Raw genomic sequence first — 72089 nt, 5'->3', positions numbered from 1 at the left:
ACTCAGGCAACACATGGCATCTGTTCATGCTCTTTGCTACCCCTGGTGGGGTACTGTTGTGGACTTTACAGTTGATGGAGGTGTCTGCTGCGGTATATCCCACAGGGGCTATTGTAGTCAGTTGTGACGCTGTTGGAGGATGACTGCAGAGCCACAGTGAGTTCCCCTTATCTATATCTGCCAACCTTCATGTTTGGGTGGGTATATGGTACATGTTTCTGTGAACACTACAGCCACATGTTTGTCCAGTGCAGGATATCTATCACCTTTTGTACCCAGGTCTCACATTACATGGTTAAGGTGTTTGCCTTATAAACTCAAGGTGCAGGGTTTGAGTCTCACAAGGGATAATTGGCTAGGCTTTAAATGGCTCACAAGGGCAGTTAGCCTAGTATTAACCTATAAACCTATGAACATGTTAGGTACCTCATGGGTTAACACCTGTGTGGTAATTTGTGGGCACTTACTGTATATCCACGGTGGTTGTCTATACACAGTTCTGCAATTAGCTTGCTGACATGGCTATGGCTACAGTTGTCTGTTTGTAGGTGGCCCTTTTGTGGGTTGCTTGTGTCAGCTGGGGGTCGGATATGGTGGGCTGTTTGTACTCCTCTGCATACATGTTCAGTCACAGTCCTTCCATGTTGGCCTATACCTATGGGACATATATACAGAACGGGGGTTGGGGGGGCAAGACCAGGCCTTGTGGGATGCCACTCATATCCGCTTTGTAGTCCGACATGGATGTGGCATGTCTGACCATGTCAGTTCTGTCCTTGGTCTGGTTTGCAACCCCTCTACTGACATAGGGGTATATATTTAAACTGGTGAACATATCCATACTGGACTCATACGGTATTGTCTAGAAGCATGTGCATGGTCCAGCTACGCTGTGTGGACCACATTGCCCTCATCAATGACCTTAATGACTGCTTCAAATGGGTCAGATATGTTTAAAGGCAGGTTCTGCAGTTACGACAGCCACACTGTGTAGGGTCCAGTATCAGTAGGTCCACAATAGCCTTCTGTCTGCGGTACATACTGATCGTTTCCGTAGCTGTGCAGAACAAGCTTGTCAGGATCCTGGGGTGGTAGTTTGGAGTATCCGTTCAGGCAACACCTTTGTTGTGATGGACCACTGTTGTTGTACACTGCTCTTTGTGTACATATCCTGTGGTAAGGCTGACATTGGGCAGTAGTGTGATTTGGCATTCCATTATTCTTGGAGTCCATGTTGGCCTCAGCACAGGACACCATCACATACCTTTGCTGCTGTGTGTTCTGCTTTGCAGATGATGGCTGTTACCTCAGCATCTACAATGTCAGGGGACCATCAGTCTGCTGGAATAGGTATTCTGCACTCGGGGGGGGGGGGGGTTTGCACTGCACCTGACAGGTTGTATGTTAGCAATATGTGTGTGTGTTTGGTATGTTGTTTGTAATATCTGTGTGATTCGGGGCATATCTGTGGATGCCCAACATAGTTCCTACCATCAGTTGGGTAACCCTTGTGATTATCCTTAGTGTCCTGTACGTTTTGTATCTTCATAGGTTCATAGGTTCATACTAGGCTATACACCCTAGGCCATTAGTAAGCCTAGCCAGAGTGTGTGTGTCTTTCGCCACCCCTTGCTATGTTCAATTATGGCCATTTATGAAGTTCTTCACTGTGCCTCTGTCTGGCCGTGACACAGTGAGGACCCCCAGTATACATGTACGGTCATCCATCCACTTGGCAATATTCCTGTTGAGGGGTGTCAGTGAGGGGCTCTGCCTACCATGGATTGGGATCCTATTTCTGGGTGTGGGGAGCCTCTGGGTTATGTATCTGTCCCTCCAGCACATCTTATTTCATTATGTGTTGAGGCTGACATCTGTGACTCTCACAGCTTCAATGGCTTTGATTTCCTGTGGTGGAGCATGTCCATTACTCCTGTGTTGGACATGGCCTTGTACAACAGACATACAATGCCTCTGTGTAGGCAGTGTGTGACTGCAGTCAGCTGGGGTGTCTACAGCCAGGCAGCATATGACATATATTTCACACCCTTTATCCTGTTGGTGGGGTAACTATGAGGTCTTCTGAACCGCTGCAGGTGTCACATACGGTACATCCCATATGAGTCATTGTATTAGATTATGGGTCTGATAAGGGAACAGTACAGCGGCACAGTGACCTCTGTTGATGTTGATGTGAATCCTTTCATGATACGGTGTCCAATATCGACAATCTTCATAGCCACATTGGCATTGTGGGTGTCACACGACAGATTAATGTCGACCTGTGTCCCTAGGTCCATGATTACTCCTTGCATACATAATGGTTTGACACCTATGTGGTAATTTGTGTGTACCTTGTCTAGTATTTGGTGGGACATTCATACTGTCCAGTGTCTTCGGATGTCTGGGTGTAGTTCTTGTGTGTGAGAGTGTGGTCTGTCGCATGCTACAGACTGTACAGCAGTTTTGACTATAGTTATGTGCACATGGGTGGTCTCCGCTGCTTTGGGCATTGTTAGTTACCTGGCAATATGAGTGTCTGTGCTGCATATGGATACTCCCCCTCCTTTGATGTTTTTGTGCAGGTGTTGGGGAAATAACACATGATATGTGGTATAACCTAGTAGTGCTGGTGTGCTATCACTAGGCTTGCAGCAGGCTTCTGTCACTGCATAGACATCGATGTTCTCCATCATGGGAAGTGCCTCAGGGGCATGCATATTGCAGTTTACACATCTGGCATTGGTCAGCATTACCCTTATGTTTCCTACCACTTATGTTTTCTAGGGTGGTGGGTAGTATTTTTGGCCTTGCCTACATACGGCTCTATGGAGGCGGCAAAGGCCTTATCCAGTATCCAGACACACACGGGTAACAGCTGCAAGCCATCCCTGGAACAGCGGCATGGCTTGTCATGCTTGACATCTCAAGCAGACAGACATTAGACCCTCGGACTGACAGCTGTAACTGTGCCAGCTGTTAAACATGAGCATTCTGTGTTTGTACTGTGGCATCATTCTTGGTGAGGGTTGGATGCTGCACACAGCTAGTGTCATACCACCCTGGGGTACATACTCAGAGGGACCATCCATGTCTCTTTTCATGTTGACCAGGGAGGTACATCTCAGGTAATTCACACCAGCATGGACATTGAGTGCATCATATTTCCGCTTGCTTTGGGGTGACCTGCGTACTTGTGTTATGTGGCATTTTGTGGCAGCCTACAGGCAGCTTACTCTACCCTTTCCCTTGTTCAGTCTGGTGAGTGGGACAGCAGTGTGTCTGCCTATACAGACACCTATTACGACTGTATCAGGCATGTTGTTTCTCCTTCTGGCCTGTGACTGTTTGGCACCTCAGCTTTGCGTACTATTCGTTGCATGTGCTATGTTTGAAGGTTGTGGTTGCTTGTGATCTGCTTTGGAGGCTTCTGTTGGTGTGGTGTGTTTATAATTAAGGCCTCCGGGAATATTTGTCTGTGTTTATGTGTTTGGTTTACAGTTGTGGTAGGTCTATGTGGGACTGGGTTTGTGGTGTATGTGGTTACCTTCTCCTCCTGACTAGTTTTGACAGTACTGAGTTGGTGGAGCTCAATCTCTGGTTTGGATACTTGGATGCATCTATCACATATATTTGTATTTATTGGGGGGTGTTGTGGTTGTCTGTGTACTTGGGACTGGTGTCACATTGCCTCTGGATTCACAGATTCTACTTGTTGTGGCTGGACTTAGTGGATTGTATGTGTGGACATATGTTATTGCCATACTACTGGTCAGTGATTACTTCCCTTTTATGTTTGCTCTATCATGTGGTAGCTTCCTCATTCTCTTGCATGGTTTGGTAATGGCTGGAGGCCAGCATGCCAGATGCCTGCGTGTATGGCATTGTGTGTTGTTGTTATTTGTGATTGCATACTCCAAGCATTCCTGGCTGTGTGCATGGAATGCCTGTATAACATGTTCTGTGGTGTGTCCCATATTCTGCACTTGCACAGGGCCTTTTGTGGATTCAACATCGGTTTTGAGGGCTGCAACCTATGCTTTACACATGTTTTTCACTGTGGTATTCTGGCCAGGGACTGGGGTCAGGATGTGTATATCCAGTGTGATTACTCTATGGTCTGGTCTTACCAGTGAGGGATACACTTCTCATCTTGCCATCCAGTACGCATGTTGCTGATTATCACATCCAGTATGCTTACCCCTCTTGTGGGAGTGGTACATTGTTCCTGGGCATTTTGGTTTATGGAATCTGGGTAATTTTCTCCTACTGTGTTGGTGCTAGTATAATGCTCCCGGTGTATGTCTGGGTATTTTCTGTCAAGCAATATAATGTGGTTTGGGGGGCTTGATATATTCATGTATTCCGACATAGGCCAGGTGCAGTTCCTGGTATTAGGACAGTAGTCTGCAGCAGGCTATATACTGGGAGGCGGTTTTAGCCATTTGTATTTGACCATGGCTAATCCATGCTGCTTCTTGTTGTGGTACCAACATGGGGGTGTGGTTATCCTTGCCATTTCTTGCTAGTCACCCTCCTTTTGTAGCTTGTTCCATGTTTTGCGGCTGTACAGCACAGTATGAGGTGTGACCTGGTAGTGTTAGGGTGCTGATGTGAGCCTTGACCCAGTTCTCTATTACAGGACTGGTATCTACATTCTCCATACTGTGTGCGTTTACACTGCACACATCTTGCTGTTTATACATCTGTCATTGGGTAGCATTACATCTAGGTTCCTATCCCTTGTAGAACCTATGAAGGTGGGTTTGTGTTTTGAGACTTACCTATTCAGGGCATTCTGTGGGTACTGACAGCCTTTGCCAGTATCCATGGGGCATGGCATGATAGGTGCACGCCACCCCTAGCAGGTGGTGCATCATGTCAAGCTCCGCATGTCTTCCCAGCCTGAAACACATTGGCTCCCCTTTGACTAACTGCATTACTTCAGCCAGTTATTGCACTTGATCATCCCATCGTCATTTTGCGGCTTCATGCTTGGTGAGGGTGGATGTTAGTCAGGGTGCTCATGTGTGCATATAGTACATGGTGTTACATTACTTAACACATGGCATTCATGCCTCAGGTGGTGCTGCAGGGCTGCCTCTGTCGGATGCACATATTACACTTCCCTGTACATGTCTGTGAGCAGGTCATGTCATTTTAGGCATCCATGTTATTATTTGAGTGAGTCAGAGGGGGTATCATTCCCAGGGTTCCTACTGAGCCAGTGTATGTGCTTTGCGTTGCCTCTTTGCCAAGGCCAGGTCATACTGGGCGCGCCTCCTTCTGCCTACTGGGGCAGGCTCAGGTTGTTCCTCCTCTGAGTCACGCTCTGCCTGTGATGACCTTGGCAATGGTGGGGGGCTGTTTGGCCCGGCCCTATGCTGGTCCTGCTGCAGCTGTTTTCGCAAGATCATATTATGTAGCATAGCACATACCATGACAATTTGGGTACATGTAGTTGGTGTGTACTGCAAGGCTCCACCAGATGTGTCCAGACACCGGAACCGTAACTTGAGCAGCCCAAACACACGCTCTATTACATTACGTGTTTGTGCGTGTGCCTTATTATGGCGTTCCTGTCCAGGTGTGTGTGCTTTTCTGATGGGTGTCATCAGCCACGGCTCCAGTGCATAACCTGCATCCCCACTAGGTGTCCATGTGGGATGTCCCCATTGGCAAATGTCTGGTACAGCTGCGTCAAATGCCAGATGTGGGAATCGTGGTAACTCCCAGGGCAGCCAGCACACACATTCATTATTATGCCCTGGGCATCACACACAACCTGGCAGTTGATGGAGGGGAAGCCCTTGCAGTTAATGTAGGCCCTACCCCGCTCACCGGCTGGTGCTTTGATGCGTATGTGCGTGCATTCCATTGCACCCACTACCTCAGGGTATTCCGCTATTTGCTGGAAGAGACGCATATTGCTGGCCAATACCTCACGGGCATTGGGGAAATATACATGATCACCGACATGTGCTGACATGGCATCCAGGAACTGGTGCAGTACTCTGGAGGCTGATGCCTGTGATATCCCCATCATATCACCAGTTGGTCTCTGGAAGGTACCTGTTGCTAGTATTCTTAGGCCAATGCATACCTTGGTTTCCACTGGGATGGGTTCCCCTCTGTTGGTTCTGTGTGTGTTGCATGGCCTGCACAGCTCAACAATTTGCTGCAGGAGCTCTCTGTCCACTCTATAGCGCTCTACTATCTCCAGCTCATGTAACCCGTGGTAGGTGACCCTGGGCCTGTACACTCTTCTCCGTCTCCTCACTGTGGGTTCTCTGGCACCATCTGCATTGTCACCACCCTCAGCAAGTCACCTATGTCTCATTATGACAGCTATGGCAGCCCCTAACATTTCTGCTCTGAGTTCAGCTTTTTCAGTTTTCACTTCTATTAGCTTACTCCTGTCTTGTAGTGTCTCTTAAGGGAAACATCCTGCACTACTGTTTGCAGAGTTTTAAGTGCTGGGCTGGGCTACTATTCTGCCTGTGTAATTGCCTGCTTCTAATTGTTTTCACCTGCTATCTTCAGCAGTTATCCCTGCTAGCTTCCTATTAATTCTGTTGCTTCCTTTTTCCTCTCTGTTTCCTCAAGGGGGAGCAACGTGCATACTATCAGAAACACGCTCACAGTGGCTTACACGCGTGTACACGTGCTTACACGGTTCAGAATCTCCTTATTTGGGTTAAAACGCGTGTACACCCACGCAAACACTGTTACACATCTGCCAACAGCCTCCAACATACTCAGCCTGCCCTACACGCGCACACACCAGCGCAAGCAGTGTTAAACATCTCCCAACACGCTCCCACATGCTCAGACTGCCTTACACGCGCGCACACTGTCCTACTCGCTCTTCATGGCACGCACACGTGCACATGCACGCCCAGCAAGAAACTTTGGTGTAAGTAACAGTGTACACCTTCCATTTCTTGACTTTCCATGACTTATCTAGTGGTACACCTCTTTCCATGATCTGTGTCTGTCATCTGTCATGTTACACTGGCCTCCAATGAACTGCATTTCTTTCTACCATTCCCCCCTTTGATGTCACCTATCTCCTACTCTATTCCTCCCCCTTATGTATCTCTTACACTACTCAGACTGTGCTCATTTGCTATGTGACTGTGAGATTCAGTATCCTAACCCTCATGTACACGAGATTGCCTACTAATGCTTAGTTACATGTCTTAGACTCAGCTTCCCCCCTTAGCAACCACTACACGGTGGCCATGTTGTTTTTGGTCTGCTGGTCCCTGCATTGTCATTCCATGTATTGCATGAAACCCACATTTGTGGGTTTATAACCTTCTTTTTTATATTTTATACAGCGCAGCCCGTTTGCGCGGGGCTGCGCTGGGTTTAAACATCTGCGATCGCCGAAAAAAAAATTATATTTTTAATATTTTTGCATCGGGTTATATTGCCAATGGCCACATATTTGGCCATTGGCATGCTGCCTGAGTCATATGCACCCTTTTTCTGGAGCTGACATGGCTCCGTTGTTGAATTTGCAGAAACGTACCCAGTTGTCAACTGAGTACATTTCTGCAGCTAAAACGTCTCTTACACGGACTGGTTTCTGCTTCGTGGATCGCTAATATACCTCATTTGCATACCTTTCAGCTGCAAGTGAGGTATTTAGCATGTCCACGCCCAGTCCGTGTAAGAGACATTTTAGCTGGTCTCTTACATGGAGTTTAGGGCTGTTCCTGGATCGTGAGGCTTGCATGGAGTGTTGCACGTCTCTTACACTCCGTGCAAGCCTTCGTGAATCCTGCCCTCAGTTAAAAAAAAATGTTCATTTAGTGTGGGTACAAACTTGATTGGTTAACTAGCATTGAGCATGAAATTCTATTTCTCAGAGATAAAATGGTCCATGAATCCTCCATAGGGACTTTTCCCCATCTTCATTGGTTCAGAATAATACTCCCACCTGTGGGGAAACCAATGGAATTACTTTAAGGTGAGTTTCCCTGTTCCAATAGATATGACTTTGTCTAGGCAACACTGAGTTTGCCAAGATTTAGGGGAACGTCCACTGTTTACCTTCAAAAGCCGTTCAATCTGAAAGCTCTCCTTGAGAAAAGCACAGCTTTACACTCAGAACATTGTAATACTTCTGGGACTTTTCAATGTGCAAATGTAAACAGTGTAGATTTACTTGTATTCATCTTTCATACACTTCAGGCCACAGAGTTTTGACAACTGATCTTCTGGTAGATATCACTACAATTTCACTTCTACAAAGAAGCCAGTTACCAATGGAATCCCTCAAGGATTGATCCTTGGACTGCTCCTTTTTGACATCTACTTTTCTGAAGTCAAGACCAATATTAAGGGCCTCTGGCTGACCAAATTTGCAGAAGATTGGAAATTAGGAGTGGTCATAGAATCCCCCACTGGCACTAATATTCTCCAAGAAGGGCTGACACAGACAAACAACTGGCATCAGTGCCATGGAGTAAATCTAAATGCCAAGAAACGCATAATACTATCCTTTGTGAAGTCAGCCACATGTAGTAACTATTATATTGACAACACAAACCTAAGAGTCAACTCAGTAGTCAAAGACTTGGAGACTTATGTAGTCACTAATCTAGCCTTTGATCACCATCTGTCTATGATAATGGGGAAATCATTCTATGCTGTGCAACTTATAAACAAAGGTATGGCATCTAGATGCCAGGTGGTCATTGTTTCACAGTATTCAGCATTCATCAGACCTATCATTGAGTACAATGTATCTAACTAGGCACATCCAACAATTGAAATGTCTGCAGAGGTTCCTTACTAAAAGAATACAGGGAATAAATAACATGTCCTGTGCAAACCACCTCAAAATCCTGCTTCTGTATTCTGTTTCCTATAGGCTACTGAGGGGAGATCTATGTTTGGCATACATGGCATCATCAGACCACACTCTGATGGAACTTCTGCATATCTGCAAAACAAACAGCAGCAGAATTATCCATTCTAAAGATTTAAATCTTGCCTGTGATAAAAACAGTACCTGCTAGATAGACTGGAATAGGTCTCCCGTCCATGTGAAGCAGAGTTCCTCCCTAACCCAATTTAAGTACAACTCTGACAACTGAATGAGAAAAACAACATTCATCTCTGGTTTCACACCTATGTCTGTAATGAACAAAGGCAACCAGTAAAGGGTTCATCTTTCAGACCTTACAATTCCCAAGTCCCAGCTTATACTAACCCATGGTATCAGAATTTGTCAAATACAAAGAATTGAAATACATGTCTAGGGGTAAAAAGGCCCTAGTAGTCATTATCTTACTACAGATCTATGAATCTATGAATATGTAACAAAATACATATGACAGAAATCAGAGTCCTTCTACACCAGTGAGACATTTGAAATAATACCAGGACCAATCCAGTAGTATTATATTTTCATCAAATACATGAAGTGATCCCCAGTAATTAAAAATGTTTTCGTTTTTTATAAGGTTACATATTCTGAGTTATTGCTGTGTGTAATAAATGTTCTTATAGGTTCATAGGTTGGTACTAGGCTATCGGCCCTAGGGCCTATGCAAGTCTAGCCATAGCAATTCCCTGGATATTTCTTCCCACAGTATTTACTTCTCTGGACTCCTGTCTAGCAGGGCGACTGACATGTTTTAAAATGAGAAGCTGTCTGATTTTTAAATATAATACGGTGGTGCAGCGGTTAACGTTGTCGCCTCACAGTAAGAGGTTCTCCGGTTCGACTCTCGGCTGGGGTGCCTTCTGTGTGGCGTTTACATGTTCTCCCTGTGTTCGCATGGGTTTCCTCCGGGTACTCCAGTTTCCTCCCACATTCCAAAGACATGCATCTGGAGCATTTCTCCCGGGGCCTCCGCTGAAAACAGGCTCTGTGGAACCTAGTCGGACTTTCCCGGTCAACAAATGTTAAATAAATAAATACACTTAAATCTGAAGGTAAGAACAATTTAAACTTATCTAATGAACTATTTAGTGTGTACATGTATTGACTGATTATTTTGTTTGTTTGTTTGCATGTTTATTAACACATACGAGAATTTACAAGATATTATTCATTTACAGTAATAGTGTGAAAGTAGGTGCTGTTTGGCTTACCAAGTTCGCCAATAATCGCAAACTGGGCGCAGTCATTGAGTCCCCCAATGATACATATTACAAAACGGCCTAACACAGGCAAATGATTGGTGTTGAAGCCAAAGACAAAAACTAAATGCATAAAAGTATATTATTATCCCCTTTGGCAAAGAGGAAGTCTCTAAAAATTACAATATTGACAGCAATCCACCTAAGCTCAAATCAAGTATTGTGAGATTTGGGAACACAGGTTGAAGCAATCTAAACTTCGATCACCTATAAATTTATGTACTTAAAAAAAGAATTAGAGAACATCTATACAATATTAGGATTAAATCGGACAAAAATGCATTGTCTAAACATGTTATGAGCACCTCCACAGAATATACCTTTAGATTTTTGGTGATGCATATAAATTGTCCTACTATTAGAAGGGGCCCTGTATGTAATCAGACTGAACAAAATGAAACAAAATGGATTATAAGATTAAGGGTGGATCGAGAAACGGGCCTCAATGATAAGATACCTATTCGACCCATGTTGAAAGACAGAAGACTTAAGATCTAGATATATATATATATATATATATATATATATATATATATATATATATATATATATATATTATATGTATACATATATATATATATATATTTATATATATATATATATATATATATATATATATATACACATGTGCATAGCTATGTATATATATTTTTTATATGTTTTTTGCTTCTACCCCTTATACATTCCAGGCCCTTTTGATTCATATATAGAGGCTTCTTATATTATATGATAGAGCAAACTGCATTTAGTATTTTAATATCATTATAAACTTAATATTAATATTTCTATAACTGTAGTTGTACATCTGAGGGTGTTATTTAAGGTAGTTTGCATCATAGGTCATTCTGCTTCTCATATAGAGGCTGTTTGTATATTTTATGATACAGCCAATTGCGCTTAGTACTCTAATATTATAATTCGATATTAGTATTTCTATAATCATAGCTGCATATTTGTTGGCATATAGGGCAGTCATATTTATTGGGACCTCATATTAGGTTAGTTCGAACATATTTTACTGTTTTTATAATATGTCTGTATTGCTGTTGCCTCGCACATTCTATGTTTTTAGCAGTAGTTGTATTTGAGATATAAACGGCAGCATAGATGTTGATCCGTTTAGACTATGAATATATGACATGTTTATTTATTAAAATGAGTGTGAGACATTTTTAATATTGTATAATTGTACATATAATATAAGCTGGTCTTAAATGATAAAATTAGGTTGATATTTAATTTATATCTGGTTATGGATATTATTGCTATATATTACTATATTATATGTTATTAGTTTATACTTTGATCTTTGTGTAGTACACATTTACTACATAATTTAATTAAAATAGTGGCTTTGATTTCCATAATGAATGGGTCACAACATATATTTAAATAATTTACATAATATAGTATATTTAATTAAATAAGAATATATTAGCCGCGTTTTTTAGTATAGTGAGGGACAAAGAATCCTTAATTTATATAAATTATTTTATAAACTGTTAAAGTAGAGCTTTTTGTCAGATCACATTCTAAGACCCGAGGGTTGTATACTCGCATAATTATAATGCACATTACTGCCTTTAGCGGCCCATGCTTTAGAAGTGCAATTTGTGCATTTATGGTTTAAACTGTTCAATCATATAGCTATAGCATGGGCTATGCTTCTGCTTGCAAAACTATGTTTTAAATTGTTCACGATGGTTTATCATGCATTTTGATATAATATTAAGTTTTTAATTTATTTTTCGGGATTTAAAAATGTGTGTTTTACTAACTGAATTTAAGGAAGTGATGTCATGATTCAAAACTATAAAGGTAGTAATTAGAAATTGCTGTTTTATTGGCCTGATAAAGCTTACGGGTGAAAGCGCTTGCCAGATTGCTTGTTCTAATAAATAACAGTTTTAATTTAATATATTGCATTCGTGGACTGCATTATTGCCGTTTTATTGCTGCTTTATTTGGATATATAATTGAGCTACACACGAGCCTTGGTTAACTAAACGAAGAATTTGTTTGACTTGCTTTGCGATGAAGTGAAAAACTGCCGAAATTTTGAATTCTTCTAGTTGGCGCCTTTTTCCAAGGTTTGATAGTGTGTATCGCTGAGAAACTGATCTGCTACTCTCCCTTTATAAACTTTTGTTATTAACTGTTTTGTGTCAATGGGAGAGTTCTCTAAGCGGCCGTTATTCTTTTTATTTTAATTTGCATTTATACTATGTTTTAATTCCTTACTTGTTCAGTTAGTGCCTAATAGTAAGGGTCATTATCCCTAATAGTAAGGGTCATTATCTGGGTTTAATGAGATCACATATTTTGCATATCTCTAAACAAACCTTATTTAGGATCCTCTACTGGTGAGCTGAGTTTGACTCCTTGCCAAAATAAATATTAACATTATAGAATAAAAAAAATGGTTGAGAAGAGACACAAGTTATATGATAATGGTTTAATAGGTAGAGAAATTTTAGGCAGTTTATAGAGAAATTATATGAAATCTAGTGGACAAATAATCTGAAAATACAAAAGGTGGACACGATATAACATTATCTATTATTTCATAAAAATCAGTTAATATAATGGCCATAATATTCTGTCTTGTGGTGGCTTCACTGACCACCTGGGGCAAACCTTTCTGACTTAATAAATAAACCAGAAGAAGGTGAGAACCAATTCTCCCAATCAATGTGAGTATAATTAGAGTCGCCTAGCAATATAATCCTTGGGCAATGTAAATATTGTGGTATATACTCAATAAATAATTCATGCCTTGATATGTTCTTAGAGGGCTTTTTACAACAAACAATAAAATACAGGGGTCCACAAGTGGAGCCACGATTCACATCTATTTCTAAAATTTCTAACATGTTAGTTGATAACAGGTCAGCTGCCAAGGTTTCCTGTAACAGAATAATGACTGCACTTCCATGCCACTTTATCTTAAACACTCATAGTTGTTGTAGTCAGGAACAGTGAACATACTGGTATTCCATGATTCAGTAATGTATATGACCGAATTGTTTTCTAATCCTGAATTACTTTTAAGTTCATCTACCTTATTTTCCAGACATCATGTATGAGTATACAGTCAAAGCATGATCAAGTTTTCATTGTGTTCTTGACTTGTGAAAGGATGAATAATTTCTTTGAAAGAAGTAATAGATATCCTCTAGCTGTCTGGAAAACATATTAAGCTCCGTAATGATTTAAATGAATAGAATCAGAGTAGAAAAGGTTAGACCTGCCAATTACACTTTATCAATAAGTCAAGATAGTAAGATTATAACACAGGGTCCTGAGCCAAGTACTGTACACACACACATATAAATATATATACATATATGTATATATGTATATATATATATATATATATATATATATATATATATATATATGGTCTATATCACATAGTCACACGGAATGTTCGAGCCATCCTGTTCAAAGTTAAAAAACTTTGACTATGGATAAAAAAAAAAAAAAAAGAAAACAAAACAAAATAAACTGTTATAAGCAGGGGGGCAAGCACCCCTGCACCCCCATACCCCCCACTACTTGAATATACCATCTCCGAGATTGCACCACATTCAACAAAATGGAAGCTTCCCCTTATGGAGATTTCCATTGAAACGCTCGAACTTCTGCAAATTCGAACTTTTGGTGTCGACCATATGAGGTTCGAACTTGCAGAAGTTATATATATGCATAGTCATTATAACCAGGTGAGGAAGAATTTCACTTAAAACAACTCAAGTTATTTGTCTCCAGTATCTCTATTATTCCCATACTAGATGTGTTTCAAAGGAGGATATGTTAAATCATTTGTACCACAATGTATAACATATAATCCATATCTCTTACTACAAATTAATCCCCTGACAGACTCAGTCATTATGTTTTGAAACAGCCAATGAAGAGATTGTTATGTTATCTTTACTTAATTCAGCGATACATCTACTAACAGACTTTAACATAGATCTCATGTGGTATGGTATTTTAATTATAAATGCTATTTTTATCCACAAGTGTCATTTTTACTTCTATTCTCTCTTGCTGGACATTCATAGAATATATACTTGTGAATTCCCTCAGTGATTTTAAGAGTATTATTTTCAGTTGATGAGACATTTCCTAAGATTGTGTTACAAAGTCATTTCTTCCTGCATGCACTTTTAACCCCTAATATTCCTCTATCACTTTCAACCTGGTAACAAACTTTTGTTGTGCCTTTGTTAGGGGTTACCTTGTTATTATCTAGTTCCACAGAGGATAAAATAGGCTTTGAAGGTCCAAATACTACATCAGCCCTTTCCTCAAGTCCTCCAGTACATCTAACCCTCATCTCATTTGTCAGCTCAGTTTGGGGTAAAAGGGTATGTTCCCTAACCTGTCGTTCCTTTCTGTTTTCCATCGCGCCATTATTGTTTATAACTTCTGGATACAAAGAAGGGGTACTTCACTCACTGAAAGTTATTCTGCTCCTTTCTGGCTTCAGAGACTTACTTTACTAACTGAATGAATAAATTCTAGACTGGTCTTCTGTCAGTACAGTGTTAACAGAATCAATTAATGTCCTGGTCTTTTCCTGCCATTTTTAAATGTTTTAAATTACTTCACAATGTTTCTTTTATGTTTAATGGTTCCTTTGCTGCTTGCTTTCCTTCTTGAGGTCACACTTTTAGTAACATTAATAAATATCCAAGGACAATCTTTCTTTAACAGCAGACACAGCTGTTTCCCATCTTCTATCCAAACTTCCATAAAATTAGAAATAGTTGAGAGAAACGTACAATTATTAACATGATTACTACTAAGAATTTTTCTTCAGTAATGTTATCAGTTCCCTTACTTTCTCGCAACTGAGACATTCAGGTCAGATAATTGATTAACCTAGGAATATGTACATAAACTTCATACTCACTTAAATAAGTATATTTCACTAAATCTTCCATAGCATAGCTATTTAAGTCCTATGTCATGAACTGAATAATTACAATCTATTTTCTTAACAACTAATTCACGGTATGATAAAAATCTTATCTAAGCCTTCTCCCTTTCACTTTCTACTCATACAGAGTCCACAGCACAAAAAAAGGACAAACATTTCTTATAACAGGGCAATTTATAACTGCCCCATCCCCATAATACGTACACACAGGCAAATCCAAATTCCCAACCGTGTAAATGACATGATGGAAGTGGAGTCAGACTACAAGAGTAAAATGGATCTCTCTCTCTCTTTCCACTTGTACAAAGCCAGAGAAAATCAGTCATATCCTGTAATACAGCTATTTATAACTGCACCCACCCTTACAGCACCTGTATACAGAAGAACCACAAATCCTCATTCCTTAAAGGACTCAAAGAAAATCTTGTCAGCACAGAGCAGTTTCAAACCACAAAAAAAAATAAAATAAAATAAAAAAAAAATACTACTTCCTCTCTCTCTCTCTTCACTCATACAGAACCCACACAAAAGCACAGTCATGTCCTGTAATAGGGGTACTTTAACTGCTCCCACGACTACAGCATCTGCACACACAGGAGAACTGCAAATCCCCAGCCCTTAAAAGGACTTCAGGGAAATATAGTCTACTCAGAACATTGAATACACTTGAACTTCTACATTTATGGTAAGTGTACACAACTGTACTATGTTCTTCATGTTTCATTGTTACAGTCACTACATTTGGGTTGATTCCCAAAGCTAAGGAAGGGAGGAGGATGTTAGAGAGCATTAGGGCCAGCTATTAAGCCCTGACAAACTACAGTGGCAAAACCAGCTCTGGATTTAGAAAAAATAGGCATGTGGTAATGCTTGGTGAAGGTATGTACAGAGCTCCAGGTAGCAGCTTCTATGATGTCCCTGGTAGGGACTCCTCTGAGAGACGCTGTAGAGATAGATGCAGCCCTGGTGGAATGTGATCTAATCCCCTGTGGTGTAGGTTTTCCATGGTGTTTATAGCAGAAATAAATGCAATGGGCTATCCATTTAGAAATGGTTTGCTTTGAAATGGCCTTCCACTCTGCCCCTGCAGCAAAGCCATCTAGCAGCTGTTCAGAATTTCTGAGAGGCTTAGTCCTGCCCAAATAAAATCTAAGTGGTCTGTGCACATCCAATGAGTGCAGTATTCTCTCTCCTTTGTTTTGTGAATTTGGGACAAAAGTAGGCAAATGAATGGACTCATTTAGGGCCACACTAGACACCACCTTGGGCATAAAGGAAGGCTTGGTCCTGAGGGAAACCCTGTCCGCATGGAAGATAATGAAGGGTTCCACTGCCATAAGGGCCTGTAATTCAGACACTCTTCTTGCTGAAGTGATGGCTAGAAGGAAGGCTGTTTTCCAAGAAAGGAATTTCAACTCTGCAGTTGCAGCTGGTTCAAATGGAGGGAGAGTGAGCTTTTCCAATACAAAGTTAAGGTCCCAGGCTGGAGTAGGGGCTCACCTGGGGGGTCTTAAATTTTTAGCCCCTCTGAGGAATTGCTTTAACAGGGGGTGAGAGAAGAGGGGAGGTTCAGTATTATAATGTGCTGAAATGGCAGAGGCATGAATTTTAATTGACGAGAAGGATTCACCCCTGTGGAGCATTTCTGTTAAGTACTGAAGAATATGAGGTAAGCTGGGCACTGTAGTGCCCATCCCCTGAGTCTGGCTCCAGGAGCAGTATCTTTTCCACTTTTCAGCATAGGATTTTCTAGTACTAGGTCTCCTTGCTTCCAGAAAAACATCTAGCACCTGCTTACTGAGAGATGTTATTGGAGAGCTCAAGGAATTAGCCAGGCTGCAAGGTTCAGGGTTTGAAGCTGAGGGCAGAATCTGGCCTGCCTGCCTGCAGGGAAGGTGTCTGAGCAAGGTGGCATGGGTCCAGCAGTATCATACTGTGCAAGAAGGAGCACCAGTGCTGGCAAGGCCAGTCTGGTGCAATCAGTATTGTCCTTGATTTGTCCTGTTTGATCTTTAGCAGAACCTTTGAGAGGAGAGGCAGAGGGGGAAAGGCATAAACTGAGAGGTTTTTGCAGGTAAAGGACAGGTCATCCACTTTCCAAGCTTGACTGTGAGGAGTCCTTGTGCAGAATTTGTCCAATTGGTAGCTCTGAGTGGAGGCAAACAGGTCTATCTCTGGAGTCCCCCATTTGTTCCGCAAGAGATTGAATATTTCTGGTTCCAGTTTCCATTCATGTGGGTCCATGAGACTTCTGCTTAGGTTGTCTGCCAGTGAATTTAGCTTGCCTGGCAGGAACTGAGCTTGTAGGTACACTTGGTAGCTCAAGGCTGTGTTACACAGAGCCATGGCTAATCTGCGGAGAGGGTATGAGTGGGTTCCCCCCTGCTTGTTTATGTACCACATAACTGTGGTGTTGTCTGTCTTAACCAATAATTGTCCTGGAAGGATGTGGTCTTTGAAGGCTGTCAGGGAATTCTGTACAGCTAACATTTCTTTTTAGTTGATATGCAGGTGCATCTAACTCGGATTCCATTTGCCCTGAATGCACCGCCCAGCCAAGTGAGCCCCCCCCCCCATGCAAAGTCTGGTGCATCTGTAGTCAGAGTTTGTTCAGCATGGGGTAGATTGAAAGGGAGCCCCTTGTTGAAGTGGCAGGCATCTGCCCACCAAAGGAACTTTGTCTTTATACAAGGAATGATAGGAATTATTGATTCCAGGTTGTGAGAATGTTGACACCATAGGCTTTTTAGATACCATTGTAGTTTCCTCATATGCAGTCTTGCATATGGAATTAGTAGAATGCAAGAGGTCATGAACCCCAGGGCTTGCAGGATTTTCCTTGCAAATAGCTGGGTTTTTGTGGCCAGTAGTTTGAAGTAGGCTGTCAAATAAACTTGTTTCTCTGGTGTGAGGTAAGCTATCTGGGAAGCTGTGTTCAAGCTTGCTCCCAGGAATACAATTTGTTGGCAGGGTACTAGATGCAATTTCTTTTAGTTTATGGTGTACCCCAGCAAGTTTAGACGTTTCTTTACAAATGCCATATGTTTTAATAGCATTTCCTGGCTTTCTGCCTGAATCAGACAATCATCCAGGTATGGGTATATTTCAATATTTCTCTGTCTGCAAAATGCAACGGCTGGAGCTAGACACTTTGTAAATACTCTGGACGCAGTTGATAAGCCAAAGGGAAGTGCGGAGAACTGATGCATGGAGCCTGCTCTGAAGCGTAGGTATTTTCTGTAAGATTCTCTTATTGGAATGTGCAGGTAAGCTTCCTTTAAGTCCAAGGTTACCAACCAGGCATCTTTGCCTAGCATAGGAAGCAGCTATTGAAGAGTCAGCATTTTGAATTTTGGGATTACCAAAAAGGTGTTTGGAATAGAGAGGTCCAGGATAGGACACCAGGAGTTGTCTTTTCTGGGTACCAGGAAAAGTCTTGAGTAAAAACCTTGTCCCTTTTCTTCTGCTGGGACAGGTTGAATAGCCCTGATACTTAGAAGAGAGAGAATCTGCTGTTGAGCCTCTGCCCACTGATTTGGGGGTAGATCTGGCCACCGTTTGGGGTCGGTAAGGTGTGGAAGTGGCATATGTATCCTTGGAAGACTACATTTAAAATCCATTTGTCCTGGATAATGATTTCCCAGTTTTCTGCATGCAGGGCAATCTTTCCTCCTTAGGGAGCAGGCAGTTGAGCAGGGCTTGGAAGGGTTAAGGTTAAGTCATTGTGACATTTTTCCATAGGGGGGAGTCTTACTACTTCCAGCTTTGGAAGTCGGATCCCCTCACTGCTTAGGCCTGTGTGTACCTTGAGACTGTAGCCTAGGTGGTCTGCTGTTCCTGGGTTTGGGCTGAGAAGGCCTAGAAGAGACTGGAAAGGACCAATTCTTAGAAGGCCAATGCCTACTAAATCTGGGAAGCTGTACTTGCAGGAAATCTTTAACAGTTTGCATAGATTTCCTCCATCTTTTTAAGGACTTCTTCTGCTTTGTTGCCAAACAGACGGTCTTGGTTTAAGGGAGCATCCAGTAATTTAGCTTTAACATGATCTGGCAAGTTTTGCTCCTTAAGCCAAGCATGCCTTTTAAGTACAGACCCAGTGACAGCAGCCCTGCAAAATGTTTCTAAATAATCAAAACGACATGGCAAAGTATGTTTACCAACTTGTTCAGCAGAATGCATTCAATCTTGTAATTCTTTATTTTCAGTACAGTCAGGAATCAACATAATTTTCTGTTTAAGTAGTCCCATAATATGTTGTTGATAGTTTAACATATGAAACTGGCAGTTTAAGGCCCTAATGGCCAAAGTAGCAAAAGTGTATAATTTCTTACCCCATCTGTCCAAGGCCCTGGAATCTCTATCAGAGGGGGGAGGGGTTTTAGCAGTAGTAGCCTTAATGCCTTTCGGCCCTTGGGAAATGGTCTCTGGATCTGCAGTAGGATTCTTGAAGAGAAACTTGTGGGAATCAGGTACTCTGTAATACCTGTCAGGTTTTCTGGGAGCTGGAGGTAAAGAGTCTGGGGCCAGGCTAGATTCCTAGAAGACATCATCTACAGTGTCCAGGACAGGAGGGATAGCTAAAGGACTGTGTTGAGGGAGAAGTAAGAATTCCCTAAGCCTCCTTTTGGAGTCAGAGTAATCCTGGCTTTCCCACCAGAAATATTCCCTAAGAGAGTGCAAGGTTTCACCAAAAGAAAAATCTTCTGGAGGGGAAGCAGAGGGAATGGAATCCTCTGCATCAGAATCTTCATAGGTAGATAAGGACAAATCCTGGTAATGAGAAGAAACAGAAATTTCAGAATCCTGATCAGAAGAATCAGAAGGAAAATCAGTTCTAGGTCTCTTAGACGGGAAAGACTGATTTCCCCTAATTAAAGTACTAAGGTCTTCAGCTATTCTTATCATTTGTTTTTTAGGCATATGGGCCTGACCATGCGGTTTGGATGTCGGTTTTCTAGGCGTGGGTTATATTTTAGGCCTTGAAGAAGAAGATGGCGTCGGTTTGAAATGCAAGTCTGCAGGCCTGAATACACCCTCAGAAGTCGGTGCCTGCACAGCAGCTCCGGACCCATCCAAGGTAGAGACATCCGCAGGTTCCATAGTCGAAGAAGCATCTCGCGGCATACCAGACTCTGAAAGGGTCTCAGCAGAAGCCTGTGAATCTGAAGTAGCAGGTATCAGGGGCTGGGAAAGTGGCTCACTGAGTACCGGCAAACTGGTGACTAGCTTAACGGAAGCGTCATCGGCAGTTTTGGACCTATGCATTCTATCTCTGTCTTTATCTTTACATTTTTTTGGAATATCAGTAGTTGGATGGCTTACTGAAGCCATTTCTGGATAGTTAAATTGAGTACCAAAATAATTTGTGCAAAAATAGCCTGACGATGAATAGTTCAGGGGTTGAATAGGGTACAAAACTGATAGCATGGGATGTTGTGGTCTAGGCCTAAGCAAGGAATGCAGTACGAATGAAAATCTTTATGAGGTATTTGCTTTCCACAGGTAATACAATTGTTAACTTTTACTGACATCGGTTTAAGAGCAAGAAAAAGGATCCCCAACGGGGTACTTAGCTTTTTTGAAGACTTCGGTTCTGATACTCGAAAATTAAAATTTCAGGAGTCGGCCGACCGGCACTTGCAAACTGCTTCTGCTTCAGGCACCGCACAGCAAGAAAGACTGATGTAATGGCGTCAGCTGCATGTTTTATACCCCTGAAGACCTGACGTCATTGAAGAGGAGACAGCATCTGATGCAGGAATCCAAGACTCTGGTATTCAGGCCGGCTGCGGGCTAGCTGCAGGCAGATGACCCAAATGTAATGACTGCAACAGTGAAACATGAAGAACATCCACAAACCCACAGCCCTTAAAAGAACTTAGAAATCTAGTCAGAGAAGTTAAAAACTACAACAGTAAAATCCAGTATCCTCTATCTTTCCACATATAAAGAGCCCAGAGAAAAACAGAATCCTGTCCTGCAATATAGCTCTTTATAATTGCTTCCACTCTTACATTAACTACACACAGGACAACCACAAATCCCCAGCCTTTAAAAGGAAATGTAGTCAATACAGAGGAAAAGTAAAGTTCAGCTTTCTCTGTCACCACAAGCACAATCTCCACATGCACAAAACTAACAGAAAACCACAGCTGTGTCCTGTAATAGAGCTATTTACAACTGGGCCCACCCACTTACAGCACCTGCATACAGGAGAACCACAAATCTGCAGCCCTTAAAAGGAACAGTTAAAATAGCCCTATTACAGGACATGACTGGTTTTCTGTGGGCTCTGCATGAGTGAAAAGAGAGAGAATTTTTTTTGTTGTAGATTTTTTTTTTTTGTAGTTTGAAACTGCTCTTTGTTGACTGTATTTCTCTTGAGTCCTTTTAAGGAATGAGGATTTGTGGTTCTTTGGTATACAGGTGGTTAAGTGTGGGTGCAGTTATACATATCTGTATTAGAGGACCAGACTGTGATATTCTATGGGTTTTTTAAGACTGGAAAGAGAGAGAGAGAGAGAAATGCATGTTACTTATGTAGTCTGTAGCTTAACAATGAGCAATTTCAAACTAAAAAACTAAAATGCACCTTTCTCTCCCTCTTTCTACATGTACAGAGCTTACAGAAAAACAAAGTCCTGTCTTGTAATACAGTTATTTATAACTGATCCCACATCTACAGCACCTGCACACAGGTGAACATATCATCAGTCCTTATAAGGATTCAGCAGAAATGAAGTCAACATAAACCAATTTCAAACTGCAAAAGCAAAATGCACCTTTCTCTTTCTTTCCACTGATATAGATTCCAAAGAAGCACACACACATACACACACATGCACATGCACATGCGCACACACGCACACACGCACACGCACACACACAGACTCGCGCGCGTGCACACACACACACACACACACACACACACACACACACACACAAACACACACAAAATTAAATTTACTTATCTTAGTGTCAGTTATTATAACATTATATGCTTAGACACTTGGTAGATATACAGTACACTCTGCATGGGATTACTGCATGGAAAAATGGAAGATTGCACTCCACTGAGGCCTGCATAACAAGATTTTAGACAGCAGGGCCTTTCAGGAGAGATGTCAAATGGATGCCCCATCAACTTGTGTTGATGATTGCACAGTTTGATTTAAATGATCCCATGGCACGTATCAAAGAGAGTAGGGGTTGCTATATTTTATAACACTTTTCCAAAATTGTTTTTTATTTGCACATTCATTATGTTTACACTGTGTTCCACACATTATGCATTTTTACAGAAACAAAAACCTAATGCATTTTCTTTCTCAAATATATTCAATAACCTTTTCACCCGCATCCCAAGTATTACAACTTTCATGTCACAAACTACTTCCTTGTTATCTTTTCTTTTATGCAGCAATTCTTTACATCTTCTTTTTCATAAAGACCAGGTAGCAATGAGTGCAATTTTATCCCATTTTCAATTTGTTTTCACTTCCCACCTTATAATTTCTGTACCGCACCATGTCCATATCCATATTTTAAAATATATTGCATTGATAAACATCTATAATTTCCTAAAACCTTATTTTTTACAATACAAAAGCAAAATGAATGTCTCTTCGATATTAGAGCTACTATACTTTATCATTTCATTTATTATTTCATATTACTTTTCAGTGGAAGTTTGTCTAACAATAAATCGCACAGAAAATCCCTGACTTCAAACAAACATGATTCAAATCTTTTCTACCTTCTACTTGTTGCTTTCTGGAAAACCTCCCGTTTTCCTCAATGGTCAATATTTTATTTCAATTTTATTTTCAATACCATTCTTTCTATTCCATTTCTTCTTCATTTATATCAGTTTCACATGTCATTATTTTATTTTATTTTTGTATTCCTTCTCTTCTAAAGTTTTGTTTTTATTTCTCCCTTCATTTTCTTATTCTGCCCCATCCACATATCTTTATATTTTTCAAATATCACATTTCCCAGCATTTTATTTTTTAAGTCACCTTTTAAGATCTGAAATAAACTTATTTGTAAATAAAATAATGATGTATAATAAATAATGATGCACGATAAATATTAAATAAATAAATAAATAAATAATTGATGGGGTTGGGAGAGCGGCCTAATGGTTAAGGTGTTTGCCTTACAAACACAAGGTACAGGGTTTGAAACTCACAGGGGATAACTGGCTAGGCTTAAAATGGCTCGCAAGGGCAGTTAGCCTAGTACTAGCCTATGAGAAAAAAACAACCAGATTTATTAAATTCCAGTCCCCCCCTTTTATTTTACATTATAAGTTATCCTCTCTTGGTTGCAATCAACCTTGTTCACCACTAAAAAGAAAAGAAAAAAAAAGAAAAAAACATGCCCAGCCATTCACTTTCTCTGCAGCTTGAAAACATGTACACACCACCTTTATGTGATATTTTTCTAAAACGCATGTGTTTAATGCATTTATATCCTTTTTAGACACTACTAAATTCCCCATCAATCATCTGTCAACAGTTATATTTCTTTTAGAATTTCCTTCCTTTTTTCCAGTACAATTTATTCCTTTATACACTTAACCACTAAAACCTCAATCTCACTTCTAGTAAAAAAAAAAAAAATATATATATATATATATATATATATATATATATATATATATATATATGTGTGTGTATATATATATATATATATATATATATAAAACATTTTTACAACTTCTACAAAACTCTTATTTTTTGACTTATTTGTTCTGTTCTATCCTGGAACTATTCTATTTTATCCAGTGATTGTTTTTGTCCATTTAAACTAAATCATCTGTATAAGTTAGCATTACAGGTTCTTTTATTCCTTCTTTAACTTCTCATCTACCATCCTTTAACCCTGATCTACATAGGTTCATAGGTAGGTACTAGGCTATCTGCCCAAAGGCATTTATAAACCTAGCCAGAATGTGTTGGCTTTTGCCACCTCCTTAGATTATTTCCCTGTGCCTCTGTCCAGCAGAGCCACTGAAGTGATCCCCGGGGTAAACTTTCTGTTTCTCATCCACTCGTCAAGGTTTCTCTTGAAGAGTGTTAGCAAGGAGCTCTGCCTAATGTAGATTGGAATCTTGTTCCAAAGCGTGGGAAGTCTCTGGGACAGAATCTATCCCTCCAGCACGTCCTATTTATTATTGTAGTGAGGTTTACATCCCTAGAGCATGTAGCTCGAGGGGATATGGTTTTCGTTAGGTGGAGCATGTCCATTAATTCTGGGTTGGACATGGCCTTGTATGTCAGGCAGAGATCACCTCTGAGTAGGCGGTATGCAACCAAGTACAGCTGGAGTTTTTTCAGTTGAGCTGCATAGGGCATCTGTTTGAGGCCAGTGATCCTCTTGGTGAGGTACTTCTGTAGTCTTTCCAGCTGTTGCAGGTGTCTTTTAGGGTACTTCCCAAATGGGGCGTTGCACTCTATGATGGGTCTGATGAGTGATGAGTAGAGGGGCACAATGACCTCTTTTGATCTGGATGTGAACCCTTTTGTGATTAGGTGGGCCACATAGAAGGATTTTCTGACCACTTTGGCAATGTGATTATCAAAGGAGAGATTACTATCTAATTGGGTCCCCAGATCCTTTATTACATCTTCCATATTTAGGAGACTACCACCTGTGTGGTAGTTTGTGGGTTCTTTGTTTTTTCTAAAGGGGATGACTATGCACTTTTTGGCATTTAGCTTAAAGCCATGATTTTGACACCAGGTATCCATCTCACTGAGACCCTTTTGGAGGATGTCTATGTCAGCTGGAGAGTCAATTATAGCCCCTAGTTTACAGACTTCTGTGAACTTGGTCAGCCATAGTCCTCCTGTGCTTGCCTGTACCTCTGAGAAGTATATGGTGAACAGGATGGGTCCTAGGACTGAGCCCTGGGGAACGACACTTGTAACCAGTTTAGAGTCAGACCCAGCTCCATCAACTCTCACCATGTGGGTTCTGTCTGTGAGCCAGTTGGCAACCCATCTTGTGACGTAGGGGTTTATGTTCTGGCTGGTTAACGTGTCTATAATACCAGAATGGGGAATAGTGTCAAAGGCCTTTGCGAGGTCTAGGCAGGCTGTGTGTACCACCTTTCCCTCATCTATAGCCTTGGTAACTGTCTCAAACAAGTCCACCAGGTTTAGGAGGCATCATCTTCCCTTAACAAATCCAAACTAGGTAGGGTCCCATGTTTGGTGGTTCCCAATGTCTCTGTTAATGAGTTCTATGATGATGTGCTCTATAGCCTTGCAGACCAAGCAAGTCAGGCTTATAGGGTGATAGTTCCCACGGTCTCTTGTGGATCCATCTTTGTGGAGCAGAATAACCATTGCTGTGCACCACTCTATGGGTATGTAGCCTGTGGAGAGGCTGAGTTTGAACAGTGTGTTTAGGAGAGGGGTTAGTTCGTCTTTGAGCCTGTGTAGGACACAGCCTGGGACACCGTCCGGTCCCATTTATGCTGTGTTTTTGGCTTTGAAGAGTGTTGTTTTAACCTGAGTGTCTGTGATTTCAGGGGCTCTACATTCTTCTGGTATGGTTATGGGCCCTTTTGGGGGTGAGAAGGGAGTGAAGTTTGCACTGAACCTGTCTGCCAGGATGTTAGCAATATCAGTTGGTTCAGTGTATTTTGTGCCATTCTGCACTAACTCTGAGCAGATCTGAGCATCGCCACTTAGATTCTTGACATAGCTAAAGAATGCCTTGTGGTTATCTTTGGAGTCCTTGGCAATTTTTCTTTCGAAGCCCACCTTGGATGATTTTATGAGGGATCGTGGTTTCTTGCTGATACTGATCAGGGATGTCTTCCCTTCTTGGGATTTTACTCTTTTATGTACTAGTTTCCCCCTTCTATTGTATAGTTTGTTTATGGCAGGGGTCCACCAGACTGGTTTCCTTTGCGTGGAGGAGTGAGCCTTGGTTTTGGTTGGGATAGCGATGGAGGTGCCCGTATAACGCATTAGTAAAGGATTTTGCAGCTTGGGCAGCGTTATCCTTTAGCATGGGGGCTTTGAAACTTTCCACCTCTGTCTTAAGTAACGTGAAGTTTGCTTTTGAAAAGTTTTTCACGGTGGTTTCATTGTCCGGGGGTGGGGAGGGAATGTGGATATCCAAAATGATTTATTTATGGTCAGATCTAACTAGCAAGGTGTTGATCTCCGGGATGGAACACCAGTTGCCCATGTTGGTGATGACCAGGTCCAATATTTTGTCACCTCTGATGGGAGTGTTAACCAGTTGATCCAGGGCATTTGAGTTTAGAAATTCTAGGAAATGTTGGTCAAGGGAGTTAGTACTTGAGTAGTTCTCCCAGTTATGATTTGGGTAATTGAAATCACCCAATATCAGGGTGTTTGGTAGGACCTTTATGTTTCCCAGTGTTTTTAGGAATGCGGAGAGGGGGTCCTGGGACATGATGGGTGATCTGTAGCAAGCTACAATTTGAATAGCAGTTTTGCCCATTGTTAGCTGCACATGGATGATCTCTGAGATATCGTGCTGTGCCACTAACCTGGAGGTGTGGATATCCTTGATTAATATGGAAACTCCCCCGCCTTTTGTATTTCGGTCTGGGTTTTGTGGCCGAAATGTATGGTATGAGTTGTAGCCTGGTAGTGCTGGGGTGCTCTCTCGAGCCTTAAACCAGGTTTCTATTACTGCACATATATTGATTTTCTCCATACTGAGGAGTGCCTTGAGTGTGTGCATTTGAGGTTTAGACTTCTGGCATTGAGTAGCATTACCCTCAGATTTTGTTACTTGTGTTATTTACGGCGGTGGGTTTGTCTTTTGAGCCTTGCCTAAAAAAGTCACTATGGGGGTGGCAAGAGCCTTAGCCAGTATTCGAAAGCCTAAGTGTGACAGGTGCAAGCTGTCTCTAGTGAAGCAGCATGGCTTGTCGAACATGTCATCCCAGGCTGACAGACACTGGATCCCCTTTGAATGACACCAGAAGCTTAGCCGATTGTTGAAATTGATATTATTTTCTCTATACGGTGGTATCATTTTTGGTGAGGGCAGGATGCTACTCAGGGTCAGGGTCATACCGGCCTGGGCAACAAGATCAGAGAGCTCCTCCATGTCTTTTTTCATGTAGTCCAGGGAGGTACAGCTCAGGTCATTCACACCAACATGGACAATGACGGAGTCATATTTATACTTGTTCTGGAGTGACCTGAGTGCTTGTGTTATGTGGCGAATCCTGGCACTCGACAGGCAGCTTAACAGTAACCTTCTCCTTGTTCAGCCTAGTGCGTGTGCCTGACTATAGATTCACCTATTGCTAGTGTGTTGGGTATGTTATTTTGCCTTAAGGGCTGTGATTGCATGGCACACTTGTTTTGTGAAGTATGTGTTTCATGGTTTGTGTTGGGGGTGTAGGTTGCTTGGATGTCTGCTTTGGAGGTCTCTTTTGCTTTTGCAGATTTTTATTTAGAGCCTCCGAGTATGTTTTTGTGTATTTATATGTTTTTTACTGGTGCTGGTTTCATAGGTCTATGTGAGACTGGTGGTGTGATGCAAGTAATTCCCTTCTCCTCTTGACTGCCTGGTCCAGTCTTGGGTTGAGAGAGCTTAGCCTCCAGTTTGGCTGTGTAATTGCATCTCTCACAAGCCCAAAGGTTCCTGGAGTTCATAAACTCAAATGCTATGGAACAACTTGTCACCATTCCCACAAGAGGTGAAAATATACTAGACCTGATCATCACAAACATGGGGACAAAATGCTCCACAACGGAAGTATATCCCTCATTGGTGAGATCAGACCATAAACTAATCTCACTGGAGATCCACATCCCGCCCCCACCCCCAACAAAAAAGACCACAGTGAAGAACTTCTCAAAAGCCAACTTCACACTTCTTAAGACTGGCGTGGTATCCTTCAAGGCCCCTGAGCCATTGGAAACCACAACCCACGCTGCTGAATCCCTTACAAATGCTTTCTACGAGCACCTCCGGGATTGCATGGATCAAGCAATCCCAAATAAAATCAAGACCCTTTCCACCAAAGGCAAGTGCCCGATCTGGTGGACCCCAACCATAAACAAACTTTACAACAAGAGGAGAAAGCTACTACAAGATAGAGCAAAATCCCTAAAAGGGAAGACATCTCTGATCAATACTAGTAAAAAACTACGATCACTCATAAAATCATCCAAGGCCAACTTTGAGAGAAAAATCGCCAAGGACTCAAAAGACAATCATAAGGCCTTCTTTAGCTATGTTAGAAATCTGAGTGGAAACTCCCAGATATGATCAGAATTAGTCCAAAATGATACAAAAATCACTGAACCCACAGACATTGCAAACATACTGGAAGACAGGTTCAGTGAAAATTTCTCCCCTCCCTCCCCCCCAAAAGGAGAAATATTTATCCCAGCAGAGTGTAGCCTCCCAATCATCTCAAATGCCCAGGTGAAAGCTGCTCTCTCTAAAGCTAAAAACACAGCATCAATGGGACCGGATGGTGTCCCCGGCTGTGTGCTACACAAACTCAATGAGGAACTAAATCCACACATAAGGCTGCTGTTTAATCTTAGCCTTACCACAGGATATGTACCCAAAGAGTGGTGTATGGCAACTGTGGTCCCACTCCACAAAGGCGGTGCTTCTACGGACCCTGGTAATTACCACCCCATAAGCTTAACAAGCCTGGTCTGCAAAGCTATGGAGAGGATCATAATGGAACTCATAAATAAAGACATAGGGGACCAACAAACATTGGATCCTACCCAATTCAGCTTTGTCAAGGGCAGATCATGCCTCTTGAACTTGGTTGACTTTTTTGAAACAGTCACCAAGGCCATTGATGAGGGTAAGTCAGTTCACACAGCCTACCTTGACCTTGCAAAAGCTTTCAACACAATACCCCACTCGGGTATCATAGAAAAGCTCACCAGCTTAAATGTAAACCCATATGTCCCAAGATGGGTTGCAAACTGGCTCAAGGACAGAACCCACAGGGTTAGAGTTGCTGGTGCCATGTCAGACTCCAAGCCGGTCACAAGCGGTGTCCCACAGGGCTCAGTCCTGGGCCCCCTCTTGTTCGGCATCTACTTTTCAGAAGTGCAGGCAAACATAGGAGGATTGTGGCTGACAAAGTTTGCAGATGACTGCAAACTGGGCGCCATAGTTGAAAATCCATCAGACACAGATATCCTTCAGAGATGTCTCATAGAAACGGATAACTGGTGCCAGAGCCATGGCCTTAAGCTAAACGCCACAAAATGTATAGTCATACCCTTTGGTAAAAACAAGGTAACCCCAAGTTACCACATAGGTGGCAATCCATTAAGCACAGAAGAGGTTATCAGGGACCTGGGGATTCAAGTTGACAGTAACCTTTCTTTTGACACTCACATTGCCAAAGTGGTTAGGAGGACCTTCTACATTGCCCACCTGATTATGAAGGGATTCACATCCAGATCAAGGGAGGTCATTGTTCCCCTGTACTCTTCACTTATCAGACCAATGATTGAGTACAATGCCCCATTCGGAATGTATCTTACCCGACACCTGCAGCAATTGGAAAGACCCCAAAAGTTCCTCACCAAAAGGATAAAGGGGCTCAAAAATATGCCATATGCTGCCCGACTGAAGAAACTCCAGCTCTATTCAGTCGCATACCGCCTGCTCAGAGGTGACCTGTGCCTGACATACAAGGCCATGTCCAACCCGGAATTAACGGACATGCTCCACCTCAAAAAATCCAAATCCACCAGAGCCACAAGAGCAAGAGACTTAAACCTCAACACGGATATAAATAGGATGTGCTGGAGGGACAGATTCATCACCCAGAGACTCCCTATGCTGTGGAACAGAATCCCGGTCCATGTGAGACAGAGCACCTCGCTGGCTCTGTTCAAGAGGAATCTTGACCAGTGGATGGGAGATCATAGGTTTACCCCGGGGATCATCTCTGTATCACTGCTGGACAGAGGCATGGCAAACTAATGGGTATAGTATTCTTCAACCTAAGGGGTGGTGAAAGCCACACAACTCTGGCTAGGCTTATAAATGCCCTAGGGCAGATAGCCTAGTATGAACCTATGAACCTATGAACCTATGAACATGTATTAGTGTTTGGTGGAAGGTGGAGAGGGTTGTCTGTGTACATGAGGCAATTGTAACATTGCCTCAAAATGCCCAGATTCACCAGTTGGACCAGAGAGTACACCTGAAACTGCCCTTTGGACATGCCTGGATAAGCACAGTGAGCTGTTTTACTGATTGGCTGGTAAAGTCGAATAGAGAGCTGTGTCCCTCTCTACAGTATAGGGGGGTCTAGTGCTACGGTTCATTAGTACTTGCTATGAGTTTTGAGCAAGTGCCCGGATGAGATGTGAATGGTTTGAGTGCTTAAGTTGAAAGTTTGTTTAGTTCCAAGGGAAAAATTGAAGAGTAGACTTTGTGGAAGAGGGAATAGTTATACCGTAGCTAACTGGCACTGCCTGGCAGGGAAATGAAAGAAATAAAAATTAGCCCAAAATGGCCAATAAACTACTAATTTCTGGGCTGAAACCACTCCTCCAGGGACAGAAAGGCTGCTCAAAGCTCCCTCTCTCACAGTGAACAGAGAAACTTTCTTCTATCCAAGTAAGGTATGGGCAAACACAGAAACTTGTAATACAGCCCTGAATTCAGCACTAACCTGAAAACTGGACTATACAAGCTTAGAAAGGTAGGACAAGTATATTTTTTTTATTTTTTTTTTCAGAAAATAAAGCAGATACAATCAAAAAACACTTTAAATGCACATAAATGGCTATCACACTTGAGTATGTAGCCTACAACAGTTAAACTGGTAATTTAAACACAAAAATTACTTTGTTAAAGTGCAGGCAGTAAAATAAGTACAATATGTAGCTGAAACAAGCATTTTAAGTCACAGAAACTCTAGAAAATCTGCATTTTAGGTGGACTTAGCTAAAGGTAGCAAGAAAATGCAGAAAAATGATACTTAATCACTCCAAAGTCTCTCTTTTGTCTCTCTGCTGCTGTAGAACTCTGCAGGGCACCAGGTAGGAGTTGCTGAGCTGTATACTAGCCCCTAAAACCTCACAAATGTGGGTTTTATAGCAGGGAAATAAAAGAGATAGAAATTAGGACAAAATTGCCAATAAACTTCTAATATCTGGGCTGAAACCACTCCTCCAGGGACAGATAGGCTGCTCAAAGCTCCCCTCTCTCACAGGTGAACAGAGAAACTTCCTTCTATCCAAGTAAGGTTTGGGCAACACAGAAACTTGTAACACAGCCCTGATTTCAGCACTAATCTGAAAACTGAACTATACTAGCTTAGAAAGATGGGAAAACAAGGATATATTTGTCTGTTGTTTTTTTTTCGGAAAATAAAGCAGATACAATAAAAAAACACTTTAAATGCACATAAATGGCTATCACACTTGAGTGTGTAGCCTACAACAGTTAATTTGGTAAATTCAACACAAAAATGCCTTTGTTAAAGTGCAGGCAGTAAAAGAAGTACAATATGTAACTGAAACAAGCTTTTTAAATCACAGAAACTCTAGAAAATCTGTGTTTTATGCGGAATTAGCTAAAGGCAGCAAGAAAATGTAGAAAAATGATACTTAATCACTCCAAAGTCTCTCTTTTGTCTCTCTGCTGCTGTAGAACTCTGCAGGAGCTTGTGAACTGTATACTTGCCCCAAAACCTCGCAAATGCAGGATTTATAGCAGGTAAATGAAAGAGATAGAAATTAGCCATTCATTACTAATTCAAGTAAACACATACTTAATAGCCATCCCTGTTTCATGCCTTTAAATGTATATTTCTACCCATCTCTCCATTTACCATAATCTGTCACCATGATTTTATTTTATTAATATTTACCTGTATATCATAGGCCATAATACTGTTTGTAGTGATTCATGGCTCACTCTATCAAATGTTTAGCAGCATCGCAAGCAAACACTTTTATGTTTTTATTCTCTTTCAAACTCATCTGTTTGATTTTCCTTTATAATTACTAACATTAATTTTGCCTGTTTTTCTTTAATCCCAAAGACGCGTTCACTTGCTACCTCTTCCAATACTGTCTGTATTCTCTTCTATACAATTTTCATAAATATTTTGTAATCAGTGTTTTCTGTGATTATCAGACTCCGGGTCTTTATGAATCTTCCTTTATTAGTTTTCTTTTTTTTCCATAAGCAGTCATTATTTATTTATTTATTTTACATTTGTTTACTGGGTTGTGTCAGACTGGTCTGGGAGCCGTTTTCAGTGGAGACCCGGGGAGAATTTAGACAGTCGACTAAAAACAAATATGAATCAATACACATTAAACAAATCGTGGGAGGGGTAGCATAATGGTTAAAGTGTTTACATTATAAAGACAAGGTGCAGGGTTTGATTCTCAGATGGGGGAAATAGCTAGGCTTCAAATGGCTCGTAAGGGCAGTTAGCCTAGTAGTAATCTCTGAACCTATCAAGAAATATTTAACAGAACAGCATTTACAGTATTTGAGGAATTAGAGTACACATTGGTGGATTAGATATAAGCTAGCTGATAATTTTCAGTGGAACTAACAGGATTTTTAAAGACTACAGATTGATTAAGAAGTGAGAAAAGACAAATAGCTTTTTACTAGATAGAACTGTCAGAAAAGTATTACTAAGTAGAAGAGGGTAAGGTAAGGAAAAACATCCAGACGTGGAAGTAAAAGAAAGCATTTTAAGCAGGACTAGACCGACACTGATGCATGAAGAGAGAGAAAGCTATGGTCTGTATGTATGGGAAAGGGCCAGGTGATGCAGAAAACATTAGGAATTAACCAGAAGAGCAACAGTGGCAAATCCAGTTGTTTTTAAGGTGTTATTTTAGAATTGATTTAAAAGCAGGATAGGAGAGAGTGCTTTGAATGTTTAGTGAAAGGGAATTCCAGTACTTAGCAATTTTGTTTGAATAGAGGGAGTCTCCGTGGGTATTATGAAACTGTGTAATTTTGAGCAGTGGTCTGGTGGTAGACTTGCGGGATCTGCTGCTGACATGTGGTTGGACAAGGGTTGAAATTGCAGGGCAGTCATTTCAGTTTTGAATAATTTTGTGGGTGATGGTAAGTCTGTTTAGTGTTAAGAGGTTTGGGAGTTTGAGCCAGTTTAGTTGTTTAAGAGCAGTACAGTGATGAGCTTTATGAGGGATATTTGCAGAAAGCTTAGCTATTTTGTTGTAGCAGAACTCAATGATTTGGAGGCTGGTTTTCCTTAAGTTGATGAAATTTTGTGAGCAATACAATAGAATAGATAGAAGCTGAGATCTGGCAGTGACTAGCCTGGCTTGTGGTGTTAGGTAGGGTTTTGCCCTATAGAGTGCACTGAGTTTGGCATTGACTTTTTTCATTGTCTGGGATATATAAATGTCACATTTTAGTTATTCATCTATAGTAATACCTAGGTGTTTGGGCTAGTTAGTTGGCTCACATTTAGTGCCATTTGTATATAGGATAGAGAGGGGAGGAGAGTTGTTTTTGTTTGATCTGTTTGTGAATATAACTAACTTAGTCTTGTTAAGGTTTAGAATGAGTTGGTGGTTAGTAAAGAATTATTCAGTTTCCTGTAATGCTTTTTGCATTTTGTGTTGGACTTCTAGGGGGGAGGGGGCTGATACAATAAGACTTGTGTCATTGGCATACTGTATGATTGAGTCTAGTTGGGTAGTAGACATAAGGTTATTTGTAAAGATAATGAAGAGAAGGGGACCCAATATGAACTCTTGGGGTACACCAGTGTTAACAGTCAGTAAAGGGTGGCTTGTTGCCTGTTTGATAGATAACTGTGGAACCATGTTAGAGTAGCTTGACTGAGGTTGTAAGTGGCAAGTTTGTTAAGAAGGAGTTGGTGGAAAATGGTGTCAAAAGCCTTTGACATGTCCAGGAAAATTGTAGAGACTAACTGACCGTTGTTCATAAGGTGGTGAATGGTGTCAGTGAAAGCTATTAGGGCAGTGTTAGAACTATGCTTTGGGGAGAAACCATGCTGGGTGTCTGCTAGAAGGTTATTTGATGTAAGGTGGTTTAGCAGTTATTGCTGAATACATTTCACAAGGATCTTGGCTTTGGGAGGGAGGATTGCTATTTAGCAGTAGTTAGCAACTTCTCTGGAGGGGCCACTCTTGTGGAGGGGAAAGATGTGAGCTATTTTCCAGAGGTGGGGGTACATATTGCTCGGCGATAGAAGGATTAATTAGAATTGAGACAGGGTAGGCAATAGATGGAGCTGCGATTTTTAAGAACTCATTTCATAGCTGGTCAGCAGCAAGGCAGCTGGGTTTTAGTTTGCTTAGAAGATTTTTTTTATGTAGGTTGTTTGAATAGGTTTAAAAGAGAAGGATTCTGTTGTGCCAGATACTTCATAATATTCACATCAGAAACCACCCAAAGTGAAACTGTTTTACCTTTACTGTCTTTTGTCATTTTTTTTCTACTTCATCTATTTTTGTTTTCTTCTATGACATTTTACTACTTCAGATATTGCATTCACCTTATTTTCCTAGCATGTGTACTTTTTATACATTCTGTGCAACATTTTTCACAAATTCTAAGATTTTTTTGTTTGTATTTTTCTTTGCCTTTCTTATTTATTATAATATCCATCCTTCCTTCTCTCACTCTTTCATTTTTTGTCTAAATATGACCATTTTCTTTTCTTTACTTCTTACAATATCTCCTTGTTTTTATTCTATCTATTTTCCACTTCTGGACTCAGTTCCTGCATTATTTTACATCTAGATATTTTTTCTCTGTATATATAATCCACCAGTAAGTCTCTTTCTCCTAGAAATTCCCCATAGCCAAATAATCTGTCTACAATTTGTATTTTTCACCTTTCATTTTTTCCTTACTCGTGAAATCTGCTGTTCAAGTTTTCATACTTTTTACCTCTTTTATAGTTGTGATATCTTTCCTTATCTTTGCCCATGATCTGAGGAAACAGCTATTTCTATATCTCCTTGTATTTCTTTTGTCTCCTTATATTATTTTGTATAAACAATTTCAGTATGGAAAATGCCTCTTTGATATATCCATTGTCAATTTTTCTGTCTTACCAAATCTCTTAACATCTCCTTATAATGTGTTATTTTTTTCTTTTCTTATTTTACAATTAAAGCCCCCTATCACTATTTACATTTTCACTAAAATATATTAATATTTTCAAACAAAGGTTTTCTTTCTGTCATATTGTTATGTATAACTTACTGTCGCTCGTATGTATTTTTCTCACCTATTACTACCCATCTTGAGACTGCTGTTGTAACATCTAGTATTTTTACTTCTTTGTTATTTATAAAAAATCCTATTCCTGAATGAGTTCCATTTCCTACTGACCAAATAAATTCCTCCTTACTGCTATAACCCTCTTTTGTTTTTCTTGAGAACTACAACTAATATTCAGTAAACATCATATCCATTGTTATTTTTTCCACCACTCAACCACTAATAAACCTCATATTTTATTTTAATACTATTTACATTCAAAGCTAACATTCCTGTTATCTTTTTCCTTTTAGAATTTTTTTTTATTCCCAGACTTCATTTTTCTCTTTGCTATCATAAGTGTCCCTCCAATTCTCATCAGCTGTTTCTTTTTTATACCTTGTATTCATATCTCCCTCGTTTTCTTCTTATTCTTCACGTTGTTATGGAGTATACATGTTTCACTCTTGTATCTAAATCTCCGTATCTTTAATGATGTCACTCCTTTTCCTTCTTTCATCTGTGCTTTATCTTCATTATTGTCAACCCCTATTTCAAGTTGTGCAGAATTGTTTTTCTGCTATAACAATGTGATCTACATTTATTTCTGCTATGCTTTCTTCTTCTTCCATCCTGCCCCTCTCCAGTATGGGACAATCAAAACCAGCAGTGTCTGGCCTTTTTACAGTTCCTTACACAATGGCTTAGAGTTTCTGCAGTATGTCTTGTCTCTTCACATTGTCCATATCTTTTTTGACAGACTTGTACAAAATGAAATTCATCACCACAAAATAACATGATTTTGACTGAGCCCAATATGTAACAAAGCCTCTTTTACTTAACACAGTATCTCACTGTGCTTATATTTACCTTTACTAACATGTATTGTGACCTACCCTTCCTACCCTCAAGTCCACACATTTCTATCAACATATATTTCTAACATCCTGTACTTTATATTGTCCATATTTTTTGACAGACTTGTACAAAATGAAATTCATCACCACAAAAATAACATGATTTTGACTGAGCCCAATATGTAACAAAGCTTCTTTTACTTAACACAGTATCTGCACTGTGCTTATATTTACCTTTAGTAACATGTATTGTGACCTACACTTCCTACCCTCAAGTCCACACATTTCTATCAACATATATTTCTAACATCCTGTACTTTACTACACAGAGGAATAAAGAACATTTTTAATTCATATTAATGCATTCTGAAGTTCAAAATAGTAGAGTTAGATTTCTTTTTAGTTGCAGTCCCAAATTTTGCTATAAATAAATATTTCTGCTTGTAAATGTTTCATCTCCCAAGCCAAGTATACTTTACAAGGGTATCAGAACCTGTCAGAGATTTGGGATGAATGGCTAGGCATAAAAAGGCTCTTGTGGTTGTTAGCCTAGTAAACACTTATGAACCTATGAACCAAGGTGTCACTGTATTGCTTTTGCCAAATTCACAACTAAAAATGTATAATTGAGCAGAAATGTCTCTTCACTGAATGTTTAATTCCAAAATGCAATAATGCTTTTATTAGGGTGGCCACGGTGGTGCAGCAATTAGCGTTGTTGCCTCACAGCAAGAGGTTCTCCGGTTTGATCCTCAGCTGGGGTGCCTTCTGTGTGGAGTCTGCATGTCCTCCCTGTAGTCGCGTGGGTTTCTTCTGGGTGCTCCCGTTTCCTCCCACATTCCAAAGACATGCTGTAGGTGGATTGGACACTCTAAATTGGCCTTAGGAGTGAGTGTGTGCCTTCTTTGGAAGGTTGAGTGCCGGGTGGCAACTTGACACCATAAAACTCCACTGCCAATCATGAATGGACAGGTGATCCTTTGTGGCGACCCCTAACCGGGAAAAAGCCAAAAGAAGAAGAAGAATGCCCTTATGTGTTTAACAGTACACCCTAATGTTACAATAATGATGTCTAAAAGTTCACATTTGTTTATATATATTTTTTTAGTTTTACAACAGATACCTTCACATTGTCTATGATATATGTGCAAAGTTTTGACTGTTTTCATTCACCCTGTGATGCCCATACCCTGGCCCAGCAATCAATCCTCACCACTAACACCAGTGAGGGGCATCTCATATAGTACGTAAGGATAACAAATACACACAGTAAAGTGCACTTTCCCTTAAGAGCACACAGAGATCACAGTCAGTCCGGGGCTGGTCTCTCCCTTGCTCTCCAGGTCCCCAATAAGACTCCCAACTGGCACAGCTATAGGGTCCAGATCTCAGCCAGCTGGGCAAGCTAAAATCTCCAGCAACCTCTCTGTCCAACCAGTGCTTCGTGGCCCTGCCCAAGTAGCTGACACACACACACACACACACACACACACACACACACACACACACACACACGCACACACACTTTGAGATAAGTTTATATAACCACACAAACACTCCTGGGGAAGGCTGGCACAGGTTCTCCAGCTGTGCCCCTTTTACCCAGACTATACAGTAGAAATCACTGCCACCACCCAGCTAATATTTATCTGCTACTCAAAGGCCCTTAAAAGGGTGTCCAATTATGACTGTGCTATATTATTATCCAATCGGTAGTATAACGAAACAGTCAAGGCTTAATAGAGTGACTTGGTATAATTTTACCAAAGGCATGCAAGTACTCTTAAGAGCTTAAATTATCTCTACACAAAACATCCACAGTTGAAAGGTTTTTAAATATTTAATAATAAATAATAAAAACACAAGACAATACTTCTTACTACACAGTGCTAGTCAAGAGTTCAGAGATCACAGAGAAATACTTAAAATAATTCAGTAGTACAGTTCTGACATCACAGAAAAACACTTAGTCTAGTCTTTCTAGTTTCTAGCTATTTCTAAGAGAAAACACAAGTCTAAGATAACTTACATATAGAACACAGGCAGAGTGCTGATGAGTTGGATGGTCAAGACAAAAATGCATAATAACCTCTGATTCTCTCTGTTTTTAAAATCACATTCCTGGCTCCCATTACATCATTCTTCACACTTCTCTGAGTTCCCAGGCTAAAAGAAACTACATTTACATTCTTAACATATCCTTGTGTTATCTTGCAGCTGGTCAGGAAGCAGAACAATAAAAATGCATTTGCATGTTTAAATCGAGCAATTTAACTCTTGGTTAAAACAATAGAAAGAATGTCTTCATCTAGACAGGCTGGAGCCGACTTTAGATCAAAGGGTCACAACATGCTTTTACTTGGTCAGTAGAGTGCACTGTTACATTTTTTTCCAGTTCCACCTGTAACACTATTTTTACCATTTAAGACAACAAGCCTGTGGTTTACATTAATATTTACAAATGACAAAATTATCTATAACATTCTATCTGGCTAGGCTGGCAGCCTTCACACACCCATTCCTTTTCTTATCTTTGTTTTTTCTATCTGCATCTGAATTTCTATGTTTGTCACTTTTGAACACAAAGCCCTGTTGCAGAGATAAACCCTGAGAACCAATTACTCCACCAGTCAGCAACAACTCCAGATTCTGTTCTGCAGCTCCCGCTAGGCTATTCTCTGATCCCTTAGTCACTTCTTCAAGTAGAATTTAATCTACCATCTCACTACCAGTTAGCTCGTGCTCTTTCAGTTGGTTCTCCCTGATCAATCATTTTCAGTAATAGTGGTGTTTCTAAACCTCCATCTTGCGTTTTCATTACAATAGTCTCTTCATTCTCTTCTTCTGTAACAAACAATATCTCCCGCTTCAGTCATTCAACCTGATTTACTGTCCTCCATCTTGGATTACCAGAACTGTAGTAGCTGCCCCCCGGCACCACCTATCAGCTCCAGAGATTACGAGAAGTTTCCCAGTGCTCTGGCTAAAATTTCCCAGTGTTAGTATATAAATACCACATCGGGTATTGCCTGAAAAGTGGCCCTTGACTGAGTGGGAGTAATCCAGTGAACAAACTGCAAATAAATAAGTAAACAAATAAATACATAAATAGAGGGCCAAACACAAAAAAACATCGCAATCCCACAAGCATACTTTGCTGAAATACACGGTAACTTCAGTAAAAGGACCACAATGAGCCAAATGAAACTTAGAAAAAAAATAACTTAAAGATGTAATAAAAATAAATTTATTAAATAACATGACACTTTCATCCTTTGTATAAAATGGATTCATCAGAATTCAGTAGCCAAGCAGTGCATTCATTTAAATACTTAAGACATACAATTCACATCCAATTGCTAGTTCCCATCCATTAAAGAACCACCGCAGCAGCAAAGGTAGCATACATTCCAGCACAGTATACTTATGGGATTGAAAGGTGTGTTTAGTGTGTTTGGCTTTTGTATATCGACATGAACTTTGTGGTTACTAGTATTTATGTATGTCTCCACACTTATGGCCCCTGACCTCATCTGAGGACTGGTTACTAACTTCAAAATAGTTGTATAGATTGGTCTGTGAAGTATTTAGTAAATACAATGGATTCACTACCAAGGGACCTTACAATTATGCTGCAACAATTGACTGAGTTTGTCCCCATAACTTCAGTTATGACAGAACAGCTGATGTGCAATACTACATTAGTCAGCGATCCAATATGTGCGACACAGGATGTTTCTTTGTACCCACTCCCAATGGAGAGGGGGAATAGATTCAAGTGATGCAATAAACCTACATTCATGATGGACTAAACCCAAATTCCAACTGGAAAACTGGATGTTATTCCAAGAGGCTTATTAGCAAAACAACTAAGGCAATTTGAGGATTGTTTAGGAATCTACAAATGGATAACATTTATTTGAATGCATGTATAAGTTAAATGAGTCTCAAGAGGTGTGAGGTGCTGGAAATTTCCAGTAGGTCTAATGCAGAACTCAGTGTTACACTGCAAATTACTAGACCTTTTCAACAGAATAGGTATGTATATCTTAAGAGTTATTATAGCTGACAATGAACATAACAATGCATTTTTTTAGAGGAAGAAATGTATGCACCTAAGAACAGTATAGAAAATTACTTGTTATTTTATTTCATATAAGGGTGATTATGATGCTGTTTTTATTAAGGTGGACAAACTGGTGACTAAAAACAAGGAAAGGAATAAAAAAAGTTAAATGCAGATAGATTGGAGTACCAGGAAAGCTGAACTTAAACTGAACCAGCTATTAACAAAACCTTGAGAGTTTATAGTGAAGGCGGTCAGGGGGGTGCAATTAATATAGGAACATTGACATAAAAAACAATTGATTTGGATTGGCTTAATGGTGATTTTTTAGATCCATATACATTGAGATGATTTCACAGACTATTAAACCGAGGCCTACAATCCCCAAAACGTAACATGAATGCCTCCAACCACACGCATCAGACCAGAAAAGGGATGAATAGGAGAAAAGAGTAATAGAACATACAGGATGGAGACAAGATTGTGAATCATTTGAAAATGATGGGACAAATTTTTTAAATCCACTTATTATAGATGGTGTTTTTAAGGTATAAAGCAGCGGTGGTGCAGCAGTAGCATTGTCGCCTCACAGCAAGAGGTTCTCCCATTTGATTCTCGACTGGAGTGCCTTCTGTGTGGAGTCTGCATGTCCTCCCCGCAGTCGAGTAGCATTTGAAAGACATGCGTGAATGGGCATGCCTTCGTTGAAGGTTGGGCAATGAGCTGGCACCTTGGCACCATAAAAATCTACTGCTAATCATTAGCGGACCGGAGTTCTGCTGTGGCGACCCCTAACTGGTAAAAGCCAAAAGAAAAACAACAATATCAGTCAAATTGAAACTGATGAAAATGTACTGCACTTTTTAAAAAAAGGTTTCACTTTTATTTCAGAATTTAAACAGGATATAGTGAAATTTCTTATTCAGCATAAGTTATATATTAGACAACTGAATTTGAAAAATGTTCTTTGGAAATGAGGAAAATGCGAATTGTAGAATGCACTTGAAAAAGAAAAGTACGTTTATGCCACTGTCAAATACAATGGGTAATGTGTCTGAAAAAGTGTATGAGGATCAGTTTAGAATAATGTTAAATAAACCGTATCCCTTCATTGTGAGTTTATCTGTAGGAGAAAGAGCGGTATTAAAACAACTGAAGGGGAACAAAAATATTATGGTGAAGAAACCTAATAAAGGTGAAATAGTGGTGATCCTTGATTGCTGGGTTTACTCTAGTAAAATGTTAGAAATTTTGAATGACACATCAACTTATATCTGTGTCTGTAAAAATGAGATTAACATGGCATATGCAAAACTAGATCTAAATCTATCTGATTTATTATGCCAGGGTACTATCACTGGGGGGACTTTTGAATTTATTGCTGTAATGAAACCATTAATTCCAGCGATTATTGGTATACCAAAAATCCATAAAAATATCTATGAGCCACCACTGAGAACTATTGTTGCAGCTAGTAGATCTAAGAGAGAACCACTGGCAATATATGCTGTTTTTTTACTGTAAAGTTTAGTGTTAAAAATAAGTCATATCCTAAGGGATTCCTGTCATTTGTTAGAAATGCTGAATGAAATTCCATTCAGAGAAAATATTTTATTTGCCACAATAGACGTGGTTAATTTATAATGAGAAGGGTTTGCGACATTTCCAAAAAGTGTTACTAAAAGATACAGATGTATCCCACAGAGAAATGTTAGCAATCCAAGAATTTTTTGAATTAGTTTATGGAACAATTTTATATACTTTGAGGGGTACTATTTTCATCAACTAACAGGTATAGCTATGGGGTGATGTGTGCTCTTATTTACTCTAATTTTGTATAAGTGAACTGGGAACATGAAAAACTGCTTTAATTCCACACTATTTTGTAATGTGTTGCATTATTTTACATTCTTGGTCGATATATTAATTTTTGGAATGGAGAAAGTATATCTCTTATGGAATTTGTAGGTTATTTAAATTGCTCAAGCTCCTTTTTGAGATTTGCCTACATACACATAAATGACAAGATTAATTATTTGGATATTACCATTTCCACAGGCATTCAAAAAGGGAAATATATCTCCAATAAATAGCTCTCAATTGTCCAGATTTTTGCAGAATGTCCAGATTCTTGCCTCATATTTTTGGTTTGTTCATCATAAAATTTGTTATTTTCTGGAAAATCACTGGGATGATCTGTGGATTGAAGTTGCAGATCTAAGTGTGTGTTGTGTCTTAAAGAAGCTTTACAGTCAGCGGGCACGTGCATATAAATACAGAGCACATGCAGGCAACAGTGCTATTTTGAGTGATCAACCAGAGTGTTAATATGTATGAGTGCAGTAGTCATTCTGTTTGTTAATTTGTTTGTTACCAAGCCTCAATCCTGATGTGTTTGTGTGTAATAAAGCTGCTTGAATCAACCCCACTCTTGTTCGTCTGCTTTATCCTGACCAGATGAGCGACAGAAGTCACTAAATAATGACATGCATTTGAGTTTCTGACTTAATATCCTTCATAAACATGCATGCTAACACACATCCTGTTATTCTAACAACTTTCTAAGTTTATAAAAGCAATATTTAAAATCTGTCCCTATTTTTGTGCCTTTGTCCCTCATTATGGCAGGCTTTACCCAGATTTCTTGTGATAAGAGGTTGAGAGGTATGCTTCAATATTTATCATAAAGAAACATATTCAAATTCTCTGTTGCATTACAGCAGTTGTCATTCCCAGTATCAAAAGAAAAATTTAGTGAAAGGTCAGGTGGTATGGCTTTCAAGATTAGTATCTGAGGACAACACTTTTGGCATAGAATAGGATAAATTAATTCAGATATTTAAAGACAGAACCCATTCATCCTCCTTGTTGCTAAACATTAAGGAGGAAATTATTAGAGGAAGGGGTGATAAATTCACCCCAGTCCTTAGGAAACATATTAATAACTATAAGTTGCAATTAGGGAAAATAGGTATAGAATAGTAAGTAAAAATGACAAAATGGGGGCAGTGGTTGTGGAGACTGAAAAGTGATAGCCACTTTAAAGAATACATGGGAAGTTGTATTCCCCTCTGAATATAAGGAGAAGTTGGGAAGGAGTCATAAGATTACATATAAAAAAGGGGAAATGTCAATAACATATTTTGTAGGATCATAGGAAGTTACTAGGCTAACAAGCCCAGTGCCTTTACAAGCCTATCCAAGTTCACTCCGTATTCCCAAGGGTGTCCAGTTCAAGCAGACACTAAAATCAGCACCTATTTTTAATTGCTGGAACCTGTGTTCTGAGAGACTGCCTTCCAGACTATCTGCAAATATACAGAGCTGAGTAAATTTTTTTGGTTATAGAGTTTGTTAATTGTTGCTTAGATCTCTGCTGAAACTGTTGTCTCTCTGTTCTGAGAGACTGCTTTTGAATCTATCTGCAAATATACAGAGGTGAGTATATTTTTTTTGGTTTTAGAGTTTGTACTGTTAGTTGTTGCTTAGATCCCTGTTGAAACTGCCCCCACCCCTATTTTCTGCCGTGTCTTCAGTTGGTATAACTGGTTTTTACAGCTTGTGTGTTATCTAACTCAAGGATCACTTGCATAAAATTTGACCTGCTAGTAACAGCCTACATTTAATTGCTGGAACCTGTGTTCTGAGAGACTGCCTTCCAGACTATCTGCAAATATACAGAGCTGAGTATATATTTTTTGGTTATAGAGTTTGTTAATTGTTGCTTAGATCTCTGTTGAAACTGTTGTCTCCCTGTTCTGAGAGACTGCTTTCGAATCTATCTGCAGATATACAGAGCTGAGTATATTTTTTGGTTTTAGAGTTTGTACTGTTAGTTGTTGCTTAGATCTCTGTTGAAACTGTTTGCTCCACCCCCCCCCCTATTTTCTGCCATGTCTTCAGTTGGTATAACTGGTTTTTACAGCTTGTGTGTTATCTAAGTCAAGGATAACGCATACAATTTGACCTGTTAGTAACAGCCTGCATTTAATTTCTGGAACCTGTGTTCTGAGAGACTGCCTTCTAGACTATCTGCAAATATACAGAGCTTAGTATATTTCTTTTGGTTATAGAGTTTATTAATTGTTGCTTAGATCTCTGTTGAAACTGTTGTCTCCCTGTTCTGAGAGACTGCTTTTGAATCTATCTGCAAATATACAGAGCTGAGTATATATTTTTTTGGTTTTAGAGTTTGTACTGTTAGTTGTTGCTTAGATCACTGTTGAAACTGCCCCCCCTATCTTCTGCCATGTCTTCAGTTGGTATAACTGTTTTTTTACAGCTTCTGTGTTATCTACCTCCAGGATCACTTGCATAAAATTTGAGCTGTTAGTAACAGTCTGCATTTAATTGCTGGAGCCTGTGTTCTGAGAGACTGCCTTCCAGACTATCTGCAAATATACAGAGCTGAGTATATATTTTTTTGGTTTTAGAGTTTGTTAATTGTTGCTTAGATCTCTGTTGAAACTGTTGTCTCCCTGTTCTGAGAGACTGCTTTCGAATCTATCTGCAAATATACAGAGTTGAGTATTTTTTTTGGTTTTAGAGTTTGTACTGTTAGTTGTTGCTTAGATCTCTGTTGAAACTGTTTTGTCCCATCCACCCTCCCTATTTTTGGCTTGTAGTTTAAATTTGGTGGCTTTTGCAGTTGCCCGTCCACTGTAGATTTGATCTGGGACACTCCCCCAGTCCCATCTCTTTACCACATTCTATCTAATAATCTCTTTCTGCACTTGTTTTTAGTCCTTTTTAATTTAATTGCATTTTTTAAACTGTGTCTGATCTAATGTTGCTACATACTCAAGTGTGCTAGCTTGCACTGCATGTGAATTGTTTTTACTACTGTTTGTGCTACTTTTCTGTAAAAAAAAACTGTAAGCCTGTTTCCTACCTTTCCTGTAACTAGTGTTCCAGATACAGATTTGCTATATCTAGGACTGTATGTAAGCTTCTGAGCCTCCCAAACCTTTCTGTGTTGAAGGGAAGCCTTCTAGCTTATCAGTGGCAGTGGTAAGCACTAGGTAACCTGTCTACCACATAAGGAGTGGTTCTGGCCCAGAAATTTTAGTTATTGACCGTTTGGGCAATCTCTTCCATCTATCTCAACTTTCTGATTTGAAAGCCTGCATTTGCACTTGTTTCTGTCCTGTAAGTCATCTAGTGCAGATACAGATTCTTAGTTTTAGCACTTAAATTTTCTTATTCATGCTCAGCACTTGTTCAGAACTTGTAAGCACTAAATAAGCTACTAATTACTATAGCACTCAATCTTCCTCATTGCCTGGAGGAAAACAGTTTTTGCACTTACATTTCTCACTTGCTTAGAGAAAAACAGCTCTTGTACTCACTTTCCTCACTTATCTAGAGGAAAATATTTTTTTATTCAGGCATATCCAAGGGTCAGCTCTCAGTGTTCTCTCCTGTCTATCTGATTAATCTGGGCATCTTGAGGCAATGGAGAAATTGCCTCGTGTACACAGACAACCCTCTCCTCCTACCAGCCAACACTACAACCTGTGAGAGATGCACTTATCTAGCCAAACTGGAAGTAAAGCTCTCTCCAACCAAGACTGAACTTAACAGTCATGAGGAGAAGGTAAACATTTGAACCACACCACACTCATCACATAGTCTCACTACATCTACACCAACAAAATCCACATATAGTAACACAAAAACATTTGTGGAGGTTCTCAATAATAATCTGTCTAAGCAGCAGAGACCTCCAAAGCAGAAACGTAAGCAACCTCCATCCCCCAACACAACCCAAATGACACATGGCCCACAGACTCAGCGTGCAACTCAACCACAGCCAATAAGGCAAAACACCACACCCAACACACTAGTCACAGGTGACTCTATAGCCAGGCACACTAATGTCTCACTTACCAGGCTAAACAAGGAGAAGGTTACTGTCAGCTGCCTGTCGGGTGCCAGGATCCGCCACATAACCCATGCATTCAGGTCACTCCACAACAAGTACAAATATGACTCTGTCATTGTCCATGTTGGTGTGAATGACCTGAGACATACCTCCCTGGACTACATGAAAAGAGACATGGAAGAGCACTCCGATCTTGTAGCCCAGGCAGGTATGACCCTAGCCCTGAGTAGCATTCTGCCATTGCCCAGAATGATGCCACAGTACAAGGACAAAATGATTGACTTCAACAATTGGCTAAGCTTTGGTGTCATTCTAAGGGGATCCATTATCTGTCTGTTTGGGATGACATGGTCGACAGACCACGATGCTTTGCCACAGATGGCCTGCACCTGTTGCCCCTGGGATTCCAGAAACTGGCTAAGGCTCTTGCTGCCCCAATAGTGCCTTTTTTAGGCAAGGTTCAAATAACAAATTCACCACCATAACAGGAACAGGCAAGCAAAAACTGAGGGTAATGCTACTCAATACTAGAAGTCTAAATCTCAAAATGCACTCACTCGAGGCACTCCTTAAAATGGAGAACATCAATATCTGTGCAGTGACTGAGACCTGGTTCAAGGCTCCAGAGAGCATCCCTGCACTACCAGGCTATAACTCATACCACATTTTTCGGTCATGTAACCTGGACCAAAACACCAAAGGCAGAGGTGTGTTCATATTCATTAAGGATATTCACACCTCCAGGCTAGTTGCTCAGCATAATGCATCCAAGGTTATCCAAGTGCAACTAACTCAGGGCAAAACTGCAATCCAAATTGTAGTTTGCTACAGATCCCCCACCATGCCCCAGGATTCCCATTCCTCTTTTCTTGATGTACTGGAAAATATTAGGTTTCAACCAAACACTCTAAAAATCGGCGACTTCAACTACCCCACCATTAACTGGGAAAACTACTTGTGTACCAACTCCTTAGCTCAACACTTTCTGGACTTCATAAACTCTAATGCCCTGGATCACCTTATCCACACCCCCACCAGGGACAACAATATCCTAGACCTAGTCATTACCAACATGAGTGACCAGTGTTCCACACCTGAAGTCAACTCCTCATTGGTCCGACCCGACCATAAGCTAATCACCCCTGATATCCACATCCTGCCCCCACTGCCCATTAAAGAAACCATGGTAAAAAATTTCTCCAAAGCCAACTTCATGCTTCATAAGACAGAAGTGGTGAACTTCATGACACCCAGCAGATGGACAATACAGTTACATCTGCTGAATCCTACACAAATGCACTCTATAAGCACTTACATGAATGCATGGATCGTGCTATCCCAAACACAACCAAGACGCTATCCTCCAAAAAAAGGAAACCGATCTGGTGGTCCCCTGCCATAAACAAACTGTACAACAGAAAGAAGAAACTGTCGCAAAAGAGAGTAAAATCCCATGAGTGGAGGAGCTCCCTGGTCAGCCTCAGTAAGAAGCTGAGATCCCTTATAATATCCTCCAAAGTTAGCTACGAAAACAAAATCTCCACTAAGTCTAAGGACAACCACAAAGCATTCTATAGCTATGTCAAGAATCTTGATGGCAACACACAGATCTGCTCTGAGTTACAGCACAAAGGCATGAAAATTACAGAACCAACTGATATTGCCAACATCCTGGCAGATAGGTTCAGTGCTAACTTTACAGCCCTCACCCACTAAAGGGCCCATATCTATACAGGAAGAATGCAGAGTCCCTGTAATCACAACTACACAGGTAAAAGCTGCACTCTCTAAAGCCAAAAACACAGCATCCATGGGACCAGACAACATCCCAGGTTGCATTTTACACAAACTTCAGAACTAACTGGCTCCCCACTTAAGCACCATGTTCAATAATAGCCTCGCATCAAGCTTTGTGCCCACTGAATGGCGCACAGCAACAGTTATCCCACTCCACAAAGGGGGAGCCACCACTGATCCCAGGAACTATCGACCTATTAGCCTGATGAGCCTGGTCTGCAAGGCCATGGAACGTATTATCATGGAACTCATAACAAAGACATTGGTAACCTCCAAACTCTAGATCCCACCCAGTTCGGATTTGTGAAAGGCAGATCATGCCTCCTGAACCTGATCAACTTCTTTGAGGCAGTCACCAAAGCCGTAGATGAGGGTAAGGTAGTTCACACAGCCTATCTTGACCTCGCCAAGGCTTTCAACACCATCCCCCATTCTGGATTTATAGCTAAACTCACTAAACTAGGTATAAATCCCTACGTCACAAGATGGGTTGCCAACTGGCTCACTGACAGAACCCACACTGTAAAAGTTGCACTGACAAGTGGAGTACCACAGGGTATCATCCTGGGACCTCTCCTGTTTGATATCTACTTCTCTGAAGTACAGGCTAACACAGAAGGCCTCTGGCTAATGAAGTTTGCAGATGACTGCAAACTTGGAGCCATAGTCAAGTCCCCAAATGATGTGGACATACTACAGAAGAGCCTCACTGAGACAGTTGCCTGGTGTCAGAGCCATGGCCTCAAGCTCAATGCCAAAAAGTGCAGTGTCATCCCCTTTGGTAAAAACTCTGTACCCATTAAATACCACATAGGCAGCAATCTACTTAACACTGAATGTGTGATAAGAGACCTTGGGACCCAGGTGGACAGTAGTCTCTCCTTTGATAGTCACATCGCCACAGTAGTCAGGAAGTCCTTCTACGTGGCACACCTCATCATAAAAGGGTTCTCATCCAGGAAAAAATAGGTCATTGTTCCCCTTTATTCGAAACCCATTAAACCCATTACAGAGTACAATGCCCCTTTTGGAATGTACCTCACAAGACATCTGCAGCAGCTGGAAAGGCCACAGAAGTACCTCACAAAGAGGATTACTGGCCTGAAAGAAATTCCCTTCACTGTCCGTGTCAAAAAACTCCAGCTTCACTCCGTAGCATATCGCCTACTCCAAGGTGATCTCTGCCTAACATACAAAGCTATGTCAAACCCAGAGCTGTTGGACATGCTACACCTAAAAAAATCCCAACCCCTCCGAGCTACACACTCTAGGGACCTAAACCTTGTCACCACCATATACAGGACATGCTGGAGGGATAGATTCCTGTCCCAGAGACTTCCCATACTCTGGAACAGGCTACCCATCTATGTCAAGCAAAGTTCTTCATTAGCACTCTTTAAGAAAAATCTTGATGAGTGGATAGGAAATAGGAAATACACTCCTGGGATCACCTCTGTGTCTCTGCTCAACAGTGACACAGGAAAATAACTTTCTTGGGTGACGTAAGCCAGGGAACCTTGTTGGCTAGGCTAACGTAGGCCCTTGGGCTGATAGCCTAGTACCTACCTATGAATCTATGTAACTATTGCCCCTGTCCAAGAGGGACACAGGTGGACCTCCAAGGTGAATTTCTTATTACCCATCCAGTCATCCAAATTGCACTTAAATAGGGTCAATGATGGCTTTGTTTAACATGAATAGGAAGCTACTCCCTACAGGTTATAGCATACTAAGAGTAGGCCGGCTAAACAAGAAAGGAGGCGGTGTAGCTATAATATTTAAACAGCATCTAAACATCCAGATCTTAAAATCATCAGCTCCACAAATAGGCAATGAAAAAATAATATATACCAACCTCAAAATAAACCAAAACAAAACCATCAACATAATTGGATGCTACTTTCCACCTGGTCAAAACACCCCCCCCCCCACTAGAAAACCTCCTCAGCTGGTCTAATCACCATCTCCCCCAAGAAACTATCATTTTAGGTGATTTCAATATTGACTGGCAATCCTGTTCTGGCAACCATCCAACCCATCATGTAAACCTTCATGGCTTCACCCAACTAGTCCAGTCACCAACCAGGATAAATAAAAACTCCAGCAAGCACACTACCATGGATTGAATACTAGTCAGTAAGAGCTCCCAGTCATATATAACAGGCTGCCTCAGTGATCATGCCACAACATTCCTACTCAAAAAATACCTATACCAAGCTAAACCTGTATTCTACCATCAAATACATAAAAAACTAAACTTTAACCCACTCACATTCATCTCATCCCTCAAAGAATGTAACTGGCATCCTCTAAAGTACCTCAGTCTAGATGACGCAGTTGAATTTTTTAATACTACCTTCCTGAGCATCCTTAATTACCATGCCCCCATAAGATTGTCCAGAACCAAAGCACAACTCTCCCCATGGCTACAGAAAACCACTAAGTCAGAAATGAAAAACAGGGATAAAGCTTGGGAGCACTGGCACAAAACCAAAACCCCCTCAACTAGACAGAAATTCCTAGAACTATGCAATAGAATCAAAAAGCTAATAAAACAGGACAAATTCCAATACTACCAGTCTGCCCTAGACTCCTCACAACACAGCCCCAAACAATTCTGGTCTACCATAAACTCCATCCTCCACCCAGGTAAAGTCAGTACCCCTCCTCCTAACATCCCTAACTCCTCAGAAAATATTGCTACCTCATTCAACACACACTTCACCCAAAACCATACTATCACTAGCTAAACAACACAACCCCCTCCCCTCCAACCCACATCTTCAACTAGTAATCTCCCCACTGCCTTCTCTTTTTCTCCTGTACCTACCTCCAACATAAAAAAACTCTTAACTAAACTTAAACCCACCAAATTAGCAGCAGACAACCTCCCAAGTGAATACCTACAAATCGCAGCTGATGCTCTGGCCTACCCAGTATCCATCTTGATTAATCAACCTCTGTCAGAAAGTTATGTTCCCACACTGTGGAAAATATCACATATAATTCCCCTCCACAAAGGCGGATCCTCCACAGAACTAACCAGTTACTGCCCCATAGCTATTTTCTCTCCACTCTCCAAAATACTAGAGAGATGCATACACTCTCTGGTCTCAGACTACCTCCTTACTAACAACCTCCTTTCCAGTACTCAGCATGGTTTCCGACCAAACCATAGCACCACCACTGCCTTACTCTCCTTTACTAACACTATCCTTCAGCATAAAAACAATGACTATCTCTCCTCTGCTACTTTCCTAGACCTATCTAAAGCATTTGAAATGGTCCCACACAAACAACTTATCTCTGTCCTCAATAACCTATCCTTCTCGCAATCAGTCACCAACTGGTTTCAGAGTTACCTGTCTGACCACCAACAATCTGTTGCATGGCAGAATGACATATCTCCCCAACTACCTGTCTCCGTAGGGGTTCCCCAAGGATCCGTCCTTGGACCCTGTTTACACCAATAATCTAGCCTCTGCCACCAAACATGGCACACTCATACAATACGCAGATGACTCAACCATCATCTGCTCAGCTCAGTTCCTACCCAAACTGCAAAAAGTCACACAGGAAACCTTTTCCTCTGTTGAAACTAGGTCATCCGATGCCCAATTAATACTCAACCCAAACAAAACTAAACTACTCATCTTCTAACCCACCAAACACACTCAAAACAACTCTCACTTTAACATCACAGCAAAAGACAACACCACTATATACCCAACTGAACACACCAAATTGCTAGGAGTGGAAATAGACAATAAACTAAAATTTGACATTCACATATCCATGACCATAAAAAAGTCCACAAAAAACTAGGAGCGTTATACAGAAATAAAAATTTCTCACCAAAGCAGCAAAGATTTCAGTAGCAAATCCCACCTTATCTCCACCCTACTTTATGCCTCTCCAATATATACCCACCTAAGGCAATGCGATCTAAACAAGCTAGAGAACTGCTACAACAAAATTGCCAAATTCGCCACAGGAGCATCCTACCATAGTCACCACTGTCGCTCACTTGCTGAACTGGGCTGGCTTGAACTCCCTCACCTCCTTCAGTGGTATCAACTCTCACTCGCCCACAAACTAGTAAACCATCCACTAAATGTCCCATCCCTCCAGAATCTACTCCAACCCTATCGCACCACCAGAACACTAAGATCCAGCAACAAAAATCACTTGCAGATCACTAAAGCCAATAACTCTGCTGGTGAAGCACTATTCTCTTGCACCATAGCCAAATTATGGAACTCCCTTCCACCCACAATTACCTCCGTACCATCATGCACCCACTTCAAAACTTTACTAAAAGCGCACCTAAAAACATGCTGGCTATGCCCTTGCAACTTTCACTCTAATATCACCCACCCCATCCAACCAGTACCTTTCTTTCCACTCCACTAACTACCTTGATTATAGCAAGCTCAGGTGCTTATAAACCTAGCACTTATTATACAGCAGGAACTTCTCATTGTAGGATTTGTTAATGTCTGTTATGTACTTAACAGATAAAGATTCTAGTTGTCTACTGATGTACTATGTTCTTCATCTGTAAATATGTTGTAAGTAATTGCTATGTAATCTAATGTAACTACTGTCTGTTTATTTTAACTGTGGAGCTTCTCTCCCCGGGCTTCCGCTGAAAATGGACCTACATCCAGTCGGACACTCCCGATCAACAAATGTAAATAAATAAATAAATAAATAAGCTTGTTGCAAAGGTGGGACAACTTCTGTGAGACAAATCTGTCTCTCTGGCAAGTTCTGCTGTTGTCATATACCAGGTTAAGGTCCTTTGAGTGAGTGACCCATGTGCCATTTGACTTTCAAATGTGCAGCATTTCCATTAATGCTGGGTCAGAGATAGCATTTTATGCAAGGCACAGGTCACCTCTGAGCAGTCTGTATGACACAGAGTAAAGTGACAATGATTTCATTCTGGCCACATAAGACAGCTCTTGAAAACCCTGAATTTTCTTTATAAGGAACCTTTGTGGTCTCTCCATTTACTGCATGTGTTTGGAAAGGAACATACCAAAGAGAGTGTTGTACTCTATTATTAGCCCAGTGAGTACAGGGGGGTTATAACCTCTTTTTTTCTGGAGGCACTGTCCTTACTTATGAGATGAGCAATATAAAATACCCTTCTTACCACTGTGGAGACATGGTGATCAAAGTTAAGGTTGCTGTCAACCTGTGTCCCCAGATTTCTCTCCATTGACTGTGCACTTAGGGTATTGCTGTTGTTGTGGTAGGTTGCAGGAACATCACCCTTGCCGAAGGGAATGATAATGCATTTTTTTTCATTAAGTTTAAGACCGTCACTTTGGCAGTAGTCATTAGTCAGCTTAAGACCATCTTGCAGGATGTTGACATCACTAGTTGTTTCAATGATTGCTCCCAGTTTGCAGTCATCAGCAGACTTTATCAGCCACAGTCCTGTACTCTGAAGAAGTAGATTCCAAACAGTAGGGGTCCCAGAACTTATCCCTGTGAAACACCACTGGTTATAGGTCTGCTGGAGGAGGTGGAGTGCCCTATTTTGACCGTATGAGTTCTATCAGTGAGCCAGTTTGCAACCCACCTGACAATATATGGGTTGATACCCAGCTGGGTGAGTTTATCAATGATGCCTGAGTGGGGGATTGTGTCAAGGGTCTTGACTAAGTCTAGGTAGGCTGTATGCAAAGATTTGCCACCATCTAGGGCTTTAGTGACTGTCTTGAAGAAGCCCACCAATTTTAACAGGCATGATCTCCCCTTGACAAAGCCAAACTGGGTGGGGTCGAGCATTTGAAGATTTCCTATATCTTTCTTAATAAGATCCATGATAATTTGTTCCATTGCTTTGCAGATAAGGCTGGTCAGGCTAATGAGGCTATAGTTCCTGGGGTCCATGGATGCACCCTCTTTGTGCAAAGGGATGATGGTAGCTGTTTTCCATTTCACTGGGACAAAGCCAGTGCTTAGGCTGTGAATCAAAAGCGTGCTCAGTGCTGATGCTAATTCCTGTTTTAACCCATGTAGAACACACCCCAAGATGTTGTCTGGTCCCATAGACACTGTGTTTTTTGCCTTGGAGGGTGCATTTAGGACCTGCCCTTCAGAGATATTAGGCAGGGGACAGGTGTTAGGGATGGTTTGGGGTATATATGGCTGGGATAGGAGAGTGAAGTTTTCACTGAACCTGTCAGCCAGCGAGTTTGCTATATCCACAGGTTCTATATATGCAGTACTGTTAACTATGGGTTTAACTCAAATCTGGGCCTTACGTTTTTGCTTACAGATGTAAGTAAAGAATGCCTTGTGGTTATCCTTAGTTAGGAAGCAATTCTGGATTCACATTTAGCTTTGGAGGACTTCACTAGGAGTCTTACTTGCTTTTTTAATTTTAGGAGGGAGTGATTCCAGTTTTGAGACTCTTTCTTTCTACTCTTAGACAGCAATTTGTTTCACCTGTTGTACAGCCTATTAATGGCAGATGTCCACCAGACAGGTTTGATTTTCCTTGAAGATCTTCTTTTGGTTCTATCAGGTATGGCAGAGTCAATACAATTATATAGGTGCTTGAATAAACATTGGTGTATAACTCAGCATAGGTGTCTGTTCCATCAGTGAGGGGAGGGGTTATGAAGCTATTTATACTGTCATATAAGAGATTGTAATTGGCCTTGGAGAAGTTTTTAAGTCTAGTTGTTTCTAAGTGGCACTGGGTCTGGTGTTATAGTTACTTCTACCGAGACTGATTTGTGGTCAGATCTCACCAGGGATGGCCACACACTGGGGGTGGTGCAGCAGTCCCCCATGTTGGTGAACACCAGGTCCAGGATATTTGAGCCCCTTGTGGGTGTGTCAACCAGCTAGCCCTGGGAATTAGAGTTAACAAAGCCCAGAAACCTTTGGGTACGTGAGTTAGAACACATATAATTTACCCAGTCTATGGACAGGTAATTAAAGTCACCTAAAACCAGGGTGTTTGCTTGTATCTTGATTGATGCAAGTAGATCCAAGTAGGTTGAGTGGATGTCCTGATGCCCTTATTCATGCAGGAGATCCTCTAGCTTACATGACCTGAAGAGGGGTCTTACCTAGAGTCAATTGCACCTGAAGTAATTCAAGGGAATTGTGCTGTCTAGAGGTATATTTATCTTTAATGAACATTGATACATCATCTCCTTTATTTCTCACACCTTCAGTTTGCAGTCTGAACATGTGGAAGGAAATGTAACCATGTATACCTTTGGTGCTCTCTGCAGCTTTAAACCAGGTCACAGTGACTGCACAAAAATCAACATCTTCCAGGTTGAGGACTGTTTCCAGTGAATGCAGTTTTTTTTTGATGTAGGTAAAACAATCCACATTTTGAAAGAAAGAATTTATGAGCAACTATATGACATCAAAAAAGGTAATCAGAGTAATGTTTTGTATAACATTCATATACTTGTTCACTTTTAAAAAAATATATATATATATTTTTTGTGATAGCTAGTGTGAACATCTTAGAAAGAGGAGGAGAATGCGAAACCATTTTGGAAAGAAAATAATTAATGTGGTAGTTGCATTTGAATGTGACAGAAAGCCGGGATTAAATGATATGGTATCACTACATAGTGCTTTGAAACTTAGAATAAGAAAGTTTAATTAAGGTATACTTGTTAACGTTTATTATTTATTTTATTATTATACTTTTCATGTAGTGAATATCTACATACGTTTTTTAAAATTTGTATTTATCTTTTTAAGGGGTATACCTTGGGTGGTTCTTTAATGGATGGGAACTAGCCATTGGATGTGAATTGCATTAAATGTATGCATTGACTGGTCACTTAATTCTGATGAGGTCCATTATATGCAATGTACAAAAGGGCTAAATTGTTTAATAAATTTATTTTTATTACATGTTTAAGTTATTATTTAAGATTGATTTGGTTGTTGTGGTCCGCTCACTGAAGTTAGCATACATTCCAGCACAATACATTTGTGGGATTCGGCATTCTATTTTTCTGGGATTGTTTTTTGTAAATAAACATGAACTTTGTTGTAACAAATAAATAGAAAAGTTATTATACAGAAAAACAGCACACAATGCTTGGTAAGTAGCATAAATATGCACATGCCCAAACTGGCATGAATGCCACTGGAAATACAATTCAGAAACAGGCAAATTATACAGCAAGCAGAGCATCTGCAGCTGTGAAACAGTGCAGTGAGATTCTAGGCAACTGGCAGCATCCCAGTACATAAAGTCACATGGCTTCTTAGTATCCTATCAAATCACCTTAAATTGAGCAGCAATTCATCACTCATCATGTAAGAACAGAAAAACATAAAGCTCCTCTATTGAATGGCAATGCCAGTACGGTATAAGTATAAGAATACAGAACTACTGAATGGCAACACCAGTATGGTATAAGTATAGGAATACAGGACTACTGAATGGCAAAACCAGTACGGTGTAAGTATAGGAATACTGGACTACTGAATGGCAACACCAGTACGGTATAAATATAGGAATACAGAACTACTGAATGGCAACACCAGTACAATATAAGCATAGGAATACAAGATTATTAAATGGCAACACCAGTACGGTGTAAGTATAGGAATACTGGACTACTGAATGGCAACACCAGTACGGTATAAATATAGGAATACAGGACTACTGAATGGCAACACCAGTACGGTATAAGTATAGGAATACTGGACTAATGAATGGCAAAACTGGTATGGTATAAGTATTGGAAAACAAGGTTACTGAATGGCAACATCAGTTCGGTTTAAGTACAGGAAGACAGGACTAACGAATGGGAATGTATGGTATAAGTATAGGAATACAGAATTATTGAATGGAAACACCAGTATGGTATAAGTATAGGAATACAGGATTATTAAATGGCAACACCAGTACGGTATAAGTATACGAATACAGGACTACCGAATGGGAAACATGATATGGTATAAGTATAGGAATACAGGACTACTGAATTACAAAACTGGTATGGTATAAGTATATGAATACAGGACTACCGAATGGGAACCGTGATATGGTATAAGTATAGGAATACAGGACTACTGAATTACAAAACTGGTATGGTATAAGTATAGACATACAGGACAAAAGAATGGCAACACTGGTATGCTATAAATATAGAAATATGGGAGGGGTTTGCTAGTTGCTTTCTAGTCTAATGATGCTGCTTATTGTCTGGCAACTGCAGTACTGTGGGTTTGAGTCTACATGCAGAAGGTTTTTTTCTTTGCTTTTAGTTGTAGTCTCCCTTCCAGTTTGATACTGTGATCACCCCATTTGTTTATTTACTTAGTTTGAGGCTGGGGTATGTAGCTTATTTATTTGATTATTTATTTTGTTAGATTATGTGCTTGGTATTTTAGGATTATGTTATTGGGTTGGTTTTGTGGCACATCCCAGGGTTTCCTGACACTTTTAGAGTATCCGTATGGTGCAGTTTTATGTTTTCTTATTCTTAAGTTGATGTTATTTTGTTATTTCAGACAGTCACGTACGTGGACTTTTGATTTTGTCTAAGAGAAGAAATGCTCCTCAGTATAGAATGATTCACTCATAATGTTGGTTACCTGGTGCTATAAATACTGATCTATAAAAAAAAAAAAAAAAAAAAACACGCAGGCAAAACAAACTGTCAAAAACACAAATCAAGGCAATGAAAGCAAGGAGGCACACTCGGATATATGTTAAGCGCTTTTCGTTTATAAAATGCATAAACTTCATCAGACAATCACCAACATACAATAATCATTTTAAATACTGAACACAATTCAACATCAACCAATCAATTGAGAAGACTCCAGACAAACAGGAACGCCCATAGTTAAAGAGATATCATCACATGAAAATATACAAAACCTAGTAGAAATACACTTTAGTAATCATAAAAGCAGCTAACAACTCGAAGTGGCATATACAAAGCATATTAAATTCTTACAAAATATTTTTAAAAGTTATTAAAGTAAACACTAATATGAAGGGTTGTAAATAAACAAACTGTATTAGGACATTTTTTAATGCATTTTTTAACGAACTAGGCTTTTGAGCTTCAGCAGACTGCTAATACTACATCCCTCGTTTAACCCTGGGTGGACACAAGCATTCAATCTAATCTGCCATGTTAACTCAAGCTCTTCAAGCCTCAGACCTGTTGGCCCACCCCTTAAATTAGGGTTAACTTGGTCTATAATAATAAACTTAAAATTGTGATCCGAGAATTGGTGTACGTGCTTTGCTAATGCATTATCCAATTTACATTTTTTAATTGCGTAAGAATGTTCGTAAATTCGATTCCGCAATTTTCTTTCAGTCTTGCCCACATAAAAGGCTGGGCAAGACTGACACAAAGCAAGATAAACCACCATAGTTGAGTTACAATTGTTCCTCAATCTTAAACAGTATTGGACATTATTAATCAAAAATCTATTAGATTCTAGAATGAAGGAGCAAAAATTACAAGACTGGCACTTATACATGCCTGGAGTCCTAACTAGACTTGTCTTTTTGTTTTCGCAAAGTTCCTTTAAATTTCTACCTCTTCTATAAGTCACAATTGGGTTGTCCCCAACACTCAGAAGTACATTACTGTCACTTCTTAAAATATTCCAATTCTTTGTTAGTATCTTATAACACTCGTTACTGTTAAGGTTGAACGATGTTATAAATGAGATGCTAAAAGAGTTAGTGACAGGGGTCGTTGGAGTAGCCATTAGAGTGATGGGATCCAGTTTACTGTTTAAAATAGGTGTATAAAAATTTGACATACGTTTGTTCGTAACTTCAACAATCAATTCATTTAGAAGAGATTCAGGGTAATCACGGCAAAGGAACAAATCCTTAATGAAATTACATTCATTAATAAACACTTCATCATTAGTAGTAATGCGTGCAGCACGAACAAGCTGACCTTTGATGATTGAACGTTTTTGGTGTCTAGGATGGCAACTAGAAAAATGTAACAAAGAGTTACAATAAGTATTTTTTCTATAAATAGAAGCTGCCCACATATTGTTAGAAGTATCCTTCGTTAACAAAATGTCTAAGTATGCAATAGATGTTGTGTCAAACGTATGTGTAAACTTTAAGAACGAAGTTGATGTTTGGGTTACCTAAGATACATAAAGATCTTACGAATCCCCCTATGAGACCATTGGTAGACAGTAGAGGTTCCCCAACTTATGCTTGCGCTAAAGTTGTGGACTCTATTCTACAAAAATACCTGGTTAACTTCAAACAAATTTGTAAGGACTCTTGGACGTTTTTAAGAAACATGAACGAAGTTAATTTCAATCCCAATTTTAATTTTTTAACAATTGATGTGAAGGACTTGTATACCTGTATTCCCCACGACATAGCTATAGAATGGATAGGTGAATCTTTAAACGAACAAGGTTGTGTCTGCAGTGAAGTAGCCATGATAACTGAGTTATTGGAGATAATACTTGAAAACAATTACTTTATGTTTGAAGGAAACTATTTTTTACAAAAAGTCGGAGTTGCCATGGGTTCACCCTGTGGGGCCAGTGTTGCCAATACTGTTATGGCACACTGGGAAAATGCACACATTTTACACAACACCACGTTTAAGGATCATATCATATTCTATACACGATATTTGGACGACATCTTTATTTTGTTGGATGGGGATTTACCTTGTGCCCTTCACCTTTTGGATTTTATTAATTCATCAACTTCGTTCTTAAAGTTTACACATACGTTTGACACAACATCTATTGCATACTTAGATATTTTGTTAACGAAGGATACTTCTAACAATATGTGGGCAGCTTCTATTTATAGAAAAAATACTTATTGTAACTCTTTGTTACATTTTTCTAGCTGCCATCCTAGACACCAAAAACGTTCAATCATCAAAGGTCAGCTTGTTCGTGCTGCACGCATTACTACTAATGATGAAGTGTTTATTAATGAATGTAATTTCATTAAGGATTTGTTCCTTTGCCGTGATTACCCTGAATCTCTTCTAAATGAATTGATTGCTGAAGTTACGAACAAACGTATGTCAAATTTTTATACACCTATTTTAAACAGTAAACTGGATCCCATCACTCTACTGGCTACTCCAACGACCCCTGTCACTAACTCTTTTAGCATCTCATTTATAACATCGTTCAACCTTAACAGTAACGAGTGTTATAAGATACTAACAAAGAATTGGAATATTTTAAGAAGTGACAGTAATGTACTTATGAGTGTTGGGGACAACCCAATTGTGACTTATAGAAGAGGTAGAAATTTAAAGGAACTTTGCGAAAACAAAAAGACAAGTCTAGTTAGGACTCCAGGCATGTATAAGTGCCAGTCTTGTAATTTTTGCTCCTTCATTCTAGAATCTAATAGATTTTTGATTAATAATGTCCAATACTGTTTAAGATTGAGGAACAATTGTAACTCAACTATGGTGGTTTATCTTGCTTTGTGTCAGTCTTGCCCAGCCTTTTATGTGGGCAAGACTGAAAGAAAATTGCGGAATCGAATTTACGAACATTCTTACGCAATTAAAAAATGTAAATTGGATAATGCTTAAAAGCAGTCCGTAGAGCAAAACAATGGTGAGGTCTCCAAAAAATTCCAAAACTCTGACTTTGTAGTAAAGAAAGCAAAGAAGTTGCCAAATCCTTCAGATTGGTAAAAGCAGGTTTATTCAGACAAAAACACAAAGATGGTAAGCGCTTTCGCTATTCTAGCTTCTTCAGACCAAAATACAATTAATTGGATGTTACAATCATATTTATCTAAAAAAAGGCGCCAAACCTGATGAGATTTAAAGAGACATGACTAAAAAACATTATTAAAAACATTATTACAAAATGCTGAAGCATTTCGAAGTTAATAATGACAAAGAATATATATATATAAAATATGAACTACATAAAATCTAAGCCATTATAATAAAAATCATAATATTAAACGTTGTGTGATTTATTTAAAAACTTTAATCCTCCTTGCTTTTAACAAGGGACGTAAAGGGACCTTGCCATTAATGCCTGGTGGTACATCAGCCCTGAACTTAATGATCCAATTGATTTCGCGGATCTCAGTGTAATTTTCAACGTCTCCCCTTCTATGAGTTCTAGATATATGTTCAAGTATCCTGAATTTAAACTCGTGGTCAATGCCATATTCAATAGTGTGTTTGGCAAGTGCATTTGTCAAAGTACCTTTCCTAATATGATAGGCATGCTCGCGTATTCTATCTGTGAGTGTCCGGTTCGTCTTGCCTACGTAATAGGCTGGACACAATACGCATGATGCCAAATACACTATATCTTTAGATTGGCAGTTGCCTGCCACACATATCCTAAAGCTGCCATTTCCATATGGGTACTTGAAAATTGCTAATAGTTGGATCTACAGATAGAACATGCCAGTGTCTAATGAAGATGTCCTTGAGGGCACCAACATCTTTTGTATAATAAAGAGGAAAAAGAACCTTGTCACTGGATATCACGTTATCTATGCTAGAAGAAGTGACGTCAGCTTCTGAGTAAAATCTAGAGGCACCCTCTGAAAAATAGGGCATGGCCCTGTTGTCCCTGAAGGTAGTAATGGCTCCCATACCTTTGCCAATATCTTTATCACTATAACCTCTTTCCTTAAGCCAACTATTAGCAAATTAGTAGGTGAAGGACCCAAGTTTGTTCACCGGAATAAAAAGAACCTCAAACAGCTGTTGTGTCATTCTAACAACAATTCCACCAACACATCCACTAATGATAGATGCATGGTTCCGTGCAACAGGTGTAATTTTTGTAATTACATCTTGAGTGACCCCATTTTCAAGTACCCATATGGAAATGGCAGCTTTAGGATATGTGTGGCAGGCAACTGCCAATCTAAAGATATAGTGTATTTGGCATCATGCATATTGTGTCCAGCCTATTACGTAGGCAAGACGAACCGGACACTCAGAGATAGAATACGCGAGCATGCCTATCATATTAGGAAAGGTACTTTGACAAATGCACTTGCCAAACACACTATTGAATATGGCATTGACCACGAGTTTAAATTCAGGATACTTGAACATATATCTAGAACTCATAGAAGGGGAGACGTTGAAAATTACACTGAGATCCGCGAAATCAATTGGATCATTAAGTTCAGGGCTGATGTACCACCAGGCATTAATGGCAAGGTCCCTTTACGTCCCTTGTTAAAAGCAAGGAGGATTAAAGTTTTTAAATAAATCACACAACGTTTAATATTATGATTTTTATTATAATGGCTTAGATTTAATGTAGTTCATATTTTATATATATATATTCTTTGTCATTATTAACTTCGAAATGCTTCAGCATTTTGTAATAATGTTTTTAATAATGTTTTTTAGTCATGTCTCTTTAAATCTCATCAGGTTTGGCGCCTTTTTTTAGATAAATATGATTGTAACATCCAATTAATTGTATTTTGGTCTGAAGAAGCTAGAATAGCGAAAGCGCTTACCATCTTTGTGTTTTTGTCTGAATAAACCTGCTTTTACCAATCTGAAGGATTTGGCAACTTCTTTGCTTTCTTTACTACAAAGTCAGAGTTTTGGAATTTTTTGGAGACCTCACCATTGTTTTGCTCTACGGACTGCTTTTAAGTTTTATTTGGTTCCTGTTTTTGTCCATAGTAGAGCATTTACTCCGCTTGAACTTCATTTTATTTTGTAAATTGGATAATGCATTAGCAAAGCACGTACACCAATTCTCGGATCACAATTTTAAGTTTATTATTATAGACCAAGTTAACCCTAATTTAAGGGGTGGGCCAACAGGTCTGAGGCTTGAAGAGCTTGAGTTAACATGGCAGATTAGATTGAATGCTTGTGTCCACCCAGGGTTAAACGAGGGATGTAGTATTAGCAGTCTGCTGAAGCTCAAAAGCCTAGTTCGTTAAAAAATGCATTAAAAAATGTCCTAATACAGTTTGTTTATTTACAACCCTTCATATTAGTGTTTACTTTAATAACTTTTAAAAATATTTTGTAAGAATTTAATATGCTTTGTATATGCCACTTCGAGTTGTTAGCTGTTTTTATGATTACTAAAGTGTATTTCTACTAGGTTTTGTATATTTTCATGTGATGATATCTCTTTTAACTATGGGCATTCCTGTTTGTCTGGAGTCTTCTCAACTGATTGGTTGATGTTGAATTGTGTTCAGTATTTAAAATGATTATTGTATGTTGGTGATTGTCTGATGAAGTTTATGCATTTTATAAACGAAAAGCGCTTAAAATACTGATCTATGACCACACAAATGGTAACAAAAATTGGGGGTTGGCATAATGCTGAAGGTGATTACCTCCCAGACACAAGCTACAGGGTATGATCATTATTTGATTATTGGCTAGGCATGCAATAGTCTGTAGACAGATTGCCTAGTGCTTGCCTATGAACCCTCACATCAATGAGGTATAAAATACAAGAGTCATCATCTATCCTGTTTTCCACTTTTTACATGTAATTTCTATGTCAAGTAACCATTGCCACCTCTCAGTTCAGAGCCATATGCTCCTACTTTCTTTGTCAGTCACACCCAGCTATCTTCTTCTTACACATCCTGGCACACATCTCAGGCACTTCATCTCCATAACCACTGTCTTCCTTAGCTGCTCTGCCTTCAGTGACCAGATTTCTGTACCATACAGTAGTACTGGTCATACCACTATTCTGTGCACCTTTCTTATCAGCTCTTTGGGCATTCTTCTGTCATACACTACCCTGACATGCTGTGCTAGGTGGCTGCAGCCCCTCTAATTCTAGCTATGACCTCCTAATTCAGACTTCTCTTCTCCTCAACCACCCCACTCAGATACATGAATTTGTCAAGCTGTTCCCCTATTTTCCCTACTATCTCAATTTTCACCAGTATGGATAGGAATAGACTAAGAGCTGAGCCCTGATGCTCATTCACTCCTCCTGGGAACCTCTTCATGCACTTGTATCACTAAATCCTTGTACATAGCCTGCAATAATTCTGCCAAAATTTCTAGGATTTTTTACCATCACGGTACTGTCCAAATCAGCTTTCTTGGGACCTTGTTGCAACCTTTCTCCAAGTCAAGGAATGCCTGTTTGGACTCTTTCCTCACCTCTAGCTATTTCTCCACTTTCTATCTCACTGCAAACATCAGGTCTGTTGAACCGCCTCCAGATCTTAATCTGAACTGCTCACCTTCAGTCTTGGTATCTACTACTCTGTGTATTCATTTATCAATCACCATCTCCAGCACTTTCATGCAATATGACAGACGTTTGACACCTGTATATTGACCACAGTTGTGAATGTCTTCTTTGTTCTTTTACACTGGCACTATGATGCCTTTCTGTCCATACCATGATGTTTACCCTCAGGGACCACCTCCACCGAATGCACTCAGGATTTTGATTTCTGCAGTGACTTCATCTGAGCCTGCTGCTTTCCCTGACTTCATTGCCTTAAGTACACATACTTCTAGGGTGGAGTCCTATCCTTTTATTGTTTACTATGGATGTCACAGTGCAGGTTCTGTGGGGTTTGTTCATTCCGACATTTCTAGAAGTACTCCTTTCATCTGTCCTCCATACTGGTGAGCAGATTGTGGCAGCATGTCCATTAGTGCAGAGGATTACAGCTCCAACTCATTAGTGAGCTGCTTCCTGTCACAATGGTGCAGGGTTAGCTGCTTCCTGTCACAAGGGTGCAGAGTGAGCTGCTTCCTGTCACAAGGGTACAGGGTTTGAATCTTTCCACCTTCATAAGGGGCTGGTTTTAGCATAATGGTAAAAGTGTTTACCTCACAAGCACAAGGTACAGAGTTTGATTCTCAGTTTTGAAAGGGAAATTGGCTAAGCTTAAAACTGCCCACAAGGGTAACTAACCTAGTATTTAACCACAGATAGTGTTTCCCAGCTCTGCTCTTCATATTTGTCATTGACTGACAATGACAGAGCTTAACTGTATCATCTGCTGAGTTACCATCCAGCTACTTGTTGAGTTTCTCTGACATGTTTTCTTTGCCATTGCAAGTGCTCTCTTAGTCTTCCTGTTTCATTTGATAACTCTCTGGACATCTGCATTCCACCACAAGCTTTTCTTAAGCACCTTATTTTCATACATGGCTCATCCTCAGCTCTCTTCTATCATCACATCTGCTGTTTTGAGATGCTACTATTTTTTATACATCTTTCATGTGCTTGGGCTGCTGTCAGTTTCCACATCTTCAGCCTAATCTCTGTTGACCTGAGAACCTTCAGTGACCATGGCTCGCATCTTGATTATGGCCAACCTTGGTTTATGCTGTAGCAGATAGTTTAGAATGGTCTCCATTATTTCTGTTGCCTCAACCATGTGATCCCAAGCAATCTTCACATCTTGTTTTATTTGTCTCAGTATGAGCATTCATGTCTGCATTATCAAGACCATTTTATTTTGTCCTGCTTGATCAAGGAAGTCTTGAAACTGCTACCCAACTGTCCTCTGTTCCTCAAAAGCACAGTCCTGCTGTGTTGTCTCTGCATTGCAGTCTGATTGTCATGAGATTGTCACTGATTCTAATTACACAGAAAATAGAATATTTTGTTCACAGACATCGCTCTTGACTGTTGCCACTACTTCTAGAGGTCAGAAGTGCTTATGTCTACAAAAATGTTATGTGAAGGTTATGCAATCAACAGGGAAACTCAAGAGGGAAAAATAGCATTTCTGAGCAGAGACACCAGCTACAGAATGTGAAGTTACAAAACTGTGTAAATAAGGCCTGGAATGTAGGAAAAGCTGGTGACCGAAATGCAAAGCATAGAGGTTGAGAAACACTGTCCATACACTGGTGTACCAGGAGCAAAAGGAAAAAGTCCAGGTTATAACACAGAGCACACATGCACATACTATGACTTTTTCTCATATGCTAAAATTATAATGCTTAAATAACATTCACATGACAAGTTCAGCTAGTCACAGTGCAGCATAGATTTAAAAGACATTACAGTACATTGAAAGCCTAAAAGTCATATGACAACAGTTAAAATATTAAATGATAGTTTTGATGTTTCTTTTTTTTTTTTTCAAAATTGGCTTTATAATGGTTGATGCATTTAGCTGTGGTTCAAAATCTTCATGTAAATACGTAATCCACTTATATTTTGCTATTTGTTTCAAACACAATATCTCCTCCTCTCATACTCTGAGTCAGTTTCTAAATATTTCTAAACATAAATATAAAGAGCAAGCAGAGAAAGATACAGAAGGACAACATGAAAGGTAGATGGGGGGGGGGGGGTTAGAATGGCATTCTTATGTATTTATTATTTATTTATTTGTTTGTTTATTTTTGAGACAGGTACCCTTTTTTTAAAAAGGATAGAGGAGAACTCAGTAAGGAACAAGTGAAAAGAGGAGGGAGACAATAGACTATGAGGTGACAAACATACGATGCAGACAGATTCTGATGGGGAGGTACTGGCATAAGGAAGTGGTGACAGCACCTAGACACAAACTGACAGAGGAAGGACTAATGGTGATGAGGGGTATGGGAGTACAAACAAGGACATGTAGGGACACATACGTAAGGGCACTCAGTGCAGAGAGAGAGAGAGAGATAGGGAGATGTATGGAGGGGCTGCCTGACTGCCCCCCCCCTCCAAAAAAAAAAAACTTACCCAGATGTCAGTCACCTCTGTGATCTATACAATTGGGAGTGTAACTCTGGTGGGCCAATGGATGGGAATAGTCAGCTCTGTGACTCAATCAGTTGCACAAGGAGAGATTCCTGGATACCAGGGTGGACATCCCAATGTTAGAATTTCTTCATTTGGATCAGCTGCTGCACTTCATGCTGTGTGACCCAAATCAAAACCACCAGACCACTCACAGAGGAAGAGCTTTCACCCCCCCCCCTTCCTGAGGGGTGGGTTTGGTAGCTTTTTTATATACCTATAAACAAAGGGATTGTGTCATGATCTAGGGATGTCATTGTCCCCATTTACTCAGCCCTCCTTAGGCTAATCATTGAGTATAATACCCCCTTTTGTATGTATCTGTCCAGACACATGCGATAATTGGAATGTCCAGAGTTTGATAGGTTATACAGAGTATCACAGACTCATAAATATTTGATCATATTTATTCAGTCTGCCCAATTCAGCATAAGAATGTTCAAGCCATTTGTCAGCTCTGACTCAGCAACATCAGTGCTGCAGCCATGAGCCCTTTAAGAATTTTCTGTACCATAATGCATCTGTCCCTTAGGTTACTTCAGATCTCATTTGCTGCCTTTGTGACCAGAAGTGTCTCCACATTGCTAAGTGCTCTAAGTCTATTTTTCTGAAAGTTTAGGCAAAATTTTACAGTAGTGAAAGGATAGATGGCCTAAACAAACATGTCTTACGTGGACCCACTTACACCCTGACATAGAAAAGGGTGGAAGCAGAGAGGCACAAACTGACAGAGGGTGGATAAATAGTGATGAGGAGGACTCCTACAGACTGCTAAGAGGTGATCTGTGTCTGGCACACAAGGCATCCTCCAACCCAATGCTGATGGATTTACTGTACATGAGGAAGTCAAATGGCATCAGAACTACTTGGTCTAGGGATCTAAACCTCTTCTGCAACATCAACAGAACTGACTGGAGAGACAGCTATATCTCACACAGGATACCTCTGTTCTGGAACATTCACATAAAGCAAAGCTCATCCCTGTCCATATGCAAACACAAATTAGGACTGTGGATGGGAAACAGAATATTTACCTCAGGGCTAACCCCAGTACCACTAACAGACAGAGGCAGCTTCTAAATGCTTTATCCTGTATATGGATCCCCTCAAATTACCTGTGGCATGATCTCAGTTATTCTCATTAGAGGTAATATATAATTATCGACCATGGGATGGGTGAGGCCAGTCTAACACCAAATGGGACCATTAATTCAAGCATCAAACATGAATACTGGCTAGGGTTAAAATGGCATGTAAGGGCAACTAGCCTAAAATTTACGTATGTACATATGAGGGCACCAATGAAACCTTCAGGTCACTTTACACCGGGTGACCTTTATCTCCCAGCCGACAGGCAGGGTTGGAGACTGCTGCAGATCCAAAAGCAGATATAAAAGTATCGTGGCCACCACCTCACTACTGTCCACCACAGCTGAAATTGTAGAAAATGAGAAAAAAATATATGAAAAAAATCCGTCCCTCAAAGGAAAAAAATGAAAGTAATACAGCAGATTAGCATGTGTATGATAGCTTACCAAAATGGTACATCCCAGACAGCAATACATTATATAATACCCACCACCTTAAAACCATCCTATATCTTAAATTTCTGCTGGTGCTTGAAAGTATAAAATAAACATTATTTAGTACAACATAATCCTGGGAAACATATGGCAATTACGTCAATGGCAGATTAGGCCAGTTAACAATGACAAAACCAAGTGCACAATGCTTACAATAATAAGGTGATTCTGTCTCCCTATACTTTGTCTCCCACTGGTGGACCAAGTTCTGGCATACCTCTCAAGTTTCCAGAGTTTTGCAGAATGTCCACATATTTGCCTCATATTTTTGGTCTGTTCCTCATAAATTTTCCAGTTTTCTGGCAAATCATTTAAGACTGAATTCACTAAAAATAGCAGACATTTGAGTTTCTGACTTCCAGTCATTCAGAAAATGCATGGTATCACAAAACCTTTTATTGTAGCAACTTTCTAAGTTCGTAAGAGCAATATTTAAAATTTGCCCTATATTTGGACGTTTGCCCCCCCCACATTATTTTTGGCTTTATCCAGATTTCTCCTGCTAAGACGTTGGGAGGGATGAGGTACGACTTAAAAAAAAGGAGAATAAACAATCAAGCGCTCATGATCAGTGGTGAAAGGGTAGAGAGGGTTAAGAGTATGAAATTATTGGGTGTACACATATCTAGTGATCATTCTTGGTCAGGAAACACCAGTCAGTTGGTCAAGAAAGTACACCAATGCCACCACATTTTGAGAAGGCAGAAGAAAGCAAAGATTCCTCCTCATATCCTCTCTACCTTCTACAGAGGAGCAATAGAGAGCATCCTCACCTGCAACTTCACAGTGTGGTTTGGAAGCTACACAGTTACAGATAAAAAGGCACTTATAGAGAGTGGTGAGGGTCACTGACAAGGTAAGGGTTCCAGTCTTCCATTGATACAACAACTCTAATCTGCAAGAAGCATCTGAAGGGCCATCAAACTAATACCGGACACCATGCATCCTGGGCATGGGCTGTTTAACCATCTGGCATTGGGCAAAAGATGCAGCATCCACTGCAGGACTACAAGATTCAAAAACAAATTCTACCCTACAGTTATTAGGCTTCTAAACTCAGGCACTAGTCCCGGGGGAAAGGACACAAAATAAGTTTCTATTTATGCAATATATCCTTACTGTATATGTATATATATATATATATATATATATATATATATATATATATATATATATATATATATATATATATATATATATATATATATATATATATATATATATATATATATATATATATATATATATATATATATATATATATATATATATATATATATATATATATATATATATATATATATATATATATATATATATATATATATATATATATATATATATATATATATATATATATATATATATATATATATATATATATATATATATATATATATATATATATATATATATATATATATATATATATATATAGACAGACATATATATATACATATATATATATATATATATATATATATATCTATATATCTATATATATATATCTATATCTATATATGTATATATGTGTATATCTATAGATATATATACATATACATATATATATATATATATATATATATATATATATATATATATATATATATATATATATATAGATATATATACATATACATATATAGATATATATACATATACATATATAGATATATATACATATACATATATATATATACATATACATATATAGATATATATATATATATATATATATATAGATATATATATATATACATATATATATATATATATAGAGAATATATATATAGATATATATATATATATCTATATATATATATATATATATATATATATATATATATATATATATATATATATATATATATATATATATATATATATATATATATATATATATATATCCTAGCCTATCTACAGCAAGCACAAGGGTGTTTCTTGCCCAGAAATTTTAGTTTATTGGCTGTTTGGGCAATTTTTTCCATTTCCTTCAACTTTCTGGTCTAAAAGTCCACGTTTACTCTTTTCCTGCCTTTCCTGTAACTAGTTCATAGGTTCATAGGTTCATAGTAGGCTATCTGCCCTAGGGCATTTATAAGCCTAGCCAGAGTGTGTTTGCTTTCGCCACCCATTTTAAATTAATTTTGCTATGCCTTTTTTTGAGGTTAGTATATTGTGCCTCTGTCTAACAGTGACACAGAAGTGATAGCCGGGGTAAACCTATGATCTCCCATCCACTCATCAAGATTCCTCTTGAAGAGAGTCAATGTGGGACTCTGCCTAACCTGGACTGGGATTTTATTCCAGAGTGAATGGAGCCTCTGGGTTATGAATCTGTCCCTCCAGCATGTCCTATTTATTTCAGTGCTGAGGTTCAAGTCTCTCAAGCGCGTAGCTCGATGGGATTTGGATTTTCTGAGGTGCAGCATGTCCATTAATTCCGGGTTGGACATGGCTTTATATGTCAGGCACAGATCGCCTCTGAACAGGCGGTATGCCACTGAGTAGAGCTGGAGTTTCTTTAACCGGGCAGCATATGGCATCTGTTTGAGCCCTTTGATCCTCTTGGTGAGGTACTTTTGGGGTCTTTCCAGTTGCTGCAGGTGTCTGGTAAGGTACATCCCAAAAGGGGCATTGTACTCAATTATGGGCCTGATGAGGGATGAGTAAAGAGGCACGATGACCTCCCTGATCTAGATGTGAATCCCTTCATGATTAGGTGGGCTATATAAAATGTTTTTCTAACCACTTTGGCCACGTGGTTGTCAAATGAGAGATTGCTATCAACTTGGGTCCCCAGGTCCCTAATGACTTCTTCTGTACTTAATGGATTACCACCTATGTGGTAATTTGTGGGCAGTTTGTTTTTGCCAAAGGGGATGACTATACACTTTTTGGCATTTAGCTTGAGGCCATGGCTCTGGCACCAGTTGTCTGTTTTCTATGAGGCCCTTTTGGAGGATGCTTGTGTCGGCTGGAGAGTTGATTATGGCGCCCAGTTTGCAGTCATCTGCGAACTTGGTCAGCCACAGTCCTTCCGTGTTGGCCTGTACCGCCGAGAAATATATACCGAACAAGAGAGGTCCCAGGACTGAGCCTTGTGGGACGCCACTTGTAGCTGGTTTGGAGTCTGACATGGCTCCAGCAATTCTAACCATGTGGGTTCTGTCCTTGAGCCAGTTTGTAACCCATCTAGTGACATAGGGGTTTATATTTAAGCTGGTGAGCTTATCTATAATGCCTGAGTGGGGTATTGTATCGAAGGCTTTTGCGAGGTCCAGGTAGGCTGTGTGGACCACCTTCCCCTCGTCAATGGCCTTGGTGACTGTTTCAAAGAAATCGACCAGGTTTAAGAGGCAGGATCTGCCCTTAACAAAGCCAAACTGGGTAGGATCCAGTGTCTGTAGGTCCCCAGTATCTTTATTTATGAGGTCCATGATGATCCTTTTCATAGCTTTGCAGAGCAAGCTAGTCAGGCTTATGGGGCGTTAGTTTCCAGGATCCGTTGAGGCACCACCTTTGTGGAGAGGGACCACTGTTGCTGTATGCCACTCTTTGGGTACATATCCTGTAGTAAGGCTAAGATTGAACAGTAGTTTTATGTTTGGGTTTAGCTCTTCTTGGAGTTCATGTAGGACGCAGCCTGGGACACCATCTGGTCCCATTGATGCTGTGTTTTTTGCTTTGGAGAGGGCAGCTCTTACCTGAGCATCTGAGATGTCAGGGGGGCAGCACTCTGTTGGGATAGATATTTGCCCTTTTGGTGGGGAGAGGGGGAGAAGTTTGCACTGAACCTGTCAGCTAG

Source organism: Protopterus annectens, chromosome 1.part1, assembly GCF_019279795.1.
Source record: "Protopterus annectens isolate FY-2018-M chromosome 1.part1, PAN1.0, whole genome shotgun sequence".
Lineage (NCBI taxonomy): Eukaryota > Metazoa > Chordata > Ceratodontiformes > Protopteridae > Protopterus > Protopterus annectens.
The sequence above is the reverse complement of the archived record's forward strand: the minus strand, read 5'-3'. Positions refer to the sequence as shown.